Source organism: Dendrobates tinctorius, unplaced genomic scaffold, assembly GCF_039654945.1.
Source record: "Dendrobates tinctorius isolate UK_male_01 unplaced genomic scaffold, ASM3965494v1 ptg000246l, whole genome shotgun sequence".
NCBI classification, from domain to species: domain Eukaryota; kingdom Metazoa; phylum Chordata; class Amphibia; order Anura; family Dendrobatidae; genus Dendrobates; species Dendrobates tinctorius.
The window spans coordinates 3620871-3685000 of record NW_027361913.1 but is presented as its reverse complement, the minus strand read 5'-3'; the positions used below and the strand labels follow the sequence as shown (position 1 = coordinate 3685000).

Here is a 64130-nt window from a genome sequence, read left to right as displayed (position 1 = left end):
GAAAGACTCTCTCCAGTTGCCAGGAACCTGCCAAACATAAAAAGAAAAAATAATTATATTTCTGTCTTGGGTATTACTAAAAACACTGAAAATAAAAAAGTACATGGCCTAACTATTTTGCATGTTTTTTTAATACAACATAGCAAAAAAACATTTTATAAAGGCTTGGGATTAGTACATGCCAGAAGAAAAACCATTATGCAAAAAAGCAATTTCCCAAAAATAATGTTAAAATTCAATAGCCAAAAAAAACCCTAATTTTTTGGATCAAAAAAAAAAAATGGGATTAGTACATGACAGAAGAAAAACCATTATGCGAAAAAGCAATTTCCCAAAAATAATGTTAAAATTCAATAGCCAAAAAAAAACCTAATTTTTTGGACCAAAAAAAAAAAAAAAAAAAAATGGAAAAAGCCAAAAAAATTATGCAAACATAACAACATACATACCGTAAGGTGACAAGGAGCCTTTCTTCGGGAGGAATGGCACGCCGGAGCTGAGTGTCCCGTCTCCGGATGTTTCCTTCAACCATACCCAGCAAGTCAAGGAAGCTTTCCTGGGACATCCGTGTATAGTCAGCAAATTTCTCTGGGTTTTCCTGTAGCTCGCTGTACAGCGTGTGATATGCTCCACGGCTTGCCCGGAGTTCGATGATTGGATGCCTCCAAAACCGACGCCGCTGCCGTCTCTGCTGTCTCTCCCTCTCCCTTTCTTGCTGGCAACAAAAGGCATACGCCTGAGACAGCGCGATGTCAAGATCCAGCTTGAAGCGGAAATTATCCAGACGCAGGTCCATCTTGACACCGGAAACAGCAGCAAAATCTGATGAATTCAGCAGTACAGGGTCTATAAAACATTCCAATGACACATGCCCACTGGTGACCCATTGGTGTTCAAGGATTTTTCTATTGTGAAATGTCACACCTAAAAACGCATGCGCATAAAAAACGCAACCGCATGCAAAAACGCATGTAAAACGCAAGTAACGCTGCGTTATTTTGACGCATCAGCGTGCGCATGACGAAAAAAAAACGCGCGTTTGTTTTGCGTTTTTCTTTGCGTTTTTTATGCGCACGATGCGCTGCGCAAAAAAACGCTAATGTGAAACTAGCCTAATTTTCTGCTGCAGGGCACCGGTGTACCCATCAAATTCCAAATACAGATGAAGGCAGATTCTGGACCAACACATATCACGTGTATACTTGTCTTTGTAGGCCTCATCGGCCGGGTCCCAGATAGCGGGCATGTCTCTTATCTGTAATGGATAAGAATATGTTATTTATATCTTCATATTTAGTTTGTTAGCATACACAAAATGTCATACACACACTCACGTGCACACACTTCCCTCACGATGTGATAGCATCGGGCACACCTATCCGTCAACTCCTGGACAGTCTGAGTTGCAACGTAAAATTGGTGGAGGGAGCAAGACATGATGTCCCAGGGTGTCAATCAGATTATGGCGAATGGACGGTCCAGGCCATGGCTTTACTGCCTTCATCTATCAGGAACTGCTGACACACTCCAGTCACATGAGGTCTGGCATTGTGGAACCTATGGCCAACTGCACCTGGAGGGCTGTGTGGCCAGACCAAGAAAAACCACCCAACACCATTACTGACCCAGTGGCAAACATGTCATGCTTTATGATGCTGCAGGCAACAGATCACTCTGTATGTTGTTTCCACACTCTGTCATGTATGTCACACGTGCAGAGTGTGAGCCTGGTGCCTGCGCCATCCTTCAGCATGACCGTTTTAGCAGTGGGTTATTAATAATGGTGTGGGCTGGTTTTTATTTTGAGGGCCATGCGTAGTAGTGAACTCATACACGCGCATGGAGGCCACACAGAATACTAAGGCAAATTTGACCTAGATTCCACATTCCTTTGTGGTGTTTAGCCAAATACAGGCCTCCATTGTTTTCAAAATTTGATCGCTATGGATGTTTTTTTAAAAACAGCTGAGGGGTCATATTCATAGCCTGGGAAGATTATCCCCTTCCCAGGATAACACAAATCAGTCCACAGTTACTTGATTTACCGTTCTGCACTTGAAAAAAATGGCATGAGGCCACAACATTTTGTTCAATTCCAGAACGGCAAAGCCAGTAACTGGGGCTAGATTTTTGGTATCCTGGGAAGGGGATAATCTTCCCAGGCTTTAAATATCAACCCGCCGCTCTGAGCTGAGCCTTTGATGGCTAATAGAATATGTGGCCCCCCCACCCCAAAAAAATAACATGGGGTCCCCATATATTTTGTTATTCATCAAAGGCTCTGCTGACAGCGGCGGGTTGATATTCATACCCTGGGAAGATAAACCTCTTCCCAGCATGCCAAAAAATCAACACGTAGTTGCTGTTTGTCACTCTCTGGACTTGAAAAAAAAATGGCGTGGGCTCCCGCCCAATTTTCAAGTCCAGAGAGGCAAAGCAAGCAAGTGTGTGCTGATATTTTGGTAGCCTGGGAAGAGTTTCATCTTCCCAGGCTATGAATATCAACCCGCCGCTGTCAGCAGAGCCTTTGATGGCTATTCCAATAAGGGGACCCCCCCCAAAAAAATGACGTGGGGTCCCCCTATATTTTTTAGCCAGAAAGGCTATGCCGACAGCTGCGGGCTGATATTCATAGCCGAGGAAGGGGCCATGGATATTGCCCCCCCCGGCTACAAATATCAGCAGGCATCCGCCCCAGAAATGGCACATCTATCAGATGCGCCAATTCCCGGCACTTAGCCCCTCTCTTCCCACATCCCGCACAGCGGCGGTGGGATGTGGGGTAATAAAGGGTTAATGTCACCTTTGATTGACAGGTGACATTAAGCTGGGTTAATAATGGAGAGGCGTCAATAAGACGCCGATCCATTATTAATCCTATAGTTAAATATGAAAAAAAACACACAAAAAAATTATTTTAATGTTCTGAATTTTACCATACTTACCAATAAAAAACCATAGCCTGTAAATAAAAATAAAATAAAAAAACACAAAAATACCACCTGTCCGACGCAATCCATTTAAAATTGAGTGTCCCACATCGATCTCTAGTGGAGAACAGTCACATCAGTAGATGTGACTGCTCTCCACGGGTTAAAAAGTCACACTGACAGGAGAAAGTTCCTGCAGTGTGACTGCGCATGCGTGAAAGTTAACCGGAGTTCAATGAACTCCGGGACTCTCACTTTACAGCAATTCCGACAGGTCAATTACCGTAAAGTGACCTGACGGACCATAAAGTGAGCTCCCGGACCGTAAAGTGAGGTCCCGGAGTTCATTGAACCGCGGGAAACCACCGAAGAGCACTGCAGGAGCAATTAACTCTTGCAGTGCATTACCGGAGGACATCGTGGGACAGAAACTTTTTTTGGGGGTTTTTTTTTTAGATTTTTTAAAACATTTAATGGAAGACCAGTGAGGGAAGGCTTCGGGCGGGCGAAAGTCGTATGTGGTAAGTATGTGTACATGCTGTGTGCTGTATGTACTGTTTGTTACGTGTGTTTGTTTTTTTTTAACTCATTGTGCTCATTCGCCTGACGATGGGAAAACTCTCCCATCATATTTGGATGGGAGAGCTTTCCCATCCGACGAATGACCACAATCTGTCACTACAGACACACAGACTGACGCACAGACTGACACACACACACAGACATTACTTACCAACTCAACCATGCGCCTCACATCCATCCCCATACGACGGTACGACTCCATTTTACATCACATACACTTCCTCCTTCCTGTTCCGTCATTTCCCTTTCCTGCGGTTTTTCCTAGCAAAACCGCAGATCTTTATTTGATCAGCGGTTTTGCTGCGGAATTGAAAGATACAATGGGAGTCTATGGGGGCCGAACCGCAGCGGTACCGCAGAAAAGAAGTGACATGCTGCGGAAAATAAACCGCTACGTTTCTGTGCGTTTTTTTCCGCAGCATGTGCACATCAAGTCTGCGGATCCCATAGACTCCCATTGTAGGTACACTACACTGCGGATTTTAGGCTATTCCGCGCGGTACAAACCGCGGCGGAACCGCAATTAAATCCGCAACGTCTGCACATGGCCTAAAGGGCTTCTTAACCTTTGACCATGTATATATATCTACACACACTCATGGCTGAAAGTGTTGACACCCTTGAAATTGTTCCAGAAAATGAAGTATTTCTCTCAGAAAATTATTGCAATTATACATGTTTTGTTTTTTTATTTCCTTTGTGTGTATTGGAATAATACAAAAATCAGAAAAAAAGGCAAATTGGAAATATTTTCACAGAAAACCACATAAGCGCTATAGCTTGCTGAATAAGAAGGGACCTGATCAAATTCGCTCAACTCAGATTAGGGTTACCTCTGGTCACTGCAGTTACAGGCAGATGCCGGCTGTGTTACACTGTCTGGCATGGTGCAGGCTCAGCTTTTTGGCTCACTCACATGAGCGTATAAATTGGAACAGTGGAGTGAAAGGAAATATTGCATTGCACTCTGACCAGTGTTAGTAAATGACTCAGTGCTCATATGCAATTTTTTTCTCAGCTCGGATCGGACTGAGACAAAAATTGCAGAATGCTGTGATTGCGAGAATTGGATCCCATGCACCAATGCAAGTCAGTGGGTACGAGAAAAAAATCACACGGCACACGGACCATTTAAAAGACATCTATGCTATTTATTCCGTCGCTATCTTCTGTATCTATCTATCTCTGTATATAAGATTGTTTTATTAGTTCGTAAACTAACTTGAAATGACAGAGAATTACTACATGTAATAATAATAATAATTTTATTTATATAGCGCCGACATATTCCGCAGCACTTTACATTTCAGAGGGGACTTCTACAGACGATAGACATTACAGCATAACAATAATCACATACTGTAGGTCATAACAGAAACCAAGAGGAATGAGGGCCTTGCTCACAAGCTTACAATCTATGAGGAAAAAGGGGAGACACAAAAGGTGGGTGGTAACAGTTGCCTTCATTGTTCAGACCAGCCATAGTGTTGAGTATGTAACAGTACAGACGCAGAGGGATAATAGATGCATAAAGCATGTGGGAACATGATGCGGGGAACCTGGTTATGGTAAAACTTTTGACTGGGCCACCCAGGGATAGTTAGGTTAATGTGTTGAGGCGGTCGGTCAGTCTGAATAAATGTGTTTTTAGGGCACGCTTAAAATTGTAGGGATTGGGGACTAATTGTATTGACCTGGGTAGTGCATTCCAAAGAATTGGTGCAGCATGTGTAAAGTCTTGGAGACGGGAGTGGGAGGTTCTGATTATTGAGGATGCTAACCTCAGGTCATCAGCAGAACGGAGGACACGGGTAGGGTGGTAGACTGAGATGAGGGAGGAGATATAGGCTGGTGCTGAGCCGTGGAGTGCTTTGTGGGTGAGGGTAATAAGTTTGTACTGGATTCTGGAGTGGATGGGTAACCAGTGTAAGGACTGGCACAAGGTAGAGGCATCGGTGTAACGATTGGTGAGGAATATGATCCTGGCTGCAGCATTTAAGACAGATTGGAGGGGGGAGGGTTTTGGTAAGAGGGAGACAGATTAGTAGAGAGCTACAATAGTCCATACGAGGATGAATAAGAGAAACAGTAAGAGTTTTTGCAGAATCAAAAGTAAGAAAAGATCGAATTCTGGAAATATTTTTGAGATGCAGATAACAAGAGCGAGCCAGTGATCGGATGTGGGGGGCAAATGAAAGCTCGGAGTTAAGTATGACCCCAAGACAGCGGGCATGTTGCTGTGGAGTAATAGTGGAACCACACACCGAAATGGCAATGTCGGGCATAGGTACATTAGTAAAGGGAGGAAACACAAGGAGTTCAGTCTTTGACAGGTTCAGTTTCAGATATAGTGAGGACATGATGTTAGAGACAGCGTTTACACAATCACCGGTGTTTTCTAAAAAGGCAGACGTGATGTCAGGAGAAGCGTATGGGTGTCATCAGCATAGAGATGGTACTGGAAACCAAAAAGCTGATGCGAAAAACACATTGCGTACGCATGTGATACTGATGCTTGGTGAGAAAAATCGCAAAGTACAGTGGGTAGGTAAAGTAGAACTTGATTTGGAAAGGCACACACCTGTGTATATAAGACCTCACAGCTCACAGTGCATGTCAGACCAAATGAGAATCATGAGGTCAAAGGAACTGGCCAAGGAGCTCAGAGACAGAATTGTGGCAAGGCACAAATCTGGCCAAAGTTATAAAAAAATTTCTGCAGTACTCAAGGTTCCTAGGAGCACAGTGGCCTCCATAATCCTTAAATGGAAGAAGTTTGGGACCACCAAAAATCTTCCTAGAACAGGACGTCCAGTCAAACTGAGCAATCGTGGGAGAATTCTATTTTAGAATTTTGGATAACTAGAGGCGGAAGACCTGTGAAGACTCAGACGTCAAGGTTAGATTTCAGAAAGGCAGATTTTAAGGGATTCAGAAAGAGAATTGGAGGGATCCAATGGCTGGATATCCTTAAAGACAAAAATGTCCAGGAAGGATGGGAAATCTTGAAAAATGAAATTCTCAAAGCACAGTTGTTAACAATTCCGAAAAGAGGGAAGAATAGGAAGCATTTAAGGAAACCAGGATGGATGAACACAGAACTTAAGCACATGCTAAAAAGGAAGAAAAAAATGTTTATAAAATGGAAAGAGGGAGGCATATCTAAAGAAGAATATAATGCTGTCTGCAGAACCTGCAGGGCACAAATCAGATTAGCTAAAGCTGAAAATGAATTGAGGCTTGCAAGAGATGTCAAAAGCAATAATAAAGGATTTTGGGGATATGTCAAAAGTAAAAGAAAAGTCAAAGATGCTATAGGATTTTTACAGGATGAAAATGATGAAATGGTAAGACAGGATGTTGAGAAGGCTGAACTTTTAAATTCCTATTTTGCATCTGTTTTCTCTCAGAAAGGAAATGTAACATCAACTGTTATTCACTGTCCTATTAAGGGAATAGAAGAATCCAGGATATCTATAAACAGAAAGATAGTGAGGAAACACTTAGCTAACCTAAATGAATTCAAGTCTCCAGGTCCAGATGAATTACACCCCAGAGTACTGAAGGAGATAGCAGAAGAAATTTTTGAACCCCTCTCTATAATCTTTGAAAATTCTTGGAGAACAGGAGAAGTGCCAGAAGACTGGAGAAGAGCAAATGTTGTTCCTATCTTCAAAAAGGGGAAGAAGGTGGACCCAGGTAACTATAGGCCGGTGAGTCTGACTTCTATACCAGGAAAGATCTTTGAACAAATTATTAAACAACATGTATGTCAATACCTGGATAAGAATGAAGTGATTAAACAGAGTCAGCATGGGTTTGTAACTAATAAGTCATGTCAGACTAACTTAATTTCCTTCTATGACGGTATCACTGATTGGGTGGATCAAGGAAATGCTGTAGATATAGTATATCTTGACTTCAGCAAAGCATTTGACAAAGTCTCTCATACAATCCTTATTGAAAAAATGATTAAGTATGGAATGGACAAGGCAACTGTTAGGTGGATTCATAACTGGCTTAGTGATCGGACCCAAAGAGTGGTCGTAAATGGCTGCACATCCAGTTGGAAGAATGTCTCAAGTGGGGTACCACAGGGCTCTGTCCTGGGCCCTGTATTGTTCAACATCTTTATCAACGATTTAGATGAAGGAATTGAGGGTAAACTGATTAAATTTGCTGATGACACAAAGCTAGGAGGGATAGCTAATACTAGAGAAGAGAGAGAGAGGATTCAAAAAGATTTAAATAAACTGGAGAAGTGGGCAGCGAATGGTTTTTAACAGGGAGAAATGCAAAGTACTACATCTGGGCAATAAAAATGGAAAAAGCATATATAGAATGGGAGGAATAGGGCTAAGTGACAGCACATGTGAAAAAGACTTGGGTATACTAATAGATCACAGACTGAATATGAGTCAACAGTGTGATGCAGCAGCAAAAAAGGCAAATGCAATTCTAGAATGTATTAACAGAAGCATACAGTCTAGATCACGTGAAGTCATTATTTCTCTCTACTCCTCTTTGGTCAGACCTCATCTGGAATATTGTGTCCAGTTTTGGGCACCACATTTTAAAAAAGACATCAGCAAACTGGAGCAAGTTCAGAAAAGAGCGACCAGAATGGTGACCGGTCTGCAAACCCTGTCTTATGAGGAAAGGTTGCAGGATTTGGGAATGTTTAGTTTGCAAAAGAGAAGACTGAGAGGAGACTTAATAGCTGTCTACAAATATCTAAAGGGCTGTCACATTGTAGAAGGATCAACTTTATTCTCATTTGCACAAGGAAAGACTAGAAGCAATGGGATGAAACTGAATGGGAGGAGACACAGATTAGATATTAGAAAAAACTTTTTGAATGTTAGAGTGATCAATGAGTGGAACAGGCTGCCACGAGAGGTGGTGAGTTCTCCTTCAATGGAAGTCTTCAAACAGAGGCTGGACAGACATCTGACTGGGATGATTTAGCGAATCCTGCTTTGAGCAGGGGGTTGGACCAGATGGCCCAGGAGGTCCCTTCCAACTCTATGATTCTATGATTCTAAGAGCCTTGGTGGGAGAGGTAAAGAACCCCAAGATCACTGTGGCTGAGCCTCACAGATGCAGTAGGGAGATGGTAGAAAGTTAGCTATCACTGCAGCCCTCCATATAGTAAAAGTGGCCTGACGTAAGTCTCTCTTCAGTGCCAGACATAAGAAAGTCGCATAGAGTTTTCTAAAAAACACATGAAGGACTCCCAGACTATGAGAAATAAGATTATCTGGTCTGTTGAGACGAAGATAGAACTTTTTGGTGATAATTCTAAGCGGTATGTGTGGAGAAAACCAGGCACTGCTCATCACCTGCCCAATACAATCCCAACAGTGAATCATGGTGGTGGCAGCATAATGCTATGGGGGTGTTTTTCAGTGCAGGGACAGAACAACTGGTTGCAAGTGAAGGAAACATGAATGCGGCCAAGTACAGAGATATCCTGGATGAAAACCTCTTCCAGAGTGCTCTGGACCTGACACTTGGCCAAAGGTTCTCCAATCACCTTCCAACAAGACAATGACCCTAAGCACACAGCTAAAATAACAAAGGAGTGGCTTCAGAACAACTCTTCCCTCATGTAATCTCCGGTTCTCCCAAGACCTCCTTCTCTCCTCCACACTTATTCGCTCCTAACCTAATCACCTCCAAGACTTCTCCCGAATATCCCCCATCCTCTGGAATTCTGTGCCCAAACACGTCCGACTATCAACCGCATTCGGATCCTTCAGACGGAACGTGAAAACCCACCTCTTCAAGAAAGCTTATAGCCTGCAATGACCCCGCTGCCTCCTCACCACTACTGGAGATATCATCTCAACCAACACCGGAACTGCTGCAACCCACCAACCTACTGTCTCCTTCCCCACCATCCTGTAGACTGTAAGCCCGCAAGGACAGGGTCCTCTCCCCTCGCATCAGTCTGTTGTTGGTTTACTCTAAGTGATATCTGTAATTTGTATGTATCGGCCTAACCGACCGCTGCAAACGACTTTCGACTAACCTCTGCACTAATCCGCACCTCTCACTCCCGACTCCTCCTGCACTGCGCCAATCCTCTGGAAAACTCTACCCCAAGAAATTAGGACTAGCCACAATTTGCACAGTTTTAGGCGCTCCCTCAAAACGCATTTGTTCAGAGCGGCCTATCACGTTTACTAATCAAAGTCATTTTATGTGAAAGTGTGCGTGTGTAGCCCATTCACTATCTCCATCCCTCAAGATGGCCGGACCATCATTGTAAATACACACTTGTACTCCCCCACCTCATTGTAGCTTGTAAGCTCTCACGAGCAGGGGCGTCTTATTTTGCTTTAATTATTGTATTGTTAATGTTGTTACTTATGACTTGTGTTTTGAAACTGTAAAACTGTAAAGCGCTGCAGAATATGTTGGCGCTATATAAAGATTAACCCCTTGTCATGTACAGCATCATGGAATCAATGGTGCTATATAAATAAATAATAATAATAACTCTGAGAGCATTCTTCACTGGCCCATCCAGAGCCCTGACTTAAAGCCAATTGAGCATCTCTGGAGAGACCTGAAAATGGCTGTCCACCAACATTCACCATCCAACCTGCCAGAACTGGAGAGGATCTGCAAGGAAGAATGGCAGAGGATCCCCAAATCCAGGTGTGAAAAACTTGTTGCACCATTCCCAAGAAGACTCATGGCTAGTGTTGAGCATTCCGATACCGCAAGTATCGGGTATCGGCCGATACTTGCTGTATCGGAATTCCGATACCGACTTCCGATATTTTTTCAATATCGGAAGTCGGCATCGGAATCGGAAGTTCAAAGTTGATTGACAGCCTGACGTCATCATGATGCGCGGTGTGTGCGCATCATGATGCGCCGTCATTTCGGGCCTTCCGGGGGTCTCTGCCGGCCTGCCGGGGGGCTGTGTGGACTGCCCGGGGTCTGTACCGGCCTGCCGGTGGTCTGTGCACCCTGTGGGGGTCTATACCGGCCTGCCGGGGGGCTGTGCCGGCCTGCCGGTGGTCTGTGCACCCTGTGGGGGTCTGTACCGGCCTGCCGGGGGGCTGTGCCGGCCTGCCGGGGGGCTGTGCTGATGTCCGGGGGTCTGTGCAAGCATCGTCCGATGGGACTACAAGTCCCATCTGGTGATGCCTGCTACCATGACAGTGATTGACACATTAGCCAATGATGGGACAGTAGTAGTCCCATCATCCGGCTAATGTGTTAAATGTTAAAAAAAATAAAAAATAAAAAAAATACTACATACATACTACATGCATGCTACATACATACTGCATGCTACATACATACTACATACATACCACATACATACTACATACATACTACATACATACCACATACATACCACATACATACCACATATATACCACATACATACCACATACATACTACATACATACTACATACATAACACATATATACTACATGCATGCTACATACATACTACATGCTACATATATACTACATACATACATACTACATATATACTACATGCATGCTACATACATACTACATGCTACATACATACTACATATATACTACATACATACTACATACATACTACATGCATGCTACATACATACTACATGCTACATACATACCACATACATACCACATACATACTACATACATACTACATGCATGCTACATACATACTACATGCTACATACATACTACATGCTACATACATACTACATGCTACATACATACTACATATATACTACATGCATGCTACATACATACTACATGCTACATACATACTACATGCATGCTACATACATACTACATGCTACATACATACTACATATATACTACATACATACTACATACATACTACATGCATGCTACATACATACTACATTCTACATACATACCACATACATACTACATACATACTACATATATACTACATATATACTACATGCATGCTACATACATACTGCATGCTACATGCATGCTACATACATACTACATACATACTACATGCTACATACATACCACATATATACTACATACATACTACATACAATACATTCATACAATACATACATAGACATACAGTACATATAACATAGAGTAACATACTTACCAATACTTGTCACATTGTTCCCCGAAGCCATTGTCTTTTACGGAATAAATATTAACATAACAAACCACAAAAATACTCACCCACGATCCGAAGCAGTCCACGAGTGTGTCCCACGACGATCTTGGGTAGAGAACTGCAGCATCAGCTGTTGCTGCCGTTCTCTACAGGCTGCAGGAATCCAATGACGGAAGGTAGGTATCCTTCCGCACTGTATTCCTCCGCCACTTAAAAAAAAAAAGTCCCTAGTCTCACTTTATGCCATTGCTGTGTGGGAAATTCCCACGCAGCAATGGCATAAAGTGATACTAGGGACTTTTTTTTTTTAAAGTGGCGGAGGAATACAGTGCGGAAGGATACCTACCTTCCGTCATTGGATTCCTGCAGCCCGTAGAGAACGGCAGCAACAGCTGATGCTGCAGTTCTCTACCCAAGATCGTCGTGGGACACACTCGTGGACTGCTTCGGATCGTGGGTGAGTATTTTTGTGGTTTGTTATGTTAATATTTATTCCGTAAAAGACAATGGCTTCGGGGAACAATGTGACAAGTATTGGTAAGTATGTTACTCTATGTTATATGTACTGTATGTCTATGTATGTATTGTATGAATGTATTGTATGTAGTATGTATGTAGTATATATGTGGTATGTATGTAGCATGTAGTATGTATGTAGTATGTATGTAGCATGCATGTAGCATGCAGTATGTATGTAGCATGCATGTAGTATATATGTAGTATATATGTAGCATGTAGTATGTATGTAGTATGTATGTGGTATGTATGTAGCATGCATGTAGTATGTATGTAGTATGTATGTAGTATATATGTAGTATGTATGTAGCATGTAGTATGTATGTATTATGTATGTAGCATATATGTAGTATGTATGTAGCATGTAGTATATATGTAGTATATATGTAGCATGTAGTATGTATGTATTATGTATGTGGTATGTATGTAGCATGTAGTATGTATGTAGCATGCAGTATGTATGTAGTATATATGTAGCATGTAGTATATATGTAGTATGCATGTTGCATGCATGTAGTATATATGTAGTATGTATGTTGCATGTAGTATATATGTAGTATGTATGTTGCATGTAGTATATATGTAGTATGCATGTTGCATACATGTAGTATATATGTAGTATGTATGTTGCATGTAGTATATATGTAGTATGAATGTAGCATGTATGTAGTATGTAGTATGAATGTAGCATGTATGTAGTATGCATGTTGTATGTATGTAGCATGTATGTAGCATGTAATTTTTTTTTTTTTACATTCAACACATTAGCCGGATGATGGGACTACTACTGTCCCATCATTGGCTAATGTGTCAATCACTGTCATGGTAGCAGGCATCGCCCGATGGGACTTGTAGTCCCATCGGACGATGCCTGCACAGACCCCCGAAGCCTGCACAGCCCCCCGGCAGGCCGGCACAGCCCCCCGGAGCCTGCACAGCCCCCCGGCAGGCCGGCACAGCCCACCGGAGCCTGCACAGCCCCCCGGCAGGCCGGCACAGCCCACCGGAGCCTGCACAGCCCCCCGGCAGGCCGGCACAGACCACCGGAGCCTGCACAGACCCCCTGGCAGGCCGGCACAGCCCCCCGAAAGGCCCGTACAGACCCCAGAGAGGCTGTACAAGGGAAAAACAGGATTTTTCTTATTCCGATACCGGAAGTCCCATAGACTTGAATGGGACTTCCGGTATCGGAATCGGCGATACCGATACTTTTTTTTTAAGATCGGCCGATCCATTCCGATCCGATACTTTGAAGTATCGGACGGTATCGCTCAACTCTACTCATGGCTGTACTAGCTCAAAAGGGTGCTTCTACTCAATACTGAGCAAAGGGTCTGAATACTTATGACCATGTGATATTTCAGTTTTTCTTTTATAATAAATTTGCAAAAATTTCTACATTTCTGTTTTTTCTCAGTCAAGATGGGGTGCAGAGTGTACATTAATGAGAAAAAAATGAACTTTTTTGAATTTACCAAATGGCTGCAATGAAACAAAGAGTGAAAAATGTAAAGGGGTCTGAATACTTTCCGCCCCCACTGTACTCGCATGACACTCATCCTACTTTTCTGGATCAACATCGGCCCTATTTTATATACGATCATGTGACTCCGGCCTTCATCCCGCTGTATACATGGGAACGGACATAGGACGCCCTATCACACAGGGGTTAAAGGAGCATATCACTTCTGGGAAGCAGATCTGCGCAGAATCCGCCATCAAATCACAAAGCTGCAAAAAACTTTAAATTACAGATCAAAAACTGTTCCAAAACTACGGGAAAAAAAAAAACCTCAGGAATCTCTTCAGGAAAGTAAAAAAAATCCCTACAATTAGGAGCATTTCATGAAGCGATTTCTGCTAAAACTTATCGGCCTCAAAAACCTGAGTGTGACCAGGGCCGTACGCTGAGGTAACGATGTCGTAGTGAGGGCAGCTGGTATAATGGTAGCAGCGGTCACGTTACTGAACTCGCTTCTGGGCCCTCAGGGCTGAACCTCAACCACAGAATGTCGTCTCATTTATCATGTCTGACTCTGTGGAAAATTCCAGGTCCCAACACGAGCGCGGGCCGAGACACAGAGCTGACTGAGGTGCGGCCCTGCCCCCTCCCCCATGGGCGCTGACAGGCCTGTGTGTGGCTGACACTATTTGAATTCTGTACGCTAAGGGGCGTGTCATAACCGGTATTACAGATTTATTGATTGGACGCTGACACATCGGCTTTCAGGTTATGAAGCAGCGGATTGGCTCTGCGCTTCTTAGTCCCGCCCTCGGCATAGGGGACTTCTGCAGTCGGCTGTCCTCCTTCTTTTTGCTTTAGGTCACTGAGCAGCGCGGAGCTCTGCACCTCAGATATAAGGACGTCCTCCTCCTCCCGAGCGCTGCCCCGAGTCTGTCCTCTGTCACCGAACGTCATTGTGGGTGAGTAGTCGGGTCTCGGGATGCCAACTCGTCTATGAGCCCGTCATATTATATTACACGGTGGCTTCTCTCACTGCTGTGTATCCCTGGCACGGCTGGGGTTAATTCTGTCACAGGAACCAGAAGGTTATAATAATAATAATAATAATAATAATAATAAGGTTATGCCTAAAGTCAGACTAGTCTTATGTCTCTCGCGTATCCAGAGACTTATTTATCCAGAAGACATTTTTCTGTAATTTTTAGACTGAATGTTCGTCTTTTGTCATTCATCAGCGTAAAGGGGTTTATCAGTTTTGGAAAACTCCAAGTCCTTCAGCTGCAATATATTGAAACTCTCAACCCCCTCCAAAAAACCCCACAAATATTGTGCTTTACTCTCCCCAGGCCCAACCTTGTGGCTCCTACTGTATGTGATTGTCTCCAGCGCTGCAGCCAATGACTGCCGCGAGCCGCTGAGCTCACTGATTGGCTGCAGCGCTATCGAGGCGTCCTGATTGCTGCAGACCGAGCTGTGACCTGCTGGATGCACCCGTAGGATAAACTATGATGAGACCTTGTACTGTCCTTTAACCCCTTCATGACCCAGCCTATTTTGACCTTAATGACCTGGCCATTTTTTGCAATTCTGACCAGTGTCCCTTTATGAGGTAATAACTCTGGAACGCTTCCACGGATCCTAGCAATTCTGAGATGTTTTTTTCGTGACATATTGGGTTTCATGTGGTAAATTTAGGTCGATAATTTTTGCGTTTATTTGTGACAAAATCGGAAATTTGGCGAAAATTTCTCAATTTTGAATTTTTATTTTGTTAAACCAGAGAGTTATGTGACACAAAATAGTTCAAAGGGCTAAAATGGCGTGACAGATCCCCATCAGCTGCGGCCACCGCCATCAGGGGCTTAGGCCTGCTTCACACTTCAGTTTTTTGACGTCAGTTGAAATCCGCCAAAGATTAAATAAAGGATCCGTTTCCACTTGACAACAAACGGATGCACCGGATCGTTTTTTTTTTTTTTACGGATCCATTTCAGCCATCAATGTCTGAAATTTAAAGCAATAGGACTCTCTCGAGAGAGAGAGAGTATTTTGCTTCCAGAACGGTTTTTGGCAGAGGGGAGAGCAGAGTACTGCAGTGCGCAGGCGCCGCACCTCTCTGACCTTTCCCGGCGCACTGCAGTACTTCACTCTGCCCTCAACAGGCCAGATAAAGTACGCGTGTGCAGGAGCTGAGGGTGTTTCAAGGAGGATGATGGCATCGTATGAAGATGGGAGGCGCCGGACCGGACCGCGACTCCCACCTCACCCGACTGCCCCCCGGTGAGTATAATCTAACGTGTTTTTCTTATCTTTCAGGTTTCATCGGGGGCTTATCTACAGCATTACAGGATGCTATAGATAAGCCCCTGATGGCTGTGGCCCCAGCTTATGGGGTGAAAATGGGGTGACAGATTCCCTTTAACAAATAACATTTCCCACATGTTTACTTAAAGGGAACCTGTCACCGCCCCCTGGGTGTTTTTAACTGAAAGAGCCACCTTCAGCAGCACTAAGGCTGCATTCTGTGAAGGTGGCTCTTCCGTTTCTGACCCCTAGTAACGCCGAAATATTAACTTTTAGAAATAGATCCTCATACCTGTAATGCGTCCCATAGGTATGGTGTGTCCCCCTGAAGCAGCCTCCTCCCCGCCATCAATCAAGTCTCTGTGGTGTCTGGGCCCCACCTCCCACAGACATCCATCATGCCCCTGCTCTGCCATCTGTGCCCCGCCTCCCATAGCCATCCATCATGCCCCTGCTCTGCCGTCTGGGCCCTGCCTCCTTCTGTCTCCTATGCCAGCGTCTGCTCTGTGAAAACAGTTCTCGGGCATGCGCAGTACGCGCTGCCCCTGAACTGACAGGCGATCACGCCTGCGTGTTTTGGAGGCCCCAGATCCTGCCCCGCAGTGTGAATACATCATAATGCACACACTGCATTAAAGCAACATGGAAGGAAAGAAATTGGACATTTTAATTTTTCCAACAAAAACAATCTTTTAGCATCAATTTTTTCATTTTCCCATGGGCAACAGGATAAAATGGATCCTAAAATTTGTTGGGCAATTTGTCCTGAGTACAGCGATACCTCATATGTGGTCATAAACCACTGTTTGGGTGCATGGCAGGGCTCGGAATTGAAGGAGCGCCATTTGACTTTTTGAATGGAAAATTAGCTCCAATCGTTAGCGGACACCATATCTTGTATGGAGCTCCCCCACAAGTGACCCCATTTTGGAAACATGACCCCACAAAGAACATAACTAGATGTGTGGTGAGCACTCTGAACCCCCCAGTGCTTCACAGAAGTTTATAACACAGAACCGTGAAAATATTTCAGCATCGGCCATGGCTGCATTGTAATATTTCATTGGTGAGATATTACAATTGGTCTGATTGGCTGTTTCACTTTCAACAGCCAATCAGAGCTATCGTAGCCACAGGGGGCTAAAACACCCCCCCCCCCCGGGTTGAAGTACAAAGCCCCCTGTACTTGTGGATCGGGTGACCTTTCAGTGACCCCGGTCACCCGACCCGCAGGAGGGCAATCAATTCATGACGCCACATACAGTACAGACCAAAAGTTTGGACACACCTTCTCATTCAAAGAGTTTTCTTTATTTTCATGACTATGAAAATTATAGATTCACTCTGAAGGCATCAAAACTATGAATTAACACATTTATATAATTCAAAAAAAAGTGTGAAAACTGAAAATACTGTAGATCTTATATTCTAGGTTCTTCAAAGTAGCCACCTTTTGCTTTGATTACGGCTTTGCACACTATTGGCATTCAATGATGAGCTTTGAGAGGTAGTCACCGGAAATGGTTTTCACTTCACAGTTGTGCCCTGTCAGGTTTAATAAGTGGGATTTCTAGCCTTATAAATGGGGTTGAGACCATCAGTTGTGTTGTGCAGAAGTCTGGTGGATACACAGCTGATAGTCCTACTGAATAGACTGTTAGAATTTGTATTATGGCAAGAAAAAAGCAGCTAAGTAAAGAAAAATGAGTGGCCGTCATTACTTTAAGAAATGAAGGTCAGTCAGTCTGAAAAATTGGGAAAACTTTGAAAGAGTCCCCAAGTGCAGTGGCAAAAACCATCAAGCGCTACAAAGAAACTGGCTCGCATGAGGACCGCCCCAGGAAAGGAAGACCGAGTCACCTCTGCTGCGGAGGATAAGTTCATCCGAGTTACCAGCCTCAGAAATTGCAGGTTAACAGCAGATCAGATTAGGCCTGTTTCACACTTCAGTTTTTTCTGTCAGTTAAAATCTGCCAAAATGGTGGAAAACGGATCCGCAGGCGGACTGACAGAAACGGGGGTCAGTGGATCGGCGGCTGTATGGATCCGCCGAAGGTAAAAATTTAAAGGAACCGTGCCTGGGGAAAAGGGGGGGGGGGGGGGGGGGGAGAGAGAGAGAGAGAGTTTTGTCAATTTTGTTCAGCAGCCAGACAAACGCGGGTTAAATCGGCAAATAGCGGATCCGGACACGAAAAAAAACGTTATATGCTCCTTCCAGGCTGCTGAGCGGACGTACAAAAACGGATCAAACGGACGACCATCTGTCAAGATAGGCCGATAATGCACGTCTATGAGGAAAAAAACGGTCCGCCAAGAAAAATTGCGGATCCGTTTTTTTTTCCAAATCGGCGGATCTTGACTGATGGTAACAAACGGAAGTGTGAAACAGACCTTAGAGACCAGGTCAATGCCACACAGTTCTAGCCGCAGACATCTCTACAACAGCTGTTAAGAGGAGACTTTGTGCAGCAGGCCTTCATGGTAAAATAGCTGCTAGGAAATCACTGCTAAGGACAGGCAACAAGCAGAAGAGACTTATTTGGGCTAAAGAACAGAAGGAATGGACATTAGACCAGTGGAAATCTGTGCTTTGGTCTGAGTCCAAATTTGAGATCTTTGGTTCTAACCACTGTGACTTTGTGATGCAGAAAAGGTGAACTGATGGACTCTACATGCCTAGTTCCCACCGTGAAGCATGGAGGAGATGGTGTGGGGGTGCTTTGCTGGTGACACTGTTGGGGATTTATTCAAAATTGAAGGCATAATGAACCAGCATGGCTACCACAGCATCTTGCAGCGGCATGCTATTCCATCCGGTTTGCGTCTAGTTGGACCATTTATTTTTCAACAGGACAATGACCCCAAACACACCTCCAGGCTGTGTAAAGGCTATTTGACCAAGAAGGAGAGTGATGGGGTGCTACGCCAGGAAGGAACTTTTAAAACTTTATTAAATGCAAAATGTAAAAAAAGACATACAAAAAAAATTAATCCAGTGTACAGACAAAAAGACAAGTTGGTGATCAGATTTTAGATCACAAATATATCACTGGCTAAGATGTGATCACAGGTTAGGTATGACCATATCATAATGGAGATTGGGAACACAATTGTCATCAGGGAAGGTGTAATTGATATTCACCCTCCACACACCCAGGTTCTTTTAAGTAAAGGAAAACTCCATGAAGATCTTCATATCCTGTAGGAGTAAATAAAAATATTTATTGGAGAATCCTAGTGTAAGCTAAGGCTCAGCTGGCGATGAGAGATGGGGGGGGGGGGGGGGGGGGGGGGAATGAAATACCTAAAAGGCTGGAAAACTGACTTGGAATTGTGGAATCATGTTAGTCCACAACATATATAAGGCGCTATTTGTGGATTTTTATGGTCTACCTTAAGTTCTGTATGATGCAAGTGGCAGATTTTTATTTTTCTTTTGTGAAATTTAATGCTTTAGGCCGGCGTCACACTAGAGGGAAATACGGACGAGTGAGAGGCATATTTTTCTTGCGTATTTTTTACGGGCCGAGCCAATCGCAGCATGCTGAGATTGTCAGCGTACTACGATCGTAGTACGCCAATGCAAGTCTGTGGGTGCGCCAAAAAAAAAACGCATTACCCACGGACCAGATGTGTGACTTGCGAGAAATACGCACCCGGCAAAGCCGGCAATTCAGTGCGAGATACAGTAAATGACAGGTTTAATAAAGAAATGAAAGAATAGATATATACAGTGTGTGTGTGTGTGTGTGTGTATATGTTTATATACAACGACAAAGCAAAGTCCAGCAATAACGTGAGCAATCCAGGATGCTGTTAAAAATTTTTTTCTTCTTATTCATAAATCCATTAAAATGCAATGGTCCAAGCAGTTCAAAACAGCAATAACGCAGGAAAGTCGTGCAGATAGGACTACGTGTTTCAGCGGTAGAACCCGCCTTCTTCACGGTCCAGAATCTGTTTTGAACTGCTTGGACCATTGCATTTTAATGGATTTATGAATAAAAAGAAAAAATTTTTAACAGCATCCTGGATTGCTCACGTTATTGCTAGACTTTGCTTTGTCGTTGTTCACATTTGTATGGATGGACTCCTACATCCAGATCCGGGCACAACGGAGTTAACCAGGTCAGCTGAGGTTCCAGGTGGTTCACAGGAGTGAGCTGGTCTACATTGTTGGATATATATATCCTTTCGTTTGTGTTTGAAAACCTGTCATTGGGCTCCATTATATATCCATTTTGCAAGCCTGCGAGAAATTCTCGGCATACGGATGCCATAGGGATTACATACTGATGCTTACATGGGGAAAAATACGCGGCCACACCCTGATAACGGATGACATACGGATCACTATTTAGGGACCATTTATGCGTATTACTGGCGTACAATACGGTCCGTATTTTTCTACATTGTGTGTGACGCCGGCCTTACGTCAGAAAACTGACATAAGCTGCTTGATGAATCGGGCCCTCAGGGTTTCTGCTACGTGGGAACATGACCTAAAAAATAATTATTTCTGTTTTTCTCCTGTTCTCTACCTCAAGGGTTGGAGAGCCTCCAATACCCAGATATCGGCTTCTTTTTATCTAGCTTTATGCTTTGGGGCTCGATCACACTCTCTGTACCTGTTGTATTTTTAGCTGTCATTTGATGGAATTTACCAATTCCATTGACGTATATGAAACTGACGTTAACGTTTTCCCACAGAAGATTGCTCATGATGTCCCAAGGCCAGCTTATCCTCCAGGCACCATTACTAGACACTACAGGCAGAGTAGTCTCCATGTGCCTGTCACATTGCTGCTGATAAGCTCTGCAAATATTGCACGTGGTAATGTCTATATACATACATGTGACCAGTGACCCGATGTTTACGCTCTTGACAATGTGCCATGTAACTTCCCAAGGAGTATATATAGCTGGTAAGCAGTTTGGGATACAGTAACCAGACAACCATAATAAAGCAGGGTTAGATTACAGTGGAGGCTCTGGAAGAATCGGGAAATCCCACTAACATTCTCATTGTCAAGATGTAAATAGTAATGATGAATGACGCCATTCAAATTTACTGCAGCCTGTAACATGTGATGGATATCGACCGTGGCATTTAGGAGGCTTGATGAGGTAGGGGCTCCTTCTCCCATCAGATTGGCGCCCCCACGACAAATCGAGAGGGTCTGATCGTTGCAGTGGTGATCTGAGGTCGTCTTGACTATATCTGGGTCACCAGGCTACGGAAAGCCTGTTAGACCAGGTTCACAGCATGGTCTAGGAGTCTTCTGTTAGTGTAAAGCTGGGATCACACATGCGAGGAATACGACTGAGTCTTGCATGATAATACCGGCACTCGGATCGGAGCATGGAGCCGCACGCTCCGCTCCTGAATGACGGGTATTAACATGCAAGACTCTCGCTGTATTCCTCGCATGTGTGATCCCGGCCTAACACTGACAGATGTATAGCATTATACCAGAAATCAGACTAAAAAGTTAAAGTCCCATAGTGGAACTAAGTTAGAAAGTAAAAAGTAAATAAAAGTAAAATAAAAATAATATATATATTAAATTATAATACCCATAAATACGTATTTTTGTGTTTAAACCCCCCCCCTCCCTCAAAGTACACATTTGATATCACCATGTCCTTAGTTACCAGACCTATAAAACTGTCACTAGATGACCCCTTTTTCACCACCGAACAAAAAGTGGAATAAAACGCAATCAAAAAGACAAATGTAAATAAAAATGGTATCTCTGAAAACATCATCTTGTCCTGCAAAAAAGCAAGCTGCCATACTGCTCCATCAGCGGGAAAATAAAGTTATAGCTCTCAGAATAAAGAGATGCAAAAATAATTTTTGTTTCTATAAAAGTTTTTATTGTGTAAAAGCGCCAAAACACAGAAAAAGATATAAGTCTGGTATCACTGTAATTGTACTGACCTGAAAAATAAAGGCGCCTTATGAATTTTTACCACACGTGGAACAGCATAAAATGCCCCAAAAAGGCAATTACTGAATTGCTGTTTTTTGTTCATTCTGCCTCCCAAATATCGGAATAGAAAGCAATCAAAAAAAAAGTTCTGTGACCGAAAATAGTGCCAATAAAACCGTCAACTCGTCCCGCAAAAATGTCATTTATGGGGATTTTCTGTTTTTCTGGCACCTCAGGGTGTCTCTCAATGTGACATGGCACCCTCAAACCACTCCAGCAAATTCTGAACTCCAATATGGCGCCTCTTCCCTTCTTGAGCTTTGCACTGTGCCTCAAAAGTTGTTTTTGACCACGTATGGGTGTCCTCAGGAAAAATTGCGCAATACATTGTATGGTCCATTTTACATCTCCCTTGTGAAATGAAAAAATTGGGGCAAAAACAACATGAGATATATATATATATATATATATATATATATATATATATATATATATATATATATATATATATATATAATTTTTTTTTTTTTTTTTTTTTTTGTTCATTTTCACAGGTCAATATTATAAAATTCTGAGAAGCACCTATGGGTTCAAGATGCTCACCACACTTTTTTTCATTCCTCATTGCTTTAATTCCTGTGAAGAACCTAAACTGTTAACTACATTCAAAAAGTTTTTTTTTTTTTTTTGTGTGCACTTTGAGGGGTGTGGTTTTTTTGAAATGGTGTCACTTTTAGATATTTTCTGTCATGTAGACCCCTCAAAGTCACTTCAAACGTGATGTGGTCCTAAAAAAAAAAACAACCCAACAACCTGTTTTGTACATTTTGTTGGAAAAATTAGAAATTGCTGATCAAGTTTTAACACTTTTAACTTCTTAACAAAAAGAAAATGTTTAAAAAAATTGTGCTGTAGAGTAGACGTGGGAAATGTTATTGTGTGACCTAACTGTGGTTTAAGGGCATAAAAATTAAAAGTTTGAACATTTTCAGAGATAAGCACAAGTCATATCAAACAAATTTAGCCACTGTCATAAAGTACAATATGTCTCAAAAAATCTCCGGATCAGTGGGATACGTTGAAGCGTTCCAGATTTTTTGCCTCATAAAGTGAAACTGGTCAGAATTTAAAAAATTTGCCTGGTCATGAAGGTGAAAACAGAGTTGGGGGTGAAGCGTTTGAGTAGTCAAATGCATTTAACAACAATTGAGACTAAAGGGCCTGTCACACTAAGCGATATCGCTATAACTGGTTTTTGTGATGTTATAGCGATATCGCTAGCGATATTGCTATGTCTGATACTTGCCTCCGACCGCTCCCCCGCTGGTTATCGCTGATCGCGCGAGAATGTCCTGGACCGTTTCTCGTCGTCAGCTTCCTGCTGTGACGAGCGACGCGGGCGGGAGGGCGTCAGGATCGCCTCGTCTGACAGGTAAGTAGTGACCCCCGACCCCTGCGATGTCGCTGGTGAGATCCAGCTCACTAGCGACCACTTAGCGATGTACCAGCGATCCTGTACCTTATCTCCTATCACTTTAGACTCCTTGGCATTGACCTATTGTAATGGCTCATGGTGTGACAGATCAGGCCTCGTGCCATGATTTCCGTTTTGTAATAGAGACAATAGCATAAATGTGAACAGAGCCTGACATTGTTTCTTTACTTATCAAGTACATCCAAAATATTAATCATTGTCTGTTTCTATTAGGTCTGTGTGGAAGACTAACTGACATCTAAACAACCACTGGTAAGAAATAATACAGTAACTAGAATGTGGTCACCGTTTTCTGTTAGAAGTGTCTGTTCTACAGTCGTGTGTGTTTTTTTTTTTTTTTTTTTTTTTTTTGTTTTCTTTTGCATGTTTCCATAAAGGTAGGAGTCACACACAGTTCTGTGGTACAGTGCATCTCCTGCATCCTCTTCACCTATTGCCTTGTATGCCAATACATATGAAAGGTAGAAACTGCCATGATTAACCAGATCCACAAACCATCAAGTGTATGTAGGAGCATCCCAACTCTCCTTTGACTGGCGCTCTTAAATTTAGACTTTCTGATCTTTTCGTGCTTAAGAAGATGGCGCTACGGCTAGGAGTCCACCAGTAGCTTATTCTACTCTTCTGCAAACACGTGCTTCTCTGAGCCAAACGTTCTTGTCTATGGAGACGTGAGGAGAGACGTTGACTGTCCGTCAGTTACCTAATGTGTTACATTACATCGTTTGCTACAATACCTGCTTATTTGATGGAAACGCTGCCTATCAAAACTATCAGAAAAATTAACGTAACATGTATTTTATCCCATAAAGAAGTGGACACTATTATAGTTGAGCAAATTTGTTTGGATTCGGTTCCAAATGCGATCAGCAGCGAATATTGGTTTTGCAATATTTGTCTAACAGCCGAACGACATTAGAGTCAATAGGAGTAGAAATTACCGGATATGTTCGGAACTAATCGGCAAACATACATTCAGCACGAATAGGCTACCCATATGGCACGAGTGTGGCAAATTCAGCAACCGAATCTGAACAAATTTGCTCAACTCTAGACAACATGACATAAATCTGATAAACTCCCTAACATCCTGTGAATGAAATGGGCAATTCATGCTATGCAGAATGCACAACTTGCATTAATATATTGGAATACCAGTTGAGAAAACTATGGGACTGATTGATTATTGCATGTGCACTTATCTAGCTTTTAGGCTATGTGCCCACGTAGCGTTTAAATCCGGACACTGAAAACCGGACTCCTTCCCAGAAATCGCGCGTTTTTTTCGCGCGATTATGTTCGATTTTGCCGCGTTTTTCGCGTGCGATATTCAAGCACTTTCCAAGCGATTTGAAGCATCGCTTGGAAAGTGTTTGACAGGTTGGTCACACTCGTCAAACATAGTGTTTGACAAGTGTGACCAGGTTTTTACTATTGAGGCCGCCTATGCGGCCTCAATAGTAAAAGAAAGAATGTAAAAAATAATTACAAAATAAAAAATCGGGGTATATTTACCTTCCAACGTCCCGCGCTGCCATCCCGGGCCTCAGCGTTCCCAGTAATGCCTTGCAAGACCTGTGATGACGTTGGTCTTGCGTTGCTATAGCGATCTCACGAGACCGCATCATTACAGGACCTTGCCGCAAGGCATTACTGGGAACGCTGAGGCCCGGGATGGCAGCGCGGGGCGTCGGAAGGTAAATGTACCCCGATTTTTTTTAATTTTTTTTTTTTTTTAATTTATTTATTTATTTTTTTTTCAGGGGTATGGTACCCAGGGCCTGGAGGGGACAGTCTCCTCTCCTCCACACCGTGGGTACCAACCGCACATGAGACGCTTAACTTCCCGCATGGTGGGCATAGCCGCATGCGGGAAGTAAGTGATTCTCATGCATTCCTATGGGTGCGGAATCGCGGCAATCCTTTGCGATTCCGCACAAAAGAATGAGCATGCTGCGATTTTTTTTTCCGCGATGCGATTCCGCCACAGAAAAAAGCGCAGCATTAGCACAGCATGTGCAGGATGCCATTGGAATGCATGGGCTGCGTTCTGTACAAGATTTTAAACGGTTTCGCGCCGAAAAACGCTTAAAAATCGCATCGTGGGCACACAGCCTCAGTGTATTTTCATTTGCATCTTATTTTAATTTGCACCTTTTTAAAACCCTGCTTCATCGCTTTGTTTATTTTTGTGTCTTTGTGACCGGGGTTTGGGATTTTCACCTGATTCATCAATTGCAACTTTTTAACCCCTTCCCAACCTGTGACTCCACGTAGGTGTCAGGAGTCTGTGCCAATCCGACCTGTGACGCCTATGTGGCATCATGGCGAGATCGTGTTCCTGCGGGTCGGGTGATCGGGGTCATTGAAATGTCACCAGACCCGCAGATACAGGAGTTCCTGTACTTGACCCGGGGGGGATAATTCCCCCCCCCCCCCCCCCCCCCGTGGCCACAATCGCTCTGATTGGCTGCTTCAATTTCAACAATAAGGGCAATTGTAATATTTCACCAATGAAAGTTGGTGAAATATTACAATCCAGCCATGGCTGGAGACCACGATCTGTTGCCCCCACAGACTGATGGCGATGATCTGCTGCCGATGTCAGTATTGCCCCCCTCTCTTTCCTGTCCTACGCTACACTCTTCTGCCCTCCTCTCCCCCGCCGTCTGATTCCACCCCCTCTCCCCCTTCCCTGTAACTCCCGGTGATCCTCCATCTCCAGGCATTCCCCCATGGGCGCTGCCATCTTCTATCACAGTGATCAAAATAAAAAAAATAGTAAAACTTCCCCCTTTATCACCCCCTTAGATGGGGGAAAAATAATAAAATAAAAAAAGTGTTTTCATTTTTCCATTAGGATTGGGGTTGGAATTATGGTTGGGGTTGGAATTAAGTTTAGGGTTGGGATTAGGGTTAGGATTGGTATTAGAGTTATACTTATGGTTAGGGTTAGGGGTGTGTTGGGGTTAGGGTTAAGGGTGTGTTGGGGTTGGTATTAGGGTTAGGGGTGTGTTGGAGTTAGGGTTGAAGTTAGAATTGAGGGGTTTCTACTATTTGGGCACATCAGGGGATCTGCAAATGCAACATGAAGCCTGCAGACCATTCCATCAAAGTCTGCATTCCAAACCGGCACTACTTCCCTTTCGAGCCCTGACGTGTGCCCAAACAGTGGTTTCCCCCCCCACATTTGGGGTACTAGGGTACTCAGGACAAATTGGACAACAACTTTTGAGGTCCAATTTATCCTGTTGCCCTTGTGAAAATAAAGCATTGCGAGCTAAAAGTCATTTTTGTGGGAAAAAATGATTTTTTTTTTTTTATTTTCACGGCTCTGCGCTATAAACTTTAGTGAAACACTTGGGGGTTCAAAGTTCTCACAACACATCTAGATAAGTTCCTTGGAGGGTCTAGTTTCCAAAATGGGGTCACTTGTGGGGGAGCTCCAATGTTTAGGCACACAGGGGCTTTCCATTCGCTACATGGTGTACGGCTAACAAGTGGAGCTAATTTTCCATTCAAAAAGTCAAATGGCGCTCCTTCCCTTCCGAGCCCTGCCATGCGCCCAAACAGTGGTTTATGACCAAATATGAGGTATTGGTGTACTCAGAAGAAATTGCCCAGCAAATTTTAGGATCCATTTTATCCTGTTGCCCATGTGAAAATGAAAAAATTGATGCTAAAAGTACATTTGTGTTGGAAAAATTAATGTCCATTTTTTTCCTTCCACGTAGCATTAGTTCCTGTGAAGCACCTGAAGGGTTAATAATTTTCTTGAATGTAGCTTGAGGGGTGCAGTTTTTAGAATGGTGTCACTTTTGGGTATTTTCTGCTCTATAGACCCCTTCAAAGTGACTTGGTCACTAAAAAAAAAAAAAATTAAATTTGTTAAAATTAGAAATCACTTGTCAACTTTTAACCATTATAACTTCTAACACAAAAAAATTTGTTTCCAAAATTGTGCTGATGTAAAGTAGATGTGGGAAAGGTTATTTATTAACTATTTTGTGTCATATAACTCTGGTTTAACAGACTAAAAATGCAAAATTTGAAAATTGCGAATTTTTCAAAAAATTTTTTTTTTTCACAAACGCAAAAACTAGACCAAAATTTGCCACTAACATGAAGCCCAATATGTCATGAAAAAACAATCTCAGAATCGTTAGGATCTGTTGATGCGTTCCTGAGTTATTACCTCATAAAGGGACACTGGTCAGAATTGCAAACAATGGCCTGATCATTAAGGTCAAAATAGGCTGGGTCGTGAAGGGGTTAAAAAGTCTCAAAGGGTATGTTCCCACGGTCAGTAACCGGCAGCGCTTTTGAACGCGGGTGATTCTGCATGTGTTCACTGAACCATGGGAACATACCCTAAAGTTTTCTGCAAATGTGCTTCACTCACCACCTCAGATCGAATTTATGTACACCAGTAATTTTTGTGCAAATTGTGCGACAATTTAGCAGAACACTCAACGTTTTGCACTAAGTTTAAAGACAGAAATAAAGAGCATTTTTTTTTTTTTTTTTGGAGAATTTTTTGATACATTTGTGGCATTTTGAATACTTTGGTGTAAAAAAACAAGACAAAAAAGATGAAGATGAAAATGATGAATTAGGCCCTGTGTTCCCTAAGGTGTCTTCCTCAGATCTATATTCTGTATTTTCTACAACGTCTGATGACTTGGCAGATGCGGAGTCACGGTTAGGATGTATGCAGTCACATGGTTCCTTCACAAAATGATGTAAGTGTTCCAAGAACTTCAGCTGTGAATGAATAGATTACTTTCTGAAGATTGCGTGCACACAACTTAACTGACATGGCAAAATCTGCCTGCGTTCTTCTAGTGTACAGATATGTATGGAAGCTAAGTAATCGAATGTGAAGAAATTGTTTGTTGCTATAAAATGTACTTTTGGTTAATTAGTATTTCTCACTTTTAGTTATTTTGAGGCCCCAACAATGCATAATGTGAGACTAAGGGCAGCACTGAAGTCAGAGCTCTGTTTGCAATAGCCAAGGTGCACGGACATATTTGACAACTGTACCATTGCAACAGCGGTTGGTTCTTCCATTGCAGCGGTGGTTTTGTACCTAAGGAATTTGAGGAAAAAGACGATCCGCCATGCATCTCAGACATGTAGATTCTAGTGTAGTCTGGCTCCTGTGTTGAGACCAGGGGTTTGCTCATATGCGTGTCCGCCTCTATAATTACTCCCTGCTACCTCATAAGGCAGAACAAGAATAGGTAGGCTGCATTGTCAACACTAGCTTATGCTACTAGCCCAAACAAGAAGTTTACTAGAAAAGCCTATGTATAAGGGCTCTGTCACACTAGCATAGAACATGGCTGAGTGCTATCCAATGTTTTATCGGGTAGCACTGAGCCCAATGTTATACTATGGGAGAGAATCAGATCACAGTAAGGTAAGGTGCGCAAAGTCTGACAGCATTTGAGCTGATGTCATTGGCATAAGCTGCCAGATTCTCTTGCATGAGAATCTACGCTAGTGTAAGCCAGCCCTTATGCTAGGTTTCTGATTCAATGGATGTTACTTTTAAAGGAGCCTGTCACCAGAAAAAAAAGCTATTAGCCTGCAGATACAGTTGTGGCCAAAAGTATTGACACCCCTGCAATTTTGTCAGATAATACTCAGTTTCTTCCTGAAAATGATTGCAAACACAAATTCTTTGGTATTATTATCTTCATTTAATTTGTCTTAAATGAAAAAACACAAAAAGAATTGTCCTAAAGCCAAATTGGATATAATTCCACACCAAACATAAAGAGGGTGGACAAAAGTATTGGCACTGTTCGAAAAATCGTGTGATGCTTCTCTAATTTGTGTAATTAACAGCACCTGTAACTTACCTGTGGCACCTAACAGGTGTTGGCAATAAGTAAATCACACTTGCAGCCAGTTGACATGGATTAAAGTTGACTCAACCTCTGTCCTGTGTCCTTGTGTGCACCACATTGAGCATGGGAAAAGAAAGAAGACCAAAGAACTGTCTGAGGACTTGAGAAACCAAATTGTGAGGAAGCATGAGCAATCTCAAGGCTACAAGTCCTTCTCCAAAGACCTGAATGTTCCTGTGTCTACCGTGCGCTGCGCAGTGTCATCAAGAAGTTTAAAGGACATGGCACTGTGGCTAACCTCCCTAGATGTGGATGGAAAAGAAAAATTGACAAGAGATTTCAACGCAAGATTGTGCGGATGTTGGATAAAGAACCTTGACTAACATCCAAACAAGTTCAAGCTGCCCTGCAGTCCGAGGGTACAACTGTGTCAACCCATACTATCCGTCGGCGTCTGAATGAAAAGGGACTGTATGGTAGGAAACCCAGGAAGACCCCACTTCTTACCCCGAGACATAAAAAAGCCAGGCTGGAGTTTGCCAAAACTTACCTGAAAAAGCCTAAAACGTTTTGGAAGAATGTTCTCTGGTCAGATGAGACAAAAGTAGAGCTTTTTGGGCAAAGGCATCAACATAGTTTACAGGAGAAAAAAGAGGCATTCAAAGAAAAGAACATGGTCCCTACAGTCAAACATGGCGGAGGTTCCCTGATGTTTTGGGGTTGCTTTGCTGCCTCTGGCACTGGACTACTTGACCGTGTGCATGGCATTATGAAGTCTGAAGACTACCAACAAATTTTGCAGCATAATGTAGGGCCCAGTGTGAGAAAGCTGGGTCTCCCTCAGAGGTCATGGGTCTTGTAGCAGGACAATGACCCAAAACACACTTCAAAAAGCACTAGAAAATGGTTTGAGAGAAAGCACTGGAGACTTTTAAGGTGGCCAGCAATGAGTCCAGACCTGAATCCCATAGAACACCTGTGGAGAGATCTAAAAATGGCAGTTTGGAGAAGGCACCCTTCAAATATCAGGGACCTGGAGCAGTTTGCCAAAGAAGAATGGTCTAAAATTCCAGCAGAGCATTGTAAGAAACTCATTGATGGTTACCGGAAGCGGTTGGTCGCAGTTATTTTGGCTAAAGGTTGTGCAACCAAGTATTAGGCTGAGGGTGCCAATACTTTTGTCTGGCCCATTTTTGGAGTTTTGTGTGACATGATCAATGTTTTGCTTTTTGCTTCATTCTCTTTTGTGTTTTTTTTCATTTTAAGACAAATTAAATGAAGAAAATAATACCAAAGAATTTGTTTGCAATCGTTTTCAGGAAGAAACTGAGTATTATCTGACAGAATTGCAGGGGTGTCAATACTTTTGGCCACAACTGTATGTGGATAAGCAGCAGGTTAATAGCGTTACTTACCTGCCTGGCGGCTGCACTTAGCTGAACGCTGCAGGGAGAAAATTAACTTTATACCCCCGGCAGCGTTCATCTTTCAGTCCCGGGGGCGGTGCCATGGTGGGTTCAGTCACCGCTTTGAGAATACAGAACGGCAGCTCTAACCACGCCCCCGGGACTGACCGACATCCGCGTCTCATGCAGAGCCAGTGTCCATCAGTGTGGGGGGGTGCGGTTACAGCTACTCCTATGTATACTCAGAACAGTGACTGAACCAGTGCTGCCCTCGCGACTGAAACCAGGACGCGGCCATGGGGAATACCGCACCAGGAAAACAAGTTACTGGGATGAATTTAAATTTAGTAAACGGGAGTGTCCCTGCCACCCTAACACACATTTCGTTAGAACTTCTTCAGGAGGCGTGTGTACAGCAGCCTTTTATTTTGTTTATTTATGTGATATATCTAATAAAATTGTAATTTTTAAGTGATTATACTTTATGGTGGTGGTTCATTCCCCTCATTGTCTCAGGTATTCAGTCTTGCATATAAGTGTTTTGGCCCATTGAATTGCATGTTATCAGAAGTACATAACCTGTTGACAAGGGGCAATGCACTGGTGATAACTATGATTGAGACAAGTGTTTTGCTTGTTTGGTTGGTGATTGTTAGCCTGTTTAGGTAGACCAGTAGTTGGGGACAAGTATTCTGAGAAATGCATTGTTGGCCTTTCTAAATGGTCTACTAGGTAACTGAACATTTGTTTCACGCATTTTTACGTAAAGCATGTGACCCCTTTATGTGTTAAGCTGGGGTTTCAAGTGCTTTATTCATGGTGTTGCATGCAGTTGAGTGGTCTGTGTGGTGAGCTGGAAATGAGTCACTTGCATTCATTGATCTTTGTACAAGAGCAGAGGCAAGAGGCGTATTTATAGACCAACAGCTGATGTATTTTAATCTGTGCCGTCTCTTTGCAGAGCTCAGTTAGGCTTCGGTGCTGTCGAGAGCCTGCACTCCTGTGACCAAACCGATTTTCCAGACTCTAATACTTGAAAATGGCTGAGAAGCAAATTAGGTAAGTTCTCTTAAACCTAGCTTTTATCACTTGTTGAAAAGCTGCTTGTTAAAAATGGATGACCTTTTGGATTTTTGGAAGCAAGTGTGTGACTTGTGCGGATAAAGTCAGACATGATATCAAGCTTTCAATAGAATAATTTCTCTGGTGGCCTAATATAGGTCAGGTCCCTATAAGTATAGTATCTAAAGAGGTCATCGACACATCACGTGATGTGGAGCTCTAAAAAGCTGCTGTAATATACTTCTGACAATGTGAAGATCCAACCCTGGTTTGGTTGGATATTTTAATTTTTTCTTCAATTTCTGTGCAGTCACATACAATCTGTGGTTGAGCCAATTTATGCTAAGGAGAAGCTAATGTTACTGAATTATATTTTACATGCCTATGGTAATACTACTCAGTCTTACAAAGCTATGGGTGATAGCCTAGTAATGCATCTCATTTACACAAACTCTTTTTTACTTTTAGTTTGCCCGCTAAGCTCATCAACGGTGGCATTGCCGGTATTATTGGTGTGACTTGTGTTTTTCCGATTGACTTGACCAAGACGCGGCTCCAAAACCAGAGGAACGGTCAACAAATATACAAAAGCATGTGAGTAAAAGGGATTTAACCCTGAAAGCAAACAAAAGGTCTACTTTAGGATGTCCACAAACCCTTTCTTATGTGTATTTCAGATGGGACTGTTTGGGAAAGACTATACGGTCAGAAGGATACTTTGGGATGTATAGAGGTATGTCATAGATCTGTATAACCTCATTGACTCAGTTAGTCAAATGCAGTGGTAGAATAAGCAATAAACTTACTACTGTACATCCTGAACAGTGTTGGAAAATATAGACTTATGTTTAGTGCCAGAGACCATGTTACTCTTTAGGACTCGGGCACACTGAGTAGCATCCGATTATTCTCGCATGCGAGAGAATCGGGTGCTAAATGCAAGCGACCCTCAGCTCAAACTCTGGTGCGAGCATGAGCCAAGTGTTATTTTACTGGTGCAGATAGGTTGGAGAACTTTATTTCTCCATTCTGTGAGTCGGCATATATACATAGGCTTGTAAGGGTTCATGCCATCCGATATACGCTTCCAATCGCAGCATGCAACGGGGGGTTTTTCTATGCCGACTCGCCATGAGAAAATAGACGCTAGCCGGTAATGCTCCATAGTATAAGATTGGATCAAGTGCAATCTTTTCCAAGTTATAAGCTGGCTACTCGCCAGTGTGAACGAGCCCTTATAATGATACATTATCTACTGAACGTAAGCCTGCTGTAGAGCATTTACTCGTGCATCCTGTTTCCTGTTCATCTATGTTGCCTTAAGACCTGCCCGCTGATATTTACATGTAAATAAATGTGTCGCATAATAAAGCAATCCTGCTTATTTGTTGCTGAAGTATATATTCGTCATAGTTTTATATTAGCATTGTTATATTGTAGATAATAATTAATATCTGTTACTATAAAGTAGCTTATAAATCAAATCTGTATACCCTTATATTGACCCAATGCTTCTTAGCCTTTATTGGGCTCGATGGGTATTTGTCGTCCAGATTTAATATGCCGGACTGTTGTATGTAGAATGTTGTTTGTTGCATCTGTGTTTTTCATATTGCAGAGCTATCGCCGTGGATTTTGAGGGCTAGCCGATGTGGCGAAGCCACGATGGATCATTAAATGTACTCCAATTGTAATTAGGAAAATACCTTTTGTTTATATATTTTTGTTTTACTTTTATATATATTATTTATATATTTTATTCTAAAGGACTCTTTATTTTTATTTTTTTATCAGTTGGGCCTTTTTTTTCCTCCATCTCTTTTGTATATTAACTTCTGTCTCATCTTCAAGACAGTTCACTAAATGTTAGGAGTGACTAAATTTCACATGAGTAATTTAGATACATATTAAAGTCCCACTCCAGCTTTCTTTTTTTTTTTTTTTTCTCTTTTGCATTGCTGGGGTTGTTCTTCTAATCTAAGGTCACTGACCCTAGTCTCTTATACTTATACCTCCGCCATCTTCACCTTTTCACCGTGCCGCCATCTTGTGACCAGAAGTCAGAAGTATTGGTCACAAGTGCTCAATGTAAGTCTATGAGAGCAAGAATGAGGCTCTCATAGACTTGTATTGAAAATTGAACTCCGGCTCACTCCGGCAAACACTACAGCGATCCAGCAGGTCACAAACTTCAGAAGACCGACCAGAATGGTGCTGATGGAAGGTGAAGTTGGCGGCGGGTAAGCACCACTCCAGCTCTGCAGTAAAAGAAGAAAAAATAAACGTCTGCGGTGGTGCTTTAAGTGTATTTGTCTTTGTTAATTATCCTTTACTAATGCAAATCATAAGTGTTAGCTTGTAAGGGACAATACACACTTACAGTACACGCTGTGGTTTACAAGGCTTTTGACATGTAGAATAGTGAGTTATTGTTGGGGGTTTATTTTTCTCCCACTTAATAGTTATGTGTTTTTTTTATAAAACACACTTTATACCCCAATTTTATGATCCTTCCCCCCCCCCCCCCCCCCTAATGCCACATTCACACATTCAGTAATTGGTCAGTATTTTACATCAGTATTTGTGAGCCAAAACCAGGAGTGGGTGATGAATACAGAAGTGGTGACGTGTTTCTATTATACTTTTCCTCTGATTGTTCCTCTCCTGGTTTTGGCTTACAAATACTGAGGTAAAATACTGACCAAATACTGAATGTGTGAACGAGGCCTAAAGCTGAACTATTGTCATTAGTATTGAAGTCGAACTCATGAACTGTCTTGATAGAAGTCTTCTGAATTATCCTCTGCACTCCCCCTTCTGCTTTCTCTGTTCTATTCTGTTTCATGGATTGTCATTAATGCTGTCTATTGTCTTACTTTACTTTTTCTTCTATATCCCCTAAATCTCACTACTTGTTTGAAAAGCCATATTATCACTTATACACTGGGAAAGAAAAGCGCCCACAAAAGTCTACATGCCCATAAAATATGAGCAAACAATAAATACACGTTATAAACCAATGTAACAAAACAAATCCAATTGGACAATATTAAAAAGCTGAAAAAATATTAAAAGTGTTGTGTGATTAAAGCATGAGTGCAAAAAACTGATGAGCTAAAGTGCAGGAATTGTATAAAGAAAGATGTCAGTAAAGTATTAAATAGTAACGTCCCAAGAAGTCCAATGCAGTAAGTTACCCACCAAACTGAGACCTAACACTACAGCAATCAGACCACATCCATGCGCGTTTTGCCATCGGCTTTCTCAATGTCATGCAGTTACCTGCATCTAAGTAACAACTGTTACCCCCTCACGTGTTAACCTTACTGGATAGTATACGGCCACAGATAGATAGACTTTAGATTTGCTTAACGGGCTGAGCCCTATAGCTTTGCGAGCACTTGAGGCATCCTAATTTATGCCACATAATAATCTGTACAAAGTAGATTATACTTGACAGCAATACAATTTCTGCATTACTCTATTACACAGTAACATGGGACATATATGTGAGCATGATAAATATGTGTAAACGTATTTTATCTAAAATAGTTGGCCATTCATTTAGTTGTAAACTAAAGCGATAGCTACTCAAGACACACAACCTAAATCACGAAAACTTTTGTGTATCTATAGTTTGTCCTCCACATCCATCGTGTCAGATACTCTGTTTTAATTGTAGTATCTGTGAATGCAGTACGTTCTTCTGCCTATACATCCGCTTCACGTTAGTCTTTGTAACCAGGCTGTTTTCTTTATAGGTGCTGCAGTGAATTTGACCCTAGTAACTCCAGAGAAGGCCATTAAATTAGCTGCTAATGACTTCTTTAGGCACCACTTGACTCAAGATGGGTAAGTATTTGGAAGAAAGGATTTTGTTTTATACGGAGTTGCCCTGGGCTCTTTGAAACCTGCTTTTTTTTTTTTTTTTTAAAGTTCCATTTTAATGGTATGAGTGGCAAACTGATTTTACCCCAATACGTGATTACTTTGAATGCATCAAAGAAGAATTCTTGAAATATTTAGGCTGTGTGCCCACGATGCGTTTTGTTAAGCGTTTCCGCAGCGTTTGAGCCGCATCAGACACTGCAGAAATGCTTAAAACATGCATCAAATTAATTAGCATGCGTTTTTGGCTTCTTGTGCCAATGCATGCGTTTTTAACCGCTCAGGAATCGCTTAGCGGCTAAAAACGCAGCATGCTCATTAATTCCCGCATTGCTCAGCGTTTTTAGCCATCCCCAATGTTCCCAGAAATCGCGTGTCAAAAAACGCGCGGAAAAAGACGCACGTTTTGTGGGAAAGGGGATCCTTTTCCTGAGCGTTTAAAAACGCTAGCGTGGGCACTTAGCCTCAAAGAGGTTCTCTGGGATTTCTCAAAAACAAGAAGGGCAGAAAATGAATTATAAAATGACTATTACTTGCTTACTCGTTCCCTTTGGCCAAATACTGAGCGAGTGCACGTGACCTCATCGTGAGAATGAAGGGACAGCAAGACCCTTCTTCTTTTTGGCGCATCAGTGCACACAGCTGTACAAGGATCCTAAATGGAGCTATTCCCGTCACCCATCACAAAAAGGGGTTTAGGTTCCATTTTGCATGCTACACCTCTGCATACTGTCTCAGCAATCCAGTCCCTTTATTCTCTGGCTCTGTCGCTTTTCGGAGGACAGAACCCACCACTTGTAAAGTGATGTCGTATTCTAGCAATTTGCCATTCAATTCTAAGATTGGAATAAATTATTAAAATTTCCAGAGTTGCATCCATATTTGTCTAGGCTTCAAAACTGAAATCTCCAGGACTCGGTGACTTCAAAGAATTTGTTCTGGTGGTATGCATTTTTTCTTTTTTTTTTTTTTTTTTTGTTTAATAGCCTCAAGCTCTGCAGATGGAGCTAAATTGCTGTGCACCCCTAGCGCATTACATAATAGGAGCTTGGCTATACTATTAGGTGTGTCTGACAGGATGTCAACTCATAGTAGTATTAAAAGCAGAATTGTGAATGCAGTCTAAGACATGCTGTAACGCATATGTAAATCAGTCAATGGTATGGAGCTGAAAGGTTTTGAAGCTTTTGCTTTACTTTCAGTGTTAACATGGCATTCTTAATTTTAGATTTCTTTTACAATGAGGAATTAGATGTACAAGTGCTTCTCGCAAAATTAGAATATAATCAAATATATCATTTATTTCAGTTCTTCAATACAAAAAGTGAAACGCATATATTTATATAGTCATTGCAAGCAGAGTGATCTATTTCAAGTGTTTGTTTCTGTTAATGTTGTTGATTATGGCTTACAGCCAATGAAAACCCAAAAGTCATTATCTCAGTAAATTAGAATAGTTAACAAAAACACCTGCAAAGGCTTCCTAATCGTTTAAAAAGGTCTCTAAAGGGGGTTTTACACATAGCGATATCGCTATAACGTCACCGATTTAGTGACGTTATAGCGATATCGCTATGTGTGATACTTACCTCCGACTGGCTCCTCCGCTGTCCATTGCTGATCGCGCGAGAATGTCCGGCTCCATTTCTCGTCGTCAGCTTCCTGCTGGGCTTCCTGCTGTGACGACGAGCGATGCGTGGAGGCGGGCGGGAGGACGTCAAGATCGCTGTGTGTGAAAGGTGAGTATCGTGCGCTGCGTCGCTGCTGCATCGCTGTGAGGTCTGCCTGTGTGACAGCTCACTAGCGATCATTTAGCGATGCACCAGCGATCCTGACTGGGTCGGATCGCTGGTGCATCGCTAAATGTAAAGGGGCCTTTAGTCTGTTTCTGTAGGCTCCACAATCATGGGGAAGACTGCTGACTTGACAGATGTCCAGAAGGCAGTCATTGACACACTTCACAAGGAGGGAAGCACACAAGAGGTCAAGGTCAAAGAAGCTGGCTGTTCAGAGTGCTGTATCCAAGCATATTAATGGAAAGTTGAGTGGAAGGAAAAAGTGTGGTAGAGAAAGGTGCACAAGCAACTGGGATAACCGCAGCCTTGAAAAGGCCATTCAAAAATTTGGGGGAGATTCACAAGGAGTGGACTGCTGCTGGAGTCATTGCTTCAAGAGCCTCCACACACAGACTTTTTTTTTTTTTTAAATTTGTTTATTAAACCATAAGCAGTTTTACAATACATTCTGTGCAAAATGTTAAACCTAGTACAAAATAGATATGTACAATTAGCATGAAGACATGAGGCATAATATGTGCATCAACTGTATGTAAATAAAGCAGACATAATATCAATTGAATCACAATGGTGTTATGTTATTGTACCAGTAATAGAACCTGCCTGGCTTCTAAACTCTACCGACATCTACTAAAACATTAACTATTCTGCAGCCTACTTCTATATAGCAAGCAGTTTATTGTGCGACATCTCTGCTCTGCAAGGTAAAGTGAGAGGAGTTCCATCTCTCCCAGATCTTTTTAAATTTACCTGGGCACCCTCTATTCTGATAGTGTCCTTTCATATGTGATAATCGAATTTACGAGAGTGATCCAGGACCCAAGAGAAGGAGGTGAATTCCCCATCCATCGTAGTGCCAGTATCTTTCGTGCCATGAACAGTGTCTCCTGTAAAAAAAAATTCCAACATAATGACCCCACGTCTCCTCATCCCACACTCCAAACAGACATATCAGCGGTTTGAGGGGAACAGGCGTTTGTACAAAGGATGTTAATAACGACGTCACCCCTCTCCAGAATTGCACAACAACAGGACAGCACCAGATCATATGAATAAAGTCTGCATCCATTGAATGACATCTCAAACATTCCGATGACGGATATCGACCCATCTTAACGAGTCGGATTGGGGTCAAATATGATTGATTAATAATGTACAATTGTATCATCCTGTTGTTGGCAGACGGAGACACCCAGATTGGTGACTCCAGAATTTCTTCCCATTCCTCATCCCGTGTATCAGGAATGAGCCTCTCCCATTTCTTCTTAACGGAGTCTATGGCACATTCTGTCCCCACTGACAACATATATGTATATAGAGAGGAGATGAGACCTTGAGGGCCCTGTGACTTGAGGATCCCTATCAAGGGCAGAGACGAAATGGCATCACTCATATCTAAATTTCTCATATGCAATTGAAAAGCTGACCTTAGTTGTAGATAACGGAAAAACTGGGATCTCGGGACACCGCAATTGACTTGCAATTGCTCAAAGGATATTAAAGTACCATGATCGTATAGATCACCCATCGTAGAGACACCGTACTGAACCCAGAACTCGGCAGACGGATGTTCACGCAGCACCTGGAGGTAGTCATTATTCCACAGGGGCATTTCAGCTATAACATCGCCAAATCCAACCACTCCCTTAAATCTGTCTCCATATTGATCGTGCCAGACGGAGCAGAGGCAGCAGTCTTGGGACATTTATTTTCCTCACTTCTAAAATACCTAGTGGGCAACTAGTCCCTGCAGCATGAAGAAGGGGACTCGCAGAATTCGGGAGGTGGCCTCCAGGCATCCATGTGCTTAAGGCCTTGGCCTGTCCAGCTAGATAATATAAAAAGAAATTGGGTAATGCTGACCCCCCCCCCCCCCTTGGGTCTCTGTAGAGTGGTCAACTTTAGTTTAGGCCTGGCTTTCCCCAAAATAAAGGATGTGATTTGGGAATTTAAATGAGCAAAAAAGGATTTGGGCACCACCACCGCACTTTGTTGAAGTAAGTAGTTAAGCTTGGGGAGTAATATCATTTTAATTAAATTAATATGTCCGGCTACAGACAATGGAAGCTTACCCCAGATCGCAAATTTACCCCTGACCATCTCCAGCAGTGGTTGTATATTGAGTTGTAGATCAAATTTACTGCCCTTAGAGATATGAACCCCCAAATATTTGAAACTAGTCACGATGGGCAGCAGGGAGAGAGTCTCAAGTCGTGGCATTGGAGCATGGGAAAGAGGCATCAAAGCAGATTTATCCCAATTTATGTAAAGGCCAGAATATTTACTAAATTTATTTATGGTAGTAATCACTCTTGTCAGGGTTTCCTCTGCTTTGTCCATAAATATCACTATATCATCAGCGTATAAGCCTATGGTATCCATCCGACCCGCTATCTCTATACCAGCGATATCAGGGGATAGTCTTATACGAATTGCCAGCTCCTCAATAGCGAGAGCAAAGAGGGCCGGGGAAAGAGGACACCCCTGATGGGTTCCCCTATGCAATGAAAATGATTCAGATATGGAGCTATTTACGATGTCCCGGGCCTTGGGCTTCATGTATAAGACATTGACCCAGTTTTGGAATCTCTCGCCAAATCCATATCTCTGCAAACATGCACGGAGAAAAGGCCATTCAAGTGAGTCAAAGGCCTTGGCCGCATCTAGTGATGCCAATGCCCATTCATTATCCGGTACCAGAGAACTATATTGGGCCACTGACTGGACACGTCTGATATTTGTGGAAGTGCTCTTACCCGGCATAAAACCCGTCTGATCAGGGTGTACAGTCCACACACCGACTTATCAGGGCATGGGCTACAAGTGGCGCATTCCTTGTGTCAAGCTGCTCCTGACCAATAGACAACGCCAGAAGCGTTTTACCTGGGCCAAGGAGAAAAAAACTGGACTGTTGCTCAGTGGTCCAAGATGTTTTCAGATGAAAGTAAATTTTGCATTTCATTTGGAAATCAAGGTCCCAGAGTCTGGAGGAAGAGAGGAGAGGCACACAATCCAAGCTGCTTGAGGTCTAGTGTGAAGTTTCCACAACCAGTGATGGTTTGGGAAGCCATGTCATCTGCTTAGTGTAGGTCCACTGTGTTTTATAAAAAACCAAAGTCAACTCAGCCGTCTATCAGTAAATTTTAGAGCTCTTCATGCTTCCCTCTGCCGACAAGTTTTTTGGAGATGGAAATTTTATTCTCCAGCAGGACTTGGCACCTGTCCACACTGCCAAAAGTACCAATACATGGTTTAAAAGCAACAGTATCACTGTGCTTGATTGGCCATCAAACTCGCCTGACCTTAACCCAGTAGAGAATCTATGGGGTACAGTTGTGCTCAAAAGTTTACATACCCCGGCAAAACTTTTGCTTTCTTGGCCTTTTTACAGAGCATATGAATGATAACACCAAAACTTTTTCTCCACTCATGGTTATTGGTTTGGTGAAGCCATTTATTGTCAAACTACTGTGTTTTCTCTTTTTAAATCATAATGACCACTCAAAACATCCAAATGTCGCTGGTCAAAAGTGTACATACCCTGGTAATTTTGGCCTGATAACATGCACAGAAGTTGACACAAATGGCTTTGACTGGCTACTAAAGGTAACATCCTCACCTGTGACCTGTTTACTTGTAATCAGTGTGTGTGTGTGTGCATAAAAGTTGAGTGAGTTTCTGGGATCCAGACAGACTCTTGCATCTTTCATCCAGCCACTGACATTTCTGGATTGTGAGTCATGGGGAAAGCAAAAGAATTGTCAACGGGTGTACGGGAAAAGGTAGTTGAACTGTATTAAACAGTAAAGGGATAAAAAATATATCCAATATAGCCAGTCAGCAGCATTCAAACTGTGATTAACAAATGGAAAATCAGGGCCTATGTAAAAACAAAACCACGGGCAGGTAGACCAACAAAAATTTTGTCCGCAACTGGCAAGAAAATTGTTCGGGATGCAAAGAAAAACCCACAAATAACATCAGTTGAAATACTGGACTCTCTGAAAACTAGTGGTTTGGTTGTTTCAAGATGCACAATAAGGAGGCACTTGAAGAAAAATGGGCTGCATGGTCAAGTCACCAGAAGAAAGCCATTACTGCGCAAATGCCACAAAGTATCTTGACTACCATATGCAAAACGGCACAGAGAAAAGCCTCAAAACTTCTGGAAAAGGTAATTTGTAGTGATGAAACTAAAATTTAACTTTTTGGCCACAACCATAAACATTACATTTGGAGAGAGGTCAACAAGACCTATGATCAAAGGAACACCATTCCTACTGTAAAGCACGGAGATGGATTTCTGATGTTTGGGGGATGTGTGAGCTACAAAGGCACAGGAAACTTGGTCAAAGTTAAAGGAAAGATGAATTCAGCATGTTATCCTCAAATACTGCTGCACATGGGACATACTTGGACATTCCAACATGACAATGATCCAAAACATAATGCCAACTTGACCTGTCATTGGCTACAGCAGAAGAAAGTGAAGGTTCTGGAGTGGCCATCTCAGTCTCCTGACCTCAATATCATTAAGCCACTCTGGGGAGATCTCAAGCATGCAGTTTGAGACAGCCCAGGAATTTACGGGAACTGGAGGCTTTTGCCAAGAAGAGTGGGCAGCTTTACCATCTGAGATAATAAAGAACCTCATCCACAACTACCACAAAAGACTTCAAGCTGTCATTGATGTTAGAGGGGGCAATACACGGTATTAAGAAATGAGGTATGTAAACTTTTGATCAGGGTCATTTGGATGTTTTGGGTTGTCATTATTTAAAAAGAGAAAACACAGTAGTTTGAAATGGCTTCACCCAACCAATAACCAGGAGTGGAGAAAAAGCTTTGGTGTTATCATTCATATTCTCTGAAAAAAGGCCAAGAAAGCAAAAATTCTGCTGCGGTATGTAAACTTTGAACACAACTGTGTCAAGAGGAAGATGAGACACCAGACCCAACAATGCAGACGAGCTGAAGACTGCTATCAAAGCAACCCGGGCTTCCATAACACCAGCAGTGCCACAGGCTGATCGCCTGAAATAAATTAACTTTTTGTTGATATTCTAATTTTGTGAGAAGCACCTGAATGCTTGGAGGTTTTTATTTAATTTTATTTTTTTCCTTTAAAGAGGTTGTCCACTACTTTTACATAAATAGCCTATCCTTAGGATAGATCATCAGTGTATGATCAACCGGGGTCCGACACCCAGCACTCCCCACCAATCAGCTGTCTTGGTGGCAGCTGCCTGCCGAAAGCACTCGCTTGCGGAGCTGGCCGTCTTCTGATTGTGGCTGCTCCAGGGTACTGCATATCCTATTGATTTGAAGGATAGGTCATCAATGTAAAAGTAGTAGACGGCCTCTTTAAGTCTGAAATCAAACTGGCCTGTAACGTATATTCAGAGTTCTCCACTCTGGGAAATTGAACGCGCTCTCCATCTGTTAAATGTCTTTGGACATTTCCCTCCCAGAATAGAAATGGTATCCCCGTGAATAATTTATCTGACACCTTTTTAGAGCACTGATAAAATTACACGTTGGATGGACTTGTCTTTTTTAACTGGTTTACATAATCCTTTTTTTTTTTTTTTTTTTTTTTTTTTTTATAGCAAGAAGCTCACACTGGTAAAAGAAATGTTAGCAGGATGTGGTGCTGGGACCTGTCAGGTTATTATAACCACTCCTATGGAAATGCTGAAGATTCAACTGCAGGATGCAGGACGGCTAGGTATCTATGCTCCTCACTACATGATTAGTTTGTATTCAATAAGGACATCAGAAAGGTTAAAAAAAAAATACTTCTGGCAAAACCTTTGGTTATGCCTTATGCAGGAAGCTAGGTGCAGTGCATGACTAAAAGATTAAAAGAGCTCCTGTTATATGTGCGGTCCCCTATAGCCAGCCCCCAGCCATAGCAAATGTATATCCATGTGAGAGGTTTGTTTCTTTAATGGTGTTATTTAGTCATGAGGGAGTGTGCTCGTTACTCGAGTTTTCAGAGCATGCTCGGGTGTTCTCCGAGTATCTTGGGTGTGCTCGTAAATTATGTCTGAGTCCCCGCAGCTGAATGATTTGCGGCTGCTAGACAGCCTGAATACATGAGGGGATTCCCTAACAAACAGGCAATCACTGCATGTATTCAGGCTGTCTAAAAGCCGCAAATCATTCAGCTGCGGGGGGGGGTCACGGACATAATTTACGATCACGCCCAAGATACCCGGATAACACCCCAGCATGCTTGGAAAACTCGAGTAACGAGCACACTCGCTCATCATTAGTGTTGTTCATTGCTCCACCTCCCATCTATTGATATTTATTTATTTTTTTATTTCAGCATCTTGCCAGAAGACTGGTACTGGGATACAAAGCCTTACTCAGGGTGCAAAGCATTTGAATACCATTCCTGTGCTCTCAAGGGCTTATAATGTTGGGCCAATGCTAGTGACACAAAAGTTATCTGCTACGCAGATTGCTTCCGAACTTCTCACAACACAGGGTATAAAAGGCCTTTATAAAGGTCTGGGGGCAACGTTATTGAGGTATGCATTTTAAAGATCCTATTTCTAGTTCTTGTTGCTTGACATGCTTGAAGTTACAGAAAGTGAAAAAGGAAATAAAATTATATATAACTAGGGAGGAAGAAGATGAGGAAAGAAGCATTTCTTATGGTAGTTTAGTGAGCGGCAGCAGGATAATTGCAGGCTTTTCTGAACAGGTGAACTTTCATGTTGATTTTGAAAACTTCCCTGATATGTTGGCGTCTAATCAGTCAGGGCAGCAAGTCCCATTGTATGAGGGAGGCATACGATCACTATATTTGGAGTGTTATGCCAAGGTATGAGAGAGTTTGTAATTAGTGATCGGTGAATCGAACAGTAAAGTTCGTGGTCTGTACCTAACATCTAGTGACACCTTCTCCTGGAAGTCCATGTTACTGTTCGGGTTCAGCATCCCTAATAAAACTTGTTGACAGAATGCAGCGCAGCCAATCAACAAGCTTTTCTGGTGTGGGTACTTTCTGCCCATTAACAGCTATGCCAAATTTTGGCATGACTATGATTAGCCTGCGCAGTATATTAAAAAAAAATAAAAAGACATGGGGTCACCTCTATTTTTGATACCAAGCACAGGTTAAGCAGACAGCTGTGGGCTGCAGCCCTCGGCTGTCTGCTTTTTGCTTTATCTTGGCTGGTTATCAAAATAGAGGGTTCCCCCATGCCGTGTTTTTTTTTTTTTTTCCTTAGTTTAAAAAAAAAAAAAAAAGGGTGGGGTCCCCTTATTTTTGATAACCAGCCAAGATAAAGCAGGTGACACTCGCAGCCACTGACTCACGTGCTGTCCATTCACTTGAACTGGGGCCGGGTTCAGGATTCAGTTCAGGTAGTAAAACTTTCATTGCAAAGTTTTCAACTTTACTCATATTGGTTGATGTAAAATGAATACACCCTACATAAAAAAACTACTAAATCTAGAATTTTGTATAACCTCAATGATTTTTAAGGGCAACACCAAATCTTGTAGGCAAAGAGGAAAAAACCAGCACCCAGTGATTTCCATAAAAATTCAAATTTTGTCTTTTTTATTTAATCCATAGCTTGTAAAATGTGAAACTTTTCCCCTTGACATTTAATGACACGTATGTTTTTAACTTTTTACAAGCTATGGATTAAATTAAAAAAAACAAAATTTGAATTTTTATGGAAATCACCTGGTGCTGGTTTTTCTCTTTGCCTACATTTACAAGTGGATTCCAGCCACATTGAACCTGGCACCCGTGGTCCTGTGATACTCTGGTGAGCACTGAGTTAATTCCTTTCCCCTGTTGATATTTAACCAAATCTTGTAGGCATGCAATGAATATGGGGTGAAAGTGAATAAGTGGCCTAGTATGTCTCCTGATCTTAACCCAACCAAACTACTATGGGGAGTTCTGAAGAGACAAGTTCAGCATTACTCTCCATCCACCATTCAGGCCCTGAAAGGGGTCTTGCATGAATGGAAAAAGATAGATCATGCAATATTTCACCAACTTGTTGATTCCATGTAGAAGACTTGGTGCTATTCTTAAAAATCTTGGAAGTCATACAAACTAGCATAGTTTTTTTTATTTGAGGTGTATTCCTTTTTGCATCAACAAATGTGAGTAAAACTGAAGATTTTGTAATGAAAGTTTTCATGTTATGGGTTAAATGTTCAATAAAACGAGCTTGTCAAAATTCTGCAAATTGTTTTTATATTCAGTGAGATATTAAAATCTTACTTTCAAAGGGGGTGTACTCATTTGTGCTGAGCATTGTAACACACATACGCGTTTGGACAGACTTGTTTAATCTATATTCATGAATATAATATATCTTTTTTGGCAAAAAAATGAACAAAAATGACAGAACCACTTTTGTTGTTTTCTTGTAGTTCTCCTTGTTGTGTAAAGTATATTGTGTGGTTTATTTAGATCGCAGAGGTATTTACGGCTTATACTGTGTTTTCTGCACCTAATTTTGCCTCTGAATTACATCAGATTGCTGCTAATCTTGTGTTTTCCTGTTCTCTTGCAGGGATGTTCCATTTTCAGTCATCTATTTTCCATTATTCTCCAACATTAATAAGCTGGGAATGTCCTCTCCTGATGGGAAAGCGCCTTTTCTTCACTCGTTCTTTGCAGGCTGTGTTGCCGGCTCCATGGCAGCTGTGGCTGTCAATCCTTGTGATGGTAAGATCTCACACATTTATCTATTTTTACTATAGTATGTCTTCACCGAGCCACACTTGACACATACCGTATATACTTGCGTATAAGCCGAGATTTTCAGCCCATTTTTTTGGGCTGAAAGTCCCCCTCTCGGCTTATACGCGAGTCATATACCGGGGTGGGAGGGGGAGCAAGGGTGTCAGATCATACTCGCCCCCCCTGACACGTCTCTGCAGCACCCTGCTTCTCCTACGGTCTCAGACCCCTTCCTTCAGCGGTCATGTGGTACCGCTCATTAAAGTCATGAATATGCGCATATTCATGACTTTAATGAGCGGTACCACGTGATCGCTGAAGGAAGGGAGACCGTGGGGGGGGTTTCACTGCAGAGACTGCGCCAGGAGGAGGTAAGTATATGCAATATTCACCTGTCCCCGGTCCACCGCTGCGTGCTGCTGTCTGCCGCGTCCTGTCAGTGATGTTCAGGCAGCAGACGGCGCGATGACTTGGTTCGTGCCCTCTGCTGCCTGAACAGTCACTGACCGAGGACCAAGCAGATGGACTGGGGACAAGTCAATATCGCAGGTTCCGGGGCCCTGAGCCAGCGGTGACACCGGCACCTGTCCCCCATAGCGCGCCGGTGTTCACGCCTGCTCAGGACCCTACACCTGGCCCCTGGCGACGGACAGGTGAGTCATTTTTTTTTTTTCTTTATTTGCTGCAGCAGCGACAGCATATGGGGCCTATTCTATGGAGCATTTTAAGGGGGGATAATCTATGGAGCATTTTATGGGGCAGCATATGGGGTATAATCTATGGAGCATTTTATGGGGGCATAATCTATGGGGCATAATCTAAGGAGCATTTTAAGCGGGCATTATCTATGGAGCATCTTATGGGGCAACATATGGGGCATAATCTGTGGAGCATTTTTTATGGGGCCTAATCTATGGGGCATCTTATGGAGCCATAACCTATATGGGGCATATTCTATGGAGCCTCTTATGGGGTCATTATTAACCTTTGTGCAGCATTATATGGGGCGTATTTTGTATGGAGTATCTTATGGGGCCATCATGAACTGTATGAAGCATTATATGGGGCTCCTGATTCAATATGGATATTCAAAAACATTTAACCTACTGATGTCTCAATTAATTTTACTTTTTTATTGGTATCTATTTTTATATTTGAAATTTACCAGTAGCTGCTGCATTTTCCACCCTAGGCTTATACGCGAGTAAATAAGTTTTCCCAGTTTTTTGTGGCAAATTTAGGGGGGTCAGCTTATACTCGGGTCGGCTTATACACGAGTATATCCGGTAAATGTTTTCCTTGTTAAGCCTCAATGGTCTAATTTTGCTTTTCAGTGATAAAGACTCGTCTTCAATCATTGAACAAAGGAGCCAACGAAGAGGCGTACAATGGAATAATAGACTGTGTCCGGTAAGGAGATTGTGTTGTCCTTTCTATAATTTACTATTCACCTACGCTTGTACCTCTCCTAATCTTGTATCTTTTTATTAACTTGCAGGAAAATCTGGATAAAAGAGGGCCCATCTGCCTTTCTGAAGGGATCTGGTTGCCGGGCATTAGTTATTGCACCCCTTTTTGGTATAGCTCAAGTTGTCTACTTCCTCGGAGTGGGAGAAGCAGTTGTGGAGTTTGCTCAGTTCAGCCGCCTATCATCTCCGTAATTCCAGCATTCCACAAGACTTGGAAGAAAAATGACCACACAAAGATTGCGTTTTCACCGTCAATTTGGGATATAATTAACTTTGTTTTATATGAAGCTGGAGGAATCTATTTTTAAATAACCTCTTCCCCCATTTTTATTTTACAGCACTTTTACTTCACCCCCCCCCCCCTAACCCCAAATGTTTATATGTCTGTATTTTACTAAAGTGAAATAGCACTTGTTTACTGCATTGATGCAACCAAGTAGATGGGTACGTAGGGAGTTGTCTGTTACTATGCATTCCCTATTCTCACATCAGAGGGTCATTCTTGTATGTTAAAAGAAAAAATGAGATTGACACTGCAAGTCTACGAGGGTTTTCCTAAGAGGTCACTATCGATAGCTACAAGTACAGTTTGCTTGGACATCTCCAAGATTTGTATGTGTAGTCTATTCTGGGTGATATGGGTCTGGATGTTTGTACGTGAAACCCAAGACTTTTTTTTTTTTTTTTTTTTTTTTGTTTGTTTGTTTTTTTATTGAATAGCTTTTTGGAAAAGATAATTTTGTAGTCCATGGAACTGAATGATACAAATGGTTCACTGGACCAATACCATCCTGTGCAACGTCTGGTACACATATGTATTCTCAAAACTTGAATTTTCTTCTGTGCAGCTACCGGAAAAGTGTTACGGTTTGTTTCGTAATTGCTTTGTATATATTTCTGTGTGGGGGAAGTGTTTCAGAACACTCAGACACAATCGTTATTAGTAGAGTTTATTTTTGTTTGTGGTTCACCAGCCAATGGAACTGATTGCTGAATTAATACACTTCTGGCAAATTTGAGACGATGGGCTTGTCAATTCTCTGACTGTACTATAGACTGGAGAATCTTCAAACAAAGAATGAGAATTTCCCTGTCTGAGCAGGAGTATGGGCAGCAGGGAAGCTCAGGTAGGGAAGGTGCTGTACTGTGCACAGAACTGAATATAGTGTACAGATGTAGTTGAGCAGCAGTTGAAACTACTAAAGGAGCATGAACTGGCCGTTGAAACAGCACTACACCATAGTTTTTTTTTAATAGATTGAAGCAAAATCAGATGTTTTCTTGGAGCTTCCAGGAGCTCTGATGAAACAGTCTTTTTAATAGCTCTGACCAGATGCGCTTGTTCCAGGGCCACACCACTCTTGTCCGTAAACTGGACTTTGGTATACTAGACACAGCCCATCGAATAGAGTGGCACTGTTTTCTGGAGGGGACATAAAAATGGCACCCTGTTTATTTGTTTTCCCTGAATCCTTAACAACCAAAGTCCTAAAACCATTTTTGAAGCTGTGAATCTCAACCAGAAAACTTGGAGAACCTGTCCAAGTTATGACAGTAGCGTATGCTGTAGTTTTGGCATACTTGCAGTTTATTCTTTTTAACAGGGGGCTCCCTGACTGACAGTTTCACAACGCTGGCATCGTGCTGCAACAATTAGATGTGTTGGGCTAGTTTCACATTAGCGTTTACGGCCGCAGCTCAGCCCCGCCCCCTGCTGCGCCTCCACCGGTAGCTCCGCCTACGGAGTCATGACACTGCATGCGTCCTGCGTCCCCTATCTTTAGCACTGGGGACGCAGGCCATGCGCAGGTATGCGTTTGGCGGCGCATGTGTCCTTTTGACGCTGTGCCGACCAGCACCAAACGCAACAGGTTGCAATTTGGTGCGCTCGGCGCAGCGTCAAAAGGACACATGCGCCGCCAAAAGCATGCCTGCGTCCCCAGTGCTAAAGATGGGGGACGCATGCAGCGTCATGCGTCCGTAGGCGGGGCTTAGCTGCGGCCGTAAACGCTAATGTGAAGCTAGCCTTAGATGTATATCTATCTATGAAAAGGAAAATTAGAGCAGCACAATAAAAAGACAATAGAGTCTGGATGCAAAGCTCCCACAGGCAAACACCAAACCTTGAAATGCAGGAATCCAAAAAACAGGAACAGCACACCGTCTTTAGAGTGAATTAGAGCTGTCTTATTTAGCCCATGGGTGCGACTGTTCGATTCAAAAAGCAAACCTAAAAACGGCGTGCTGTTCCTGTGTGGTTTTTTTTTTTTTTTTGATATCTATCCATCGCAGCAATGGGAAGTATATGCACACAAAACAAGGATCGCCAAAAATAAACAATTTTTTTTTATTAGAGATTAGGGGCAGCACGGTGGCTCAGTGGTTAGCACTGCAGCCTTGCAGCGCTGGAGTCCTGGGTTCGAATCCCCCACCAAGGACAACATCTGCAAGGAGTTTGTATGTTCTCCCCGTGTTTGTGTGGGTTTCCTCCAGACACTCCGGTTTCCTCCCACATTCTAGGGAATCTAGATTGTGAACCCCATCGGGGACAGTGATGATAATGTGTGCAAACTGTAAAGCGCTGCGGAATATGTTAGCGCTATATAAAAATAAATATTATTATTAAAAGCACTTAAAATAGTCCACAACTCGTGTTTTTTTTTTTTTTTTTTGCGGGCTGTATTGCCATGATTTTTACGGTCTCCCGCAAAAACGGGCCCCAAAAAACCTTCTCGGATCGCCGGTTTTCCCTGTTTTAACAAATGGGTGTGAAAAAATATGGCGATCTGCAAATACGGTGTACCGCAAAACAAGCTACCATTATTTTTGCGGTACCATTGAAATCTATTGTGGCCGTGAAAAATATCGAGCAAGCTCGATATTTTTTCATGGCAGTATATATGGCTCTCCGATGAATTTTTGCGGGCCGTTTTTGCAGCCCCATAGAAATCTATTGGGGCCGCAAAAACACGGCAAGTGTAAAAGAACCCTAATACTCGGGGACCCGTTAGCCTTATAAATGACAGAGTATCAATGTGTAACACTTATCAGACAGGAATATGCCCTATTTACCATATATAAATGCTGTCAGCACAATAGCTGCACCATGCCACAGTGAGAGCAAAGCAATCTGTACAATATCAGCACCAAAATGTGCATAATCACCAGTGGTATGGTAAAATGAAAAACCATGGGAACATTATAAAGAAAACCAAGGATATAGAAACAAGATACTCAGAACAGTCCAGCTTAACGGGTCCACTTATATATGTTAAATAGGACATAGCCCTCTGTCTGATAAGTGTTACAGATTGATGCCCTTTATTCCAGGGATATTGCTTGATACTCTTGACTGTCATTTATTTGGCTAACGGGTCCTCGAGTATTATACTTTTTTTTTTTTTTTTTTATTATGGATCTTGATTTTTTTTTTCAGTCCATATTGTGTACTATTTTAAATGCTTTTAAATTGTTTGTGTTCTCTAATAAAGAAATCTTTATTTTTGGTGATAACTCTTTTGTGTGCATATACTTTCCTTGCTTTGTTGCCATGTTTACTATTGATATGCAATAGGTGATCCCGACTTATTTTGACATGGTGCCCACTCATACATATTTACTATCTATCTAATGTATATGTATGCTTTGGTTTTTTTTTAAGGGGGTTTTCTGTTCCATATATTTTGTATTGTACATTGGGTTTGATGATTGATACCGCCATAGTGGAGCAGTTTTGTTTTGTTGCTAAAATCATGATTCTATCCATTCATGTGAAAACCAGAAGGCCTTTCACAAGATCTTTTTACATGACGCATTCAATCCCATGGTTGTTGCTAAATGTTGCCCTGTATTGAGTTGTGTTATGGCGGTGTCGCCCATCACCTTGGCTTATAGAAGTAGACCAGTATATGTAACTGATATGGTACTCGGAGCATTGCACTCATGTCTATTCATTTAATCTGCAAAGTGCGGTATGTTTTGCACAAGTCCATTTTTACATCTGATCTTCACTTTGTCTTTCATCATTTTTGTATGAAAAGGATATGCATAGTCTTTGCCCTTGTTATGTAGGGTACTGTATTATTGGAAAATGCAAAATACATACGACATCTTGCTGCTGGTCTAATTGCCTAGTTCAGGTCACTCATAAAATTCTGGTTTACCTATGAGAGTCCAGATGAGTCAAATGTACAATGCTTTTTACATTGCAAATAACTGGTGCCCTTCTGGGGGATCCATACTATGTCAGATTAACTGAATTCATTGTAAGTTCTCATTAGTTCTCACTGCTTGACCAATATGTAATAATGTGCCCTTTATGATGTTTTTCTGGACCCAAGAACTTATTTTCTTGTTTATACTTGGAAATCCTTGAGATTCCTTGCATAACTTCATGTATGGCTGCATCCTCTAAAATGCTCCACCTGGCTACAAAGCATTTGTGAACCCTTAAGCACCATGTTAGTTTATGTATGTGTTGGTCAGTGGAATATTTAACGACCTTCTAAATGCAAAATTTCTGATGTGAGAAATAAAATCAGAGCGTTTACTACATGATAAAGCTTCTCTGGTCTTATAAACATTCTTGTAACCACAATTTAGGTGCCAAACGCTATCATTAAGAGTCTGAACAAGTCACGGAGTAGCAACAGAATACATGGTCATGGTATAATACATTTCTGTATATATTTTTCAGTGTTTTAGCTTAGCATGGCTGTTTTGTATAAAGGGAGAAGTCGCTCTTCGTTCACATTTACGGTTTGCTTGAAATGATTGCCAAGAACAATGACCATTGCTTTTGGAAAATTATTGGTTATTTTAATCTACATTGTGAGGCTATTGTCATCTTGCCTTATGTAAATGTGAGATATACTGTAGTTATTTCTATTTACCTTATAAACAAATGATCTAGTAAATTCCCCTTTTTGATGAGCAATCCTTGTCTTACTTTTTAAACATAATATTTTACAGGCTGTCTTTTCTAAAACTTGTTATACATCCATTTTTGGTAGGGTACTTCACACATTAGAACATGAAGGTATGAAAAGGTCAAGACCTTTTGGAGACCATGTGCTGCTGCACAGTCTCCTGCAAGCGATTCTGGGTTTCTGTGCAGGTCCATGTACTGCTGCACAGTCTCCTGTGTTGTGAGTTCATTTTCCCCTTCACTACTGAGGCCCGAGGAACTCCCTCTTCTGGTAAAGAAAGGTAGTGAGCCTGATTGTCAAACACCTGGGCCTGATTTTGATGACTGGCTGAGTGGAGTTACTGACTGGATATAAGGCTGCCGACGCCCTTCTGCCCTGCGGGTGATTTCTCTGTGGACTTCTAGGATACCAGTCTGATTCCTGCTCCTCTAAAGAGAAGTTTTCTGCTTTGCCTTTTAGCATTGGTGTTTTGTTTTTTGCCTTGCTTTTCTGGATTCTGCCATTCCCTGCTGGGGTGAGCGGAATCTCTTTTTGCCTTTTTGCTCTGTCTTCAGAATATTCCTGAGTACTGACATAGCCTTTTTGAAGCCTAGCGTCTTCAGGGCCTTTTTCACTGTCAGTTTGTTGGCTCTTATTTTCATAGGGTTTTTCACGGATTGCAGACAGCAGCCTTCCTGTCCTTTCCTATCTAGTTAAGCTTGGGCCCCGTCTTTGCTCAGTCTATCTGTCTGTGTTTTGTTCTTTCTTCTTGCTTCACCGTCATTATATGTGGGGGGCTGCCTTTTGCTTTGGGGTCTGCTCTGGGGCAGTTTAGATTTCCCTTTTCTGTCTTTAGGCTATTTAGCCCTCCAGCTGTGATCGAGGGGCCTAGGGCATCGTAGGAGCCCCCCACGGCTACTGCTAGTTGTGCTGATAGGTTCAGGGTTCTGCAATCCGATAGCTGCCAACCTCTCTGGTTTTCTGGACTTAGCTAGCGTTTCTATTTTTGCCTCCTACGGTCACTCAATCATAACACTCCTGCAAGCGGCTCTAGGTTTCTGTACAGGTCCATGTGCTGCTGCACAGTCTCCTGCAAGCGGCTCTAGGTTTCTGTACAGGTCCATGTGCTGCTGCACAGTCTCCTGCAAGTGGCTCTTGGTTTCTGTGCAGGTCCAAGTCCATATTCTTGAGCCACAATGGAATCTGATATACCATTCTCTGCCATATGTGTGGATATAGTCTGCAATATTTCTAGTGGAGAATATCTCCATACATACAGTAACTGATGTAGAAAGACATTGTTTTGTTTTTTAAAAAAGTGATTTAAAAAAAAAAAAAGCAGCCCACTTCATAGGCCATTGGTGGTCTTTCTATATTTCTTCTCATGAATATTCCTCGAATATATGTTTGTGGTATAATTGAAAAGTAGAACTGTTTAGGAGCCATAGAAACTCAAGCATGAAGTGGTTGGCAATGTAATGTTACAAAGCAGGGTTGCATAAAAATCGTCAACTCTCTGGCATAATTGTAGAGCTGCAGACTTCCTGTGGCATTAATATCTGCACAAAATCTGCACCAATTTAGCGTGGTTTTCCATAGCCAAGCATCTGCATGGAAGCCTTACAGCATCAAGCACACTGCCAAGCACTGAGTGAAATAGCGTAGGGCAGTGTTTGCCAACTACAGTCCTCAAGAGCCACCAACAGGTCAGGTTGTAAGGATTTCCTTAGTATCACCCAGGTGGTGGAATTATTGCCCGTGCAGGTGAGCAGATCTCTGTGCAATTTTAAGGGAAATCCTGAAAACATGACCTGTTGGTGGCTCCTGAGGACTGGAGTTGGGGAACACTGACTAACAGATACCACCGCTATCTAGTAGATAAGGCAGCTTCAAGCTTGTAGTGCTCTATAGACACTCTGAAGGGTCCCGTCACCATATGTCTTGCAGCGCAGACTGGTATTTCCCATTATATAAGAGAATCTTTTAGGTACTGGGGCAGAGGTGCCGACAGAAGCAAGATGTCAATATCTTAACAATGCCTCCTTGTTTCCTTAGTGCTTTTTTTTTTTTTTTTAACCTGCTTTTTTCAAAAGCTTTATCGTTGATGTCCAGCTACTCTTGGCCATCTCAAACTCCAGTTATATCTATCTCATATATAGTCATTCCAAAGCTGTTCAGATTGTAAATTCAAAGCTAGTACTCTGTAATATAATTCGCGAGTACATTTAACAAAAAGTATTTCTTCTGAAAGAATTATTCCATCCATTGGGAAAAAGATTTGAGAATTTATGCCCCCTCAATGAGAATGTCTGTGTAAAAATCCTCTTTCCTATATGAAGATGTTTGAAGATAAGTTTTTTAAAAACCTAACAGACAAAAAACCCTTTTTTTTTTTTCCAAGAGATCTAATGAGTTTACGGGCTCGTGCATATGCTGATTTTTCTCGTATGAGTTCTATTCGTGGTCTTCACTGATAACACTCATACCTATGATATTCTATAGCGTTGTGCGCATCTTCTTTTTTTTTTTTTTTTGCTTTTGTGTTTTCTTCGAACTGAGTAGTCTGCTGGAAAAAAAAAAAAAAATCAGAAAAATGTCCGATTTCTTAGTGCGTCTAATTTTCATGGACTGCCAGAATTGAGAAGATGGAGAATCCATTTTGTTTTTTTCACCTCTCCCCTCTTTGATCAGATTAGCTTTACTGGTTTTCTCATATCAAGAGCAAACAATTTTATGGCATAGCACTGTAGCAGCTTGCACAGCTACAACCTTACAGGTCTGGTTGGAAGAGCTTAATCTCATGCCAAAATATTGAGGTGTATTTTATAGCTGTATACTCTGATTTAGGCCGGGATCACACATGCGAGGAATACGGCCGAGTCTCGCATGTTAATACCCAGCACTACCGCCAGTGCTCAGGAACGGAGCATGTGGCTGCATGTATTGCTATGCGGCCGCACGCTCTGCTCCCGAGTGCTGGCGCCAGTGCTGGGTATTAACATGCAAAACTCGGCTGTGTTTCTCACATGTGTGATCCCGGCCTTAGGCCTCATACCCATTGGCGATTAAAAAAAGGTCTGATTTCTGGACCAGAAAAAAGGGTGGAGTGTTATGCCAGTGTCATATGATTTCTATGCGTTTTTTTTTTTTTTTTTCCTTGTTTTTCATCCGTTTTTTTTCCCAGCCACTCTTTTTCTACAGTCATTTACAGTGTTCTATACCACAGAATGGTGATGTATCCTTTAAAAACGGATGGTCTGTTTTTTTATCGCACCCATTGACTTCTATTGGTGAAAATCGCAGCATGCTGCAATTTTTTTTTTTTTTTTTTTTCTCAGACCGATTTTGGCTGAGAAAAAAAATCACAAGTGAGATGTCACCCATTCACTAACATGGGTCAGAGTGCAATCCGATTTTATCGCCAGTGAGTATGAGCCCTTACTGTCACAGTGTACACTTTTTTTTTTTTTTTAGCTTGGAAGCAGAGTATATCATGCCCACAGGTGCCGCACATGGTTTGTGGACCCACTGTGTCATTGGGCCGTGCTTACCTAGGAGAGGCTGGCTAAGTGGTGTTCACTGGAGCTCCTGATGGTGGAGTCATCCTTGAGCTGCAGGTAGCCACCATGTTCCACACCTAGGGTGTCCCCGGTACTGTGGCTGCTTCTCCAATACAGATAAGGGCTCGGAGTCAATGAAAGGCAGGATTCAGACTACTCAGGTTCTGGGTGCTCCAACAGAATGGATACTGACACAGTCACAGACAGGGCTGGGTTCAAATACTGAAACCGGCCCTGACAATAGAGTCTCAGAAACATTACCAAGGGCTGACACAGGTGCAGGTTTTAGTCCTCACGTAACAGTTTCAAGGTTCAGATACCGCCGGTGCAGGTTCGAGTACTGACAGAACTGTTTCAAGGTTCAGATGCTACTGCTGCAGCTTCTCAGAGTTCAAATACTACCGGTGAGGCTTCTCAGGGTTCAAGTACTGCTGCTGTGGCTTCAGGCGACGTGGACCACCAGGTGCAGTTTCCGGTTCAGGCTTTTGTCCCAAGGGGTTCAGGATCAGACTCCGGCCACACAAGGACCAGTGGTTCAGGCTAACTTTCAACTACATGGGAAAAGAGACTTGACAACATACAGTTGCAAGAACTCACTGCTCAGGAAACTATAGGGGTTGCTCAGGCACCTCCCTAATGGGGAGGGTGCCTTTTATACTTTATTGCCTCCCAGCTATTGGGTGGGAGCATTTACAATGTGTATGTACTGCCCCTTTAAGAGCAGGGAAGCGTGCACAGTAGGCATGCCACTGCTAGTCAGTGCAAAGCAATCAAGGACGTGCCATAGAGGGCAAGGTGACTGTGCAGCTGCAACAGTGAATGTCGGTGTCCCTGCATGGAAGGTGGAAGGGTAACCATGCAGGGGTGCTGGCATTAGCGTTACAGAGTTTAAAGACAATAGTCTCAGTAAAGCGTCCATTGCAGTAACAGTATTTTCTAAAATAGAAATCCACCAATTACTTTTGCCTGCCTCTGATAATTCTAAATTACTTTTAATAGAATGCCTTTTTAATAAATGGTTCAGATATATACTCTGTTGGATAATCTAGCGTAGAATATGTTTGTCAGTGTAAGAGAATGGTCAGTCATAATATACTGAGCGGCCATGTTGTCTCTAGCAGCCATTTTGTTGAAAGTTAGAGAAGATTCAACTTTTACAAAAGAGCTGATAAAATGTATTAAATGGAGGATGGAAAATGAGATCATGTCTCCTAGCAACCTCAGCCGATGTGCGTAGAGGAAGATTGGATCAATCAATAGGGTCACAGGTTACCAAATATATGGTCAGTATGCTTATATGTGATAGTGTGGTAGCGAAGAGTAGAGTAGTTAAAATGTCAGGATGTAAGAATTTAGGGACCTAGACTGGAGACAATGATAAGATTTTAGGACAGTAGCCATAGATACCAATGACTTATGGGTTTTAGTGTTGCTTGAAGAAATGTTAATTAATATCTTCGTATTATGTCATTATATTCTCTTTTCTAAACCACGTTTCTGTAGATTACCATGAAAACGCCTTAGAATTATAATGTTAACGCCCTCTGCAGCTTTCTTTGTTCTGATAATGTATAAGAAGCCCCTGTTACTGTCGATCGGGGCCATTCCATCGCCATCATGCCACTGTGCCTCACCATGGCCAGGGCACAGAGCCTTACCATCGCCAGACCTCCTAGCAAATCTCTGCCTGTCTGAATTCCTGTTTTTGCCCGCATATTCCAACTCCTCTGTTATTCTGTATCTGTCTTGCTGTGTATCTCCGAATAAACCTTCAACCTCAGCTTGATAAGAGATCGTCTGTGGAACTTCTTCCCGACTCTTCCAGCTCTCAGTAGGACTTTTTATTACAGTCAGTAATACAGAGCACTAAGGACATCAAAGCTTTTTGTTGTAGAAGCTTTGGAAAGTTGCAAAATTTAGGTGTAACTCAGTTGCACCAAAATTTAGAAACTTTTGGCATTTTCACAGCAGTTTCTCCCAGCTCCGCCAAAGTGGGTGGAACTGGGGCAGGACATCACAGCTCTTCTAATTCATGACTGTACGAGGCACCTGATTCATTAACAGGAAAACACAACTCAATGAATCAGGCACATCTTACAAGTGGCATGCACCTCTGTATGCTTCGTCAGGGACTGGAGCAAGATTCCTGGTATAAGGTATGCCACTTTAAACATTAATTAGATAGGTGGCCATTGCCTTTTTCTCCTCTAAAATGAAGTCTCACTCTTCACACATACCCTAGTTCTTTTTCCTTCCAGCAGGCTTGGGAAAGGGGTTTAAAGACCAGTATTGTGAAGGTCCAAGTAGCTGCTCTTAGTGCCTTTTTAGATTGGAAGCTGTTAGACTATCCATGGATTATGTGATTCATAAAGACCTGAAAAAGAAACCATCTATAATAAAACTCTTCTATTCTTCAAAAGGAACTTGAATCCTATTCTAGCTGCTCCCTGTGGTCCCCTTCTTGTGAACCTCTATTATAAGATAGCTCGTTTATATCCTTTGAAGATTGCTTTTCTGTTGTCAGTCACCACAATGGGGAGAATCATAGAAGCCAAGCTTCCCTAATTATCACTCCTAGACAACATAATTCTAAAGCACCATCATTCATTCCTTCAGTAACTTGTCTCAAAGTTTACTTGTGAGCAGGAAATTATTCATCCTTCACTCTGTCCCAATCCATCTTCATCGAAAAGGAAGGATATATAAATTTGTATGTCCTTTTATTGTCTTAAAAAAAAAAAAAGTCATTCAGGAAAACGGATAAAAAATTTTTGTATTTTTGCAGGTTGAAAACAAAGTTTGCTGCTTTAGTAGATTTGGTTATATTGGATTTACCGAACAGGCCCAATTGTTTTGTTTTTAACTCAAATAAGCTTTCTGTGTTGTCTTAAAACCTATTCCATTAAGGCCAGTTTCACACGTCAGTGGCTCCGGTACGTGTGGTGACAGTTTTCTCACGTACCGGAGACACTCACACACGTAGACACATTAAAATGAATGTGTCTCTGCACATGTCAGCGTGTTTTCACGGACACACGGTCCGTGTGAAAAACACGGAGACATGTCAGTGTTCGTGGGAGCGCACAGTCTGCAAAAATACTGAACACATGCACACGAGGAACAGTTCACACACTGTCCTCCGTGCTCATGGACGGCCGCTGGGAAGAAGCGCTACTGTAAGCACTATTCCCGGCGGCTGGTGCTGAACGTGGCTGTGATTCTTCTCTCCTGCTCTGCTGGCAACAGCGAGCAGGAGAGAATGAATGAATGAAAACCCGACATGGGGTCCCCTTCAGTTTATGAACCAACCAGACGAAACTTACAGCTGGGGGCTGCAGCCCTCAGCTGTTAGCTTCAATTAAGTCACAAAATGGCCCAATGTATAATACAATCTATATACACCACAGAAACCAATTCTTAAACTTTTGTGGTAACAACATAACAAACGTTGACCCCACACAATGATGTATGTATCTTTAAAATTTTATAAACTTTATTGAACATAAAAGTACAACATGACGTACAAATATACACAGTAGAAGTGCTGGAACACAAAATAGAAAAGGGACTACAGTCCATGGAATCTCACATTACGGCATCAAAGATAACCACCCACAAGAAGGGGGTTATGCAAGAGGGACAAAACCCACTGTCATTGTATCGAATTACATATACAAGGATACAACGTTGTAGTAATTTATAAGATTGCAACAAACCGCAATCAGTTGAGGCCAAAATTGCCCACAATGGAATATCAAACTACACAAAATAGACCGCATGAGCCCTGTGGTGCCCCCTATAGCATAACCCCCATCAGAGGCCAGTTGTACACACATAGTTAATGGCTAAACTTTTCCATACCAGAATATGTCGATGGAGATGCCTGGACATCCCTCTGCCCCGACGCGTGTTTCGCACTGCTTCTTCGGGAGGCGTGTCAGGGCAGGGGGATATCCTACCTTATATACCAGTATCGTGTGTGCATACTAATTAAAAATTGTGCAAACCTGTGTTTAATTATATCCACTATCGCGAATAACTGCCCACGCATGCGCAATGGGAATATGACCTCAGCACTACAGGAAGTGATCAAATCGCACATGCGCAGATTATTACTGCGTCGCTAAGCAACACGATCACAGCACCCATCATCACCAATGGCTGCCAACGCATGCGTAGTAGAAGTATGACCTCAGCCATACTGAAAATAGTCAACGCATGCGCGGTACGTTCCCACATCTCTAGGTAGCACATCCACAGCGCGCACATAAGCTGAATACCGACAAAGACCACAAAATCATTAATGGCACCTAATTCAATGGCTCAATAATAACCAGGCATGATCGGCTGTATCTACTTAAAAAATGCCGAAAAAAGGCCACTTATAATTTTAAATTTTAAAGGGTATTGGTGACGCATGCATGGTACCACAAGGGACGTAATACAAAGGAGGGGGAGTACATCGCGGTCACATGACCCAGCGCTGCACAATCCCTAGTGGAATTATGCACACCAAACTCATGTTCAGACCACTTTGCACCCTCCAACGTCCCTGTGTATCCAGCATGCGTACTACCCAAAAAGGATGGATTCATAGTCACACGCTATATTCATATTAACCATTTCAAAGGACCATAGTCCATATAAACCCAATATACAATAGTAAGGGCCAATTCAATAAAGTGACAGTACAATTATAATGTAAGCTGTACCAATATGCTAAAGCAAATCATAATATCCATATATTTGTACATAACATTATAAATAAAAGCATTGCAAAGATCACATGATCCCATATTTGCGGCAGATGGAAAATAATAAATTACATTTATAATTGTAATGTACCACTGCAAATTATGCCACCCACCAATAATGAAAACCAATGGCACAATACAATATTGCACAGAATAATATAATCCTTCCATAATTAATGATGAACATCCATCCATCCGCTGATGTAAAACAGCAAGACTTCAACCCAGGCTTCTTCTTGATTCATCCAGAGGCAAGTGCCATTCAACGATAAACCCAAAACACAGAGCACAGATGAGAATAGCTAGAATAAAATAATAAAGTTAAAAACACACCCATAAAAACTGAAAAATTAAAAGAAAAACGGAAACCCCCACCCCAAACAGAAACAACCCCTATGGTACTATAGATATGCGCTGAAACCAAAGCTTTCATTTAGGCCCTGGGGGGGTAAGGGTCCCTAGCCTGTATATCCATTGGCATTCTTTTTTGGCTAGTATTTTGGACACATCACCCCCTCTTGGGCAAATCGTCACTATATCAATCCCCTTTACAAGTAACAATCTAGAATTACATTGATGGTATCTCCTGAAGTGCCTCGGAAGAGTCTTGAGTGAACTAATATCAGTGACAGTTTTAGCCTTGTCAATGTCTAAACAGTGCTCACGAACCCTTACCTTCAATTCACGGCTGGTCATGCCAATATAAATCTTCCCACAGGGACACTCAGCGTAATACACTACCCCCTTAGATGAACAAGTAATATTGGCCCTAATGTCAAACTTTCTAGATTGATCAAAGTTAAAGAAATGTAAATCTTTTTTCATATTGGCACATCCTTTACAAAACCCGCAAGGAAAAAATCCTTTACGTTCCGGGTTCTTCTTATTTTTCTCTCTTTTTAGGATCGTATGTACTATGGACCAATATATCACGTAAATTGGGGGCCCTTTTTGCAACAAAAGATGGAGTGTTTGGCAGACATTTTTTAAGGATGGGATCCGTAAGGAGAATTTTCCAATGTTTATCAATAATTCCTCGTAATTTTGACCACCTACTATTATAATTGGTAATAAACCTTACCTGTTTTTCTTCCTTGTCTCGCAACACCAATGGCTGATTTTTATGAATTAGGGATTCCCTTGGCGTATTTTTAGCTCTGTTATATCCCCTTTGAATGGCACGGTGGCCATATCCCCGATCTTGAAACCGCTTTTTGAGAATACATGATTGTTCCTCAAATTGAGGGCCCTCAGAGCAGATCCTCCTTATGCGCAGAAACTGGCCAATAGGTATGCCTTGAATTGTTGATTTAGGATGGGCGGAGGACGCATGCAGTAGGGAATTGGTGGATGTTGGTTTACGGAAAACTGTGGTAGACAAATATCCATCCGGAAGCACTGAAGTGGATAAATCCAAAAAGTCGATCTTCCTTCCAAGTTAACTTAATATTCTGGTCATTGTCATTCAATGTACTCATAAATGCCTCAAGGTCCACAACTGGACCCTCCCAGATGAAAAGAATATCATCTATGTAACGGATCCAGTTGTGGACCCGATCAACATTAGAGAGCACCTCACCTTGAAAGATGGACCATTCCCATGCCCCCATAAATAAGTTTGCATAAGAGGGGGCACACGATGCCCCCATGGCCGTCCCTCTTTGTTGCAAAAATATTTTCCCATCAAAAGTAAACGCATTGTGGGTTAAAATAAACCTTAGCAGTTTCAAGATAAAACAAGACATTTCTCTGTTGAGATTGCTGTTATTCAAATATTTCTCCACTGCTCTTAGTCCGTCAGAGTGGCCAATGGAGGAGTACAAAGCCTCCACGTCAGCGGTGACAAGCACCATCTCCTCAGTGAGCTGAATGTTCTCTAAATGGCCTAAAGCTGCATTGGTGTCTTTGATGAAAGAAGGCAGCTGCATCACAAGGGGCTGCAAAAAATGATCGACAATATCGCAAATTATTTCACAAAGGCCATCATTAGCTGCAATAATCGGTCTCCCTGGAGGATTGAGCAGATCTTTGTGCACCTTTGGAATAAGATACAAGGTCGCCAATTTGGGACAAAATTTCTCATAAATTTCCAGCAGTTTTTTAGGGATGACGTCTTCATATGCTTCAATCAAGATGTCCAGCAACTCCATTTTAAATTTATATGAGGGATTATAGGTGAGCAACTTGTATTCAGACACATTATTTAACAATTTATAGGCCTGGGCCTCATACATGGCGTTAGGCCAGATGACAATGTTGCCCCCTTTATCGGCCATCTTGAAGACAACATCATCCCATTCTTTTAACTGCTGCAAAGCTTCCCTTTCAGCCCTAGTCATATTATTAAACATCCTATTTTTGGATTTTTTCAAACCCTCTATTTCCAAAGAAACAAGCTTTGTAAACATATCAACAGCAGGAACTGTAGCCAATTGAAGAACAGCTTCAATTAAGGTAGGTTCTCAATAATAGAGGGGCCCTCATGCTGTTTTTTTTAAATTATTTAAACAATTTAAAAAAACGGCGTGGGGTCCCCCCTATTTTTAACAACCAACCTGACTAAAACTGACAGCTGTGGGCTGATATTCTCAGGCTGGTAAGTAGCCATTGATCTTGCCCCCCCCCCAGCCTAAAAACAGCAGCCCACAGCTGTCCAGAAGAGGTGCATCTATTAGATGTGCCTATTCTGGAGCTTTGCCCAGTTCTTCCCACTTGCCCTGTAGAGGTGGTAAGTGGCATAATAAGGGGGTAATGTCACCTTTCTATTGTAAGGTGACATTAAGCCCGGATTAGTAATGGAGAGGTGTGAATAAGACACCTCTCCACTACTAATCCTAGAGTTACTCAAGGGTTAAGTAAACACACACAATAAGAGCAAAGCATTTTAAAATCTTTATTACACTGCTAATTCCATTGCGACGCCATCGATCACGTGTAAAAAAGGTGAAAATAATAAAGCAACAATACACATTACCTGTTTGGCGCTTAGTCACATCCCACAGCATAAATCCATCTTGGGTTAAACAGTTTACAGGGGGAGCGCTGCTAACACAGCCGCTCTGACTTTAAAGTACTGTGGAATGAAAGGAAGCAGCCGGTGCATGCTCAGTGATGAAAATACTTTGCTCTTATTGTGTGTGTTTATTTAACCCTTGCGTAACTCTAGGATTAGTAATGGATAGGTGTCTTATTGCCCCTCTCCATTACTAATCCGGGCTTAATGTCACCTTACATAGAAAGGTGACATTAACCCCTTATTACCCTACTTGTCACCACTACAGGGCAAGTGGGAAGAAACGAGCAAAGCTCCAGAGTAGGTGCATCTAATAGGTGCGCCTTT

At 42.2% G+C, this 64130-nt stretch overlaps 1 protein-coding gene across 2 annotated transcripts; it reads left to right on the top strand.

The window, feature by feature from the left end:
• The first annotated feature begins 14451 nt into the window (after nucleotides 1-14451).
• On the top strand, nucleotides 14452-57825 carry LOC141063211 (mitochondrial glutamate carrier 1-like). Of its 2 annotated transcripts, XM_073557271.1 has the most exons (11): nucleotides 14452-14589; nucleotides 23579-23617; nucleotides 31591-31688; nucleotides 32160-32285; nucleotides 32369-32424; nucleotides 35453-35543; nucleotides 42985-43103; nucleotides 43710-43914; nucleotides 45931-46085; nucleotides 47435-47510; nucleotides 47599-57825. In XM_073557271.1, the coding sequence occupies exons 3-11, from the start codon at nucleotides 31669-31671 to the stop codon at nucleotides 47759-47761; spliced, it is 1011 nt and encodes a 336-aa protein (XP_073413372.1). In that variant the 5' UTR covers nucleotides 14452-14589; nucleotides 23579-23617; nucleotides 31591-31668; the 3' UTR covers nucleotides 47762-57825. The 2 variants fall into 2 exon arrangements, with proteins under 2 accessions (XP_073413372.1, XP_073413373.1); XM_073557272.1 differs by lacking the exons at nucleotides 14452-14589; nucleotides 23579-23617; nucleotides 31591-31688 and adding an exon at nucleotides 33310-33381 and having other exon boundaries at nucleotides 32203-32285.
• The last annotated feature ends 6305 nt before the right edge of the window (nucleotides 57826-64130 follow it).

What these genes read in the sequence shown, in the direction of transcription:
- LOC141063211 (XM_073557271.1), top strand. Translation starts at nt 31,669, where the DNA reads ATGGCTGAGAAGCAAATTAG. An exon ending in CAACAAATATACAAAAGCAT is followed by an intron (nt 32,286 to 32,368) that starts GTGAGTAAAAGG and finishes TGTGTATTTCAG; the next exon opens with ATGGGACTGTTTGGGAAAGA. An exon ending in CACCACTTGACTCAAGATGG is followed by an intron (nt 35,544 to 42,984) that starts GTAAGTATTTGG and finishes TTTTTTTTATAG; the next exon opens with CAAGAAGCTCACACTGGTAA.